The sequence below is a fragment of the Varanus komodoensis genome, unplaced genomic scaffold (assembly GCF_004798865.1).
Source record: "Varanus komodoensis strain SLA01 unplaced genomic scaffold, ASM479886v1 scaffold8, whole genome shotgun sequence".
NCBI lineage: Eukaryota > Metazoa > Chordata > Lepidosauria > Squamata > Varanidae > Varanus > Varanus komodoensis.
In genome coordinates this window covers 11,202,397-11,274,485 of record NW_025336481.1, presented here as the reverse complement: position 1 = coordinate 11,274,485, position 72,089 = coordinate 11,202,397, and positions in this window count along the sequence as shown.

Genomic DNA, 72,089 nt, shown 5'->3' with positions numbered 1-72,089 from the left:
GAAGGATCTTGGAGTTGTTTAGGGGTCACAAGCTGAATATGAGGCAATGATGTGGTGTGTCTGCAAAAGGGGCACAGGCTACTTTGGGCTGGATTAATACAAAGGCCACTTCCAAATTATGTGAAGTTCTAGTTCCCCTTTATGCAGCGCTGGTTGGGCCTTACGTGGAGCACTGCATCCAGTCTGGGCTGCCCAGTTTAGGGCAACTCCTTTCCATGATTGGCAATTTGGACTCATTGTTTTAAAGGGACCCTTCCTTACCGAAAGGACCGTATGGTTACAGAGCTAACACTTGTGTTCCAAGAGATACCTTATTCACTTCCCCCACCGAATCAATAGATGATTGGGCTGCAAATGCCCTGCCAGGGTAATAGGTGGCAGTCCTCGCTGCAGGGAATTTTTCCCGTCTGTGATGGCACTGACTGTGGGCAGCAGTCCCCAGGAACGCTCAAAAGGTTGCCATCTCTCTCGCTCCCCACACAGCCACCAGCCCCTCACTGCAGAAAGGGGGAGGCGGCTCTGTTCTCCCCCGACAGGCCTTCTGAGCCACCTCCTTCCCAGATCCTTTTCCAGTCCCTTCCTTGGAGGAATTGACCCACAGAGCTGGCTCTGAGCCAAAAGCAGTATGGGACCAAATTAATAAGGCCTCGAGCAAGTTCAGCAGAACCAGCTGAAAGGAGGAGAAAAAGAGAGCAGAATTGTTTTTCCTCTCCAGCCCAGGGCTCCCCTCTAGAATCAAAAGACTTTAGTCAGCTAATGCAGTGGCTGCCAAGCCTTTCACTAGCGGCTTCTTTCAGTGTTTGCTGTTTCAAGATCTACTTGACTGTCCAAGCATGTCCCATACGTGAAAGGCCCTTCTTCTTGTTGCATTCCCCAAATGACTGATTCTGAAAGACAGAAGTAGTATTTCTGTTTGCTTCATTTATGCCTTGCCTTTCCTTTCCTTCAAGACACTCAAAACAGCACAAACAATTCTTCTCCCTCTCTTGTTTTATTCCCCAAACATCCCAGTGAGGTGTGCTAAGCTGAGAGATCAAGGTCACCCAGTGAGCTGCATAGGTAAGGATTTGAAAAACAGGTCTTCCCGCTCCTAGTCTGATGTTCTCATTATTTCTCCCTGTACGGTCTCAGAACCCAAAGAAAGCACAGAGCAGTGCATAGTTAAACTACAGAATTCATTTCCACAAGACGTGGCGATGGCCACCACTTTCAATGGCTTTAAATGGTATTCATGGAGGAGAAGGGTACAGAAGGCTACTAGCCCTGATGGATATGGCAGGACTTCTCTGTATAGCAATTGCTGGGGAAGATGGGTGGGGAAGTGCTGTTGTTGTCACAGCTTGCTTGTGGGTTTCCTGTGGGCAGCTGCGTGGCCCGTATGTGACCAGAATGCTGGGCTAGATACTCCCTTGGTCTGATCCTGCATGGCTTCTCTATGCACTTAAATGGGGAACAGCATGGGGAAACTGCAGTTCATAAAATGACAGAGAAAGAAAGGGTCTTCTTAGCTTTTATGTAATCAGTCTTCTCCATCAGGATTTGTTGAATGTTTTCTATCTCCTTAGGCTTTCCAGAAAGACATTATGATTTTATCCTTCTCATAAATACATCCTTGACAGGCAGAGAATATTGATTTTCAAGGCAGAGGTTCAAGATGACATTCAGCAGAGAAGAGTGAATTATCTTACCAAGACATCAGCTGGGTGAGTTACTGTTAGATCTACAGGCGACAACAGAGAATTGATTTTCCCACTTGGGAGCCATGACTGGTGTTGCATTTCTTAAGCAGGGCCAGGGTGGTCCAGATGTCCATGTCTGATTTTGTTACAACCGCTGCATTTTTGCTTTTTATAATGTTCCTTTATCCTTTTCTTCCTTGCAACAGCACATCCAAACATGGTTGTTGGAATTGTCTGGAAGGAAAAAGGTTTAAAAACTGGATTTTGCAAGGCAAAGGTGCTTTTGCAAATGCCAGTCAAGCAACTTGTACAGACAGCTTGATCACCACAACTGCCCTTGCTACACAATGTGCAGCTATAAAAGAGTGTTGGCTATGTTTTTAGTCACAGTCTTAGATCACAAGAGGGAAGAGTCCGGCTGAAGTGGCCTGGTTTGGCCAGTAGCTCCCTACTTCTCAAACAGACTGAGTATGCAAAGCCTTTTAGATTTTTTCATTTCTGGTTTCCAAGGTAAGAAGATCCAGAAGGGGTTTACCACTGCCTTCTTTTGCACAGAACTAACCAGAGTTAATCTGAGCATCACTGCCATTGTTTGAGAAAAGCCCTCTGCCAGTGCTGCCTTCAACGACAGTAGCTGCCCTTCTGAAGTTCCTCCACCCCGGTTGCCATTAGAGTCTTCCATTCTCTTCTGCTGCGGCGACTGCTGCTCCCGCAGAGCGGGATGCATCTCAGCCTGGTGTCTCTGCTTTGACCTTTCCACCTTGGGTGACCCTGCTTGAAGACTATTCTGGTCTCCTGGTGACATTGCTCTCCAGAAATGTCCTATCTTGTTATGGATAGGAAATGTTGGAGAGTTTTTATTTGTAGGTTGCCATAAATCAGAGACAACTTGATGGAACATAGTAACAACAACATGCAAAGGCTTTCATGACCCGACAGTGCAAGTGGATCAAGCAGCAGCGCGACAGGTAGGCAGGCTGGGCAGCTGCCAGGGGCTCTTGGAGCCTCTTCCCCCTTGCCACCTGCTTCTTCACCTGCCTCTTGCTCTGGCCCAGGCGACAGTGATGGAAAGAAGAGGAACAGGAGATGCCATGGTCTACTTGCTCCTTGGCATCCTCCCTGTCGAGCGAGTGCCAGGCATGAAGGCGGGGATGGAGAGCAATCACAGCTCGAGGCAATGGTGGAGGACAGGCAGACTGATCCAGGAAAGGAACTCATTGAGGGCATCTCACTCCAGGGCCTTCAGAAAGCTGAAGCTGGCACCAGCAGCCAGAATCGCCTTGCAAGGGAACACAGAGAAAATACTAGCTCTGTAACAAGAAGCTATTCTGCTGAATAAATCACCGCCTTTAGCTCATGAGGGCATAAAAGCCCTGCTGAAGCGGCCCAAAGGTCTCTGTTGACCAGCACTGTCTTCACAGTGGCCAGCCATATGCTCATGGGAGGTCTAGAAGCAGGATAGGAGTATGACAGCACCCTCTCGCTCTGGTTGCTTGGCGGTGGGCATACAATGGTATAATGCCGCTGAGATAACACCAAGCCTACGGGCAGGCCCTGCCATTAGACGGTGTGAATCAGCTGCCCCAGGCTGCGGATTTTCAGTTTCGTGAAAGGGCAGCAAATGATTAATTTATTATTATTGGATTTGTATTTCCCAGGAGAGGGAGAGGCACTTGTGGGAACTTCTGCCTCAAATGCCACCAATGCAGGAAGTCCACTATCAGTATTTATTCTTGATTAGCTCCTCTGATCTCTGTCAGTTGAAGGCTTTAATCAGCTAAAAATGAAACAACAGCTTGGCACCACAGTTTACCTGATTACAGGAAAATAAATGTAATTCCTGAAAATTAGACTTGTTAAAACAATTGGTAGATTTCAACTCAGCTGCCTGATGCTAAAAATATTTTCAAAAGTCCCGCTGGGCTATGGAAGTGGGCAGAGAGCAGTGTTTAAACAAAACAATCTTTTATGCTGTATGAAAATCTGAGGGAAATTAATATTGCCTCTAGTTTTGAGGTTTCTTGCTCAGTTTTTATTTCAGTGGGAGGCTTTCCTGTGTAAAGACAAAGTAAAGCCAAGTGGATAATACTTGGAGGATTTTGGCCAGTGTGCATATTAGATTTTGTTGATCCATCTTGAAAATTTTTGCTTCCACATCCATTTCTGAAGGTTCTACTAAAAATGGTTGTTGAAAAATTTCGGACTGGGTCATTAGCAGAACCCTTGCCTTCCCCACATCCCACATCCAACATCATCTTCTCTTTTCTTTCCCGATTCCGTTCATAAGGGGAGTGTAGTATTAATCACATTTCAGATTTGCACTTTAGTTGGTAAAGCAGAAGTAATACTAAAGACCACAGACAGGATTATAATAGACATAATGGTTTATTGGTTTGTTTAGTCGCAAAGTTGTGCCTGACCCATCACGACCCCATGGACAACATTCCTCCAGGCTCTCCTGTCCTCCACCATCCCTTGGAGTTCACTCAAGCCCACACCCACTGCTTCAGTGACTCCATCCAGCCACCTCAATCTCTGCCATCCCCTTCTCCTTTTGCCATCGATTGTTCCCAGCATCAGGGTCTTCTCCAGGGAGTCCTTCCTTCTCATTAGGTGGCCAAAGTATCTGAGTTTCATCTTCATCATCTGGCCTTCTAAAGAGAGGTCAGGGTTGATCTCCTCTAGGACTGACCAGTTTGATCGCCTTGCGGTCCAAGGGACTCGCAGGAGTCTCCTCCAGCACCACAGTTCAAAGGCCTCAATTCTTTGGCGCTCAGCCTTCCTTATGGTCCAGCTTTCACAGCCATACATTGCAGCTGGGAAAACCATAGCTTTGACTATAAATACTTTAGCTGGCAGGGTGATATCTCTGTTTTTAATGACAAACCATGTGAAGGCAAAACAGGAAGGAAACTCCATCAAGGCCAGGATGGTATTTTATAATATAACGTGTAATGCAAAAGGGAAAGAAACAATGCAATGCAAAGCAAATAGCAGTATCAGCCATTTGGATGGGAACACTGGCCAAAGAAATGAGTAAAGCAATCTGAGTATAAATATTTCCTTATACTGATAACTTGGACACTGCGTCTTCTTTAATAAAGCTTCCTGTAGCTCAGCTTGCTAAAAAAAAATTCTAGGTTTCCCACCTGTTTGAACTGCAAAGCTTGTTAGCCCTGGATTCAAACCTCCTGATCCCCCACCAAAGGCCAGCTGGTGAGAGAGCTGGGATGGGATGGAGGTAACCCCAGGGTGCTGTGGCTGCAGGAGGCTCAGTGGGTCCATCAAGATTCTCACGGCAGTAGCAGCGCACATGTGCCATTTTGGAAGCATGTCAGGGCCAAATAAAAGGGGGATTTGAACCTGATAGATCCAACGCCCCCTGTTTCCCCCCAGTAGGCTCCTTAAGTTGCCATGTCCTTCCCAATGGTTTCAGTGGAATGGGAATGTTAAAGAAAAATGCCAATAAAAGGAGTAAGGAAATGCCACCCATTTGGCTGCGGTGCAGTGCGGATGCTGGGCCTGTGACGGCCACTGTGCAAGACGGCCTCTGTGGTTCTCTGTCCTTCAGTGAGTCCGCCTTCTCACCATTGCCACCAGCTCCTGTCAATCCTCATCCTCCTTCTCAGCAACTTGCTTGCTTGCCAGGCAGAAAAAATGGCAAGCATGCCGAGAGCTGGATTTCTTTCTCTTCCTTCTCCCCAGAACTTTGCCTGGGCCAGAGAGAGGTAAAGGTGAAGACACAGGTTGCAGTCCTGGTGAAGAAGAGGAGCACGCTGGGGCTGCGCCTTCAGCAGGTGCCCTGCTTTGCCTCCCCACTGTGAGACAGAAGGCCTCTGGACACACTGGGGGTTCTGATATGAATCGTGGATCCAGGAAAGCAAGAGCAACAAAAACAAAAGTGGGGAAAAGAAAGGGGAATCCAAACTATCACTGGGTTCAGACAACATGTTAATCCAAGGGCTCCATGTGGGTTGAGCATGGGCTGTTATTGAAACGTGACTTTCCATATTGTCTGAACCCATCTTCCCTAACAAGCCATGGTTTGTTAGTCATGAACAAACCATGAAGAAAATTCAGGATTTGTGGTTGGATTATAAACTGTGGATTATTCACCAAGGTTTATTATCTTGGCTGGATTCAGACAACAATCTAACAACACTATAAAGAACGACCCACGTTTAATCCATATTCAAACCCTGGTGTCAGCTGAGCCTGGTTAATAAATGCCTGGGTAGCCAGATGGGCTCTCACTAGGGAGTTGAGGCTGGAGAAAGGTGAAGGTTATGTTAGCCAACTCATCTTTATAACAGTCAGAGATGGGACCAGGCCTCTGTGTTGTTTTGGATGTGAGTCAAGAAGTCAACAAGAGAACTTTCTAGCATTCACGCATACTTTCTTGCAACAAGCATCTCTGCCACTTGCCATTGTCTTTCACTGCCCCTCAAGTCACATGGACATATTTTGCATGGGTACACTTTCAAAGCAATTCAAGTACATGATAGTTTGGCATCTGCTGCACTGCCTATGTTCTTTTCAGATTGCCATTAAATATAATGCTTTCCTCACCCAGATTGTCAAACTCAGGTGCTGGCATGCCGCCTCAGCTGTCACTTTGCCTCAGCAAAAGTTACATGCAGCTTCCAAAGAGACAGACGTTTGGGTTGCGTTCAGTCCTTTTTCTTCCATCATGGCTGCTTTGGCATTTGCTGAATTCAGGCGCTGCTTGTACCTAGCAAGGCTGAAGTTGTGGCCAGTCATCCTCGCCCTCTGCATCTTGCTAATGAAAACGAAAATCTCAAAAGATATTATGTTCCTTTTAGTAGTAAGCGGAGGTACATTTAGTTGATTAATCTTAGAGTTCCTTCACCATCACTAAATTGTTCTTCTATTGAGGTTTTAATCACATGCATACATATTTAATTTTTATTGGTTAAGTCACAGATAAGACACCAATTGCTTTCGTCCCTGAGAGTAAATCATGGTGAACACAGCAACATTCAATCCTGACTTTAATCACTTGATACCAATAGTTTATGAACTGCTTTTAGTTCTAACTAGAAAACTCCCTCCAATTACCAATGTGGGCCAAGTTCCATACCAAAGCAGAACTGCTTAGAAGACCTAGAATAAAATTTCGTCTTGTGTTTTATAGTTTTAATAGCAGGAATGATGAGGGCAGAAATGGCCTCCAATTCCAAACGTCATCTTAGAAGTGTCCCTCACTGAAGTTCTTTACCTGACAGTAACTATTTACAGCTATGAAAGGTGCATCCAAAATTGGAAAATATTTTCTGTGTTCAGGAAGGATGCTATTACAAAAGAGCATAGTCATCACTGCTGTAATACAGGGCACAAATTTAAGCACTTTTAGGCCTTGTCTACACATTCAGTAACAATTGACTGGATGCAGATAGCACACTAGCCCACACACAAGTCTGAATAAGGGTTGGGTGTAGGCTATTGTTGAAAGTTGTCTTGTCTAGATGCAGCTGCACTAACAAGCTATGCCTTGTAAACCATGAACAACCCATGAACTGTGTGGATGGTTATCTTGGCTAGGTTCAGACAACATGGAAACCCTTATTTCAACAACAATAGTTCGACAACAGCCTACACTCATTCACACTCAAACCTTGTGTTGTCTGAACCCAGTCAAAGACATTGACAGGTGATAAGAATGGGCAGTGTCGCTTCAGGCTGTGGGCAGGCGTCATGTTTCAAGAAAATCAATTTTTTCATCTAGACCAGCCTTTCAAGACATTCTCACTTAAGCACAACCAGATCCACAACCAGATTGGCATGGCAACGGAGATTCTAGAAGGAAGGAAGAAAAGAACTCCGCTTGTGGCTGCATGCAAGCAATAATTTATGAAATACTACTTGGCCTTACTTAAGCTTAGTACTTATTACTTAAGTACTTAAGGCTAGCTAAATTTAATCTAAATGTCATAGCAAGAGCCAGCTGGAGCCAGGGGTCAGACTAGATGGCCCGGGAGACCCCTTCTGAGTTACCCTGTTTCTATGTTTCTAAGTCCAGATTCTTATTTCTAATAGTCCAGGCCACTTAACCCCACAGTCAGGAATGGCATTTTTTTTAAAAAAAAGTGGCATAAATTTGAGGTCGAATCCAATAGCTTGCATGCTGGTTCAGCATAAGTGCCATTCATCTCAATGAGTCTATTCTAAGTAGGACTAAGGTGGAACCTACCATTATTCCATTTCCTTCTGCACAAAATCCAATGCAGCAAGCTAGGGTGAGACTTGGGTGTGATTGCCCGTGGTACATCATCACCACAAAGGAACGTGAGCCCAGCCGCCATTTATGTAAATCATCCAGGGAGCCAAACACAATGGGAGCCTGTGAGGCCATCTGGGCAGGTAGGGCTACCTCCAGGCACTTGGTTCGGACTATCTAGTGTTTGCTTCAACTTCAGTGTACATGGGGTGGCAGTAAAGAGTAACTAAAGTTTCTCTACCTGCCAGCATGTTGGCCCACCTTGTTTCTGGGGAGGCACATGTTAGGCATGGGAGAACTGTGGATTCTGCTGATCCTAAGACCATCCCTGAATCTGCTCTGTAGCACTTCCTTGTTGCCTTCTGCCCCACTGCAGATCCAGGGTCCTGCGTCAAAAGAAGCTTGTTTTCAGCCTCATGGAAGAAGATTATGAAGTCTGCTCCATTTCCCCCAGGGCAGAGCCTTCTCTCATCACTTGGAAAGGGAGACCTGGAAAATCCCATGGTTCCTCTCAAGGACTCTAGATCTGCGCCCTAAATATAAAACTCCCTGCCCTGAGGAGTTTACAATCTAAATGCATGTGCAGTATAGATTAAAATGTCACATGCACTCCAGTTGCAGGAAACGACAAGCACTTTTTAGCCTTGCATCTACAAGACACAGAGACAATAATTTGGCTGGAGCTCTTGCACTTCAAGACGATCATTTAAAAAAGTGATGGGTTTGGCAGGAGCAGCAAACATATAAAATGAAACTGTCTCTGCTCACATTAACAGGTGGAAAAATAGCAGCATCTCTACATTTTGACACCAAAAATGGCAGGTTTGGAGCCAAGCAGATTTATTTGGGTTGTTTAATCTGAAAAACTGCCAGCCTTCTGTCTGCAAAGGGAGTTTAGTGGAAAATTGGGAAGAATTAACATTAAAATTAATGCAGCTTCAAATGCAGGCAGCTTGGCTTATGGTAAATCATATGCATAGTAATAATATGGTGCAATCCTAAATATATCCACTCAGAAGTCAGTCCCACTGGGTTGTCTCCAATGATGCTGGTCTGCCAGTGGAACAGACATTTCTGAAGGCATGGGTCCTCCCCTTCCTGTTTTCCCCATATTTTCTATGAAGGGTTTGATGAACTTCTAGAGCAAATTGGATGATACTCAGTGGTTACAGGGGGGAATGCAAATTCCTGTTGCACTAGCCAAAGTCTATTAAGTTGAGCTTAGTTCTAGGCAAGTGGGTACAGGATTGCAGCATTAGCATTTATGCTTTCTGAGTGTTTAAAGACTTTGTGTGCGTGATCTCAGCAATCCTTTACAACAACTCTCAGAAGTAAGTTAGTGTCATTGTCTGTAAAGTATGGCACAGCTTACAAGAGGCTTTAAATTATGTATGTTTGGCAGGGACTTCCCTATCTCATTCTATAAATGTTCATTCTAAAAGCCAGAAGTTACAGCTCCATTTCTCTTAAATAATTATTTACTGCCCATTTCTTGAATTCTCTGTGAGAAAAGATTGATTTTTGGTGGGGAGGATGATTCCCTACAAAATCCTTATGGTCCATTACGGTCCTCAGCAGAGCCAGTCCTGCCATTACGCAGAGGGAGGCAGTGCCCCAGATGCTGCTCTGTGCTGTCAAGACATCTCCAGCTTAGGGCAGCCCTGTGTCTGAACGCTCTCCAAAATGCCCTGTCCATGACGTCCTTTGTGGAGATGGCATTCCTCCGGAACCACGCAGTTATTTCCCCTTATTGGTGGGCAAATGGAACCCCTACACCAGGGCTCCTCAAACCTGTTCAACAGGGGGCCAGTTGAAAGGTGCTGGCAATGGGGGCGGGGGGCATGGGCCACGCCGGGCCACGCCGGGCCAGGCCAGGGGGCGCATGGGTGTGTGTGCGGCTACATGGCGAGGTGCCAGCTTGCTCGCAAGGAGATCCTTTTCTACAAGTGAGTCCAGAACAATCTCCACACAAGTGAGTTGCCACCTCGCCATGCGGGTGCGTGTGTGTGTGCACCAGCGCGGTGAGGTCAACACCTCTATGGCGGGCCGGATAAATGGGCACCGTGGGTTGGAACTGGCCCACGGGCCGCAGTTTGAGGACCCATGGCCTACACCTTCTGTTCTATCACCAGTGCTTTAGCAAGAGTCAACCCTCAGTCTAGTCACCTTCTGCAGGTGGAAAGTGGTGTTGGTTGTGTGTGCATGCATGCGCACCCATGCCTTCTTGTCTTTCTCCTCAGGCAGCCCGATGTTTTGAACTAGACTTTTTCCTATTCTCTCTCTCTCTCGCTCCCCCCCTCACACACACACACACACTACTGACTTCTGTCGGGACAGTTTACAACAATTCACAAAACCACACATGAGAAATACCAGATAATAAAACCAGTGTAAAGTTTCAGTACACAAAATGCAAAACAGTTTAAATAGCCAAAAGCAATTTCAGTAGCAACCTCCTAGGACCCTTCTATTGTGCTGCGCTCAGCTAGTTCTTCAGCTGCTGAAGGGGGAAGTGCTCCTCCGAATCACCTGCACCTCCAAACAAGACATCAGTGAGATGTGCCACTCAAGGAGAATGACCTCACCTTTCGATCCATTCCAAGGCAGCCTATGATTCAACAAGACAAACACGATATTAAAACTTCCGACATACATTTGGCAGAGAGCAATATCAGCCCCAAGAAGCAACGCTTAAGGCTGGTTGTACCTGACGCTACTGAAGGACCCCGGGGGCGCATTTCCAATCCAGGAGCTCTCCATGGTGCTGAGTCCAGTCTCACCCTACCCCCAAAACAGGTTCAGCACCATCAATAGTGCTCTAAAACATCAGATTGCAACCCACAGTGGGCACACTGCCCCATGGGTATTGCAGTCATTCGCGTCCACTGCATGGCAGGGTGGGGACAGCCTCTCAGTTGATCTTCTTAGCACCACGCCAGGCAGTATTTTAGAGATCTCCATAATGCCCCCTCCCAGGGCTGTCACAATGCATGGGCCTGATGGGTCTCCTTACTAATCTGTGTATGTCAACCCTTGGAAAATTGGAGAACTTCCAAAATTAACAGTAGTTGTAGTTGTCATAGGGGCCCCAGTACACTGCTTTGCCAGGGCCCATAATGCTGTTACGACGGCCCTGCCCCCTCCCCGCTTTATCCATGTATTGATTTGAGTTATGCCTTCTCTCTCCAGCAAGAAAATGGTGCTGAAGACAGCTAACAATCATAAAAACATTTTAAAAAGGAAAAAATAGTCAAAAGGCAATAATAAAACAAATGCATGGGAAACATATAGAAAAACACACCAAAAATTATTGACTGCATGCAAATCCTAACTTGTGAGAGGTATTAATTTATTACGTTTATTTTCCCAAGTATCCTCTAAGGATCTCAGGGATGGCCTATATGATGCTCCACACACGTATGTGCACACACGCACAGACACACTGTGATCCTCACAATAGCCCTGTGAGGTAGGCCAAGAGAGAGGCCTGAGAGGTTGCAGGACAATTGCATGCTGCCTTCTAGAACCCTTCGCATGGTCAGAGCTCTGTGTCAGGCATAACACCATACTTTGGAGAATGCTAATCCTTCCTTAAATTCTATTATTCCATCCCACATACATGCATTGGCAGTGATGCTAATGCTTTTCAGCACGCACGTAATGAAAAGCACACGCTTTTGAAAGAACGACGGCTTCCTCGGAGCACACGAACCAAGTGTCAGCAAGCAGCAGGACAAGACCATCCATAGGCCAACGCTTTCCCACATTTCCTTGCTGTCTGTGCCACGGAAAGCTAATTCCAGCCGGGCCTCGTTATGACTGGAGCAGCAGGAAACCCAGACACCTCCATTTAGAGAAGGTCACGTAGGTGTTGTGTAAGGATTCCTTTTCACATGGCTTCTCACTATGAGACCAGCAGGATTTTCAAACAGGAACTTCCTGTCCTCGGCCTGTACCTATTTAATAGACATAAAGCCTTTTAAAGTCAGCCTACTTGATAGTCAGTTGCCCCTGCTCTGACTGTCCTTGTCTGCCAGGAACATCCTTTATTTTCTTGTATTTGTCCTTTCTAAATTGTTCTCTGGTTGCCTTTTTGGAAATATGTTTGGGGCACCCCTTTAGAGACCTCAAATTCCAATCCTTTTTAGTTAATTTGTTCTTTGTTACTTTACCCATAGAATCACAGAATAGAAGAGTTGGAAGGGGCCAGGAAGGCCATCCAGTCCAACCCCCTGCTGTTGCAGGACACCACGTTACACCATCCCACTCAGATGGCTGTCCAGTTTCCTTCTGAGTGTCTCCAGTGTGGAAGAGCCCACCACCTCTCCAGGCAGCTGGTTCCACTGTTGTATTGCTCTGACTGTGAGGAAGTTTTTCCTGGTGTCCAGCCTGAATCTGGGTTGCTGCAACTTGAATTGATTGTTCAGTGTCCTACATTCTGGCATTAGCAAGAAGAGATCATGACCTTCCTCTTTGTGGGATGCCATGAATGGCACTTTGTGGTGGTGTCCAAGAAAATTGTCAAATTGAGAAGTGTGCCCACAACCAAGATGACTGTCTACCCCTGAATATACACTATGCATCTAATGTAACATACAGTTTTGCCCCGAAGTTGGTGAAAAGGAAAAAGGGAGATTGCAGAGTAGATCAAGAGAGCAGGCTGGAAGTTTTTGGAGAAGAGAACTGGTTGTTTACAATTAACATGCAGATTACAATAAATCTGTGGATTGCTGTAGCCTGTTGGACTGCTGTAATCTTGTGGAGTCCTTCATTTGTGGAGTTATTGTTTATGGGTTGCTTTTGTCCTCAAGGCTATTTTAAACAATTCCTTCTTTCTGTGAATATATTTTGCTGTTCCTATATGTTAATGATGTGTATCTTTTTGTTTGCTTGCCTTTTGTGTGTAAATATTTAACTTTCTTCATTTCTATTTGTTAATTAGAAAGTTATTACAAAGTTCATGCGGGTATCAGTGGTTTCAGTGGGAATGTAAATGAAATCTGACCTCATCTTGACGTGAAATTGGGAATGCCGGAATGGTTTGCGGTTGCACGTAGGAGCACAGACATTGTGATAAAATATAAGGCATAACACAATGTGAGAAACAGGACAGGAAAACACATAGCAAAGAAGTTAAGCAGGTTCATATCAACCCTTTGGTGCAGTGAACGGTACCACCCACTGGTTCCAAATACTGGAGATTCTTAGGGAGGAAAAAACCCTACAGATCATCCCCAGAAAGGTGCAGTGGTCAGGGTGCCGGACTTGAACCGGAAAGAGCCAGATTCAAGTCTCTGCTCAGCTATGAACCTCACTGGAGTAAGTGCGGGTCTTTGAACTCACCTGCCTTTCAGAATTGCTGTGGGTATTAATGGAGGACAGATCCCATATCCACCATCTTAAGCTGCTTAGAGGAAGGATTAGTGGCAAGCATAATAATAAATGATATGTTTAGTCAGTGGAATTCCTTTGGATCAGCCCTTTTCAGTCCTACTTCTTGAGGTGTCTGTCTACTGGGGCCTTGGGTCACACATATGCACGTGTGCACATACCTGCACACACCTATCAATTTGCCTTCTCACACACATGCAGAGTGAGACAGTGATCTGGGCCACTAGTAGTGCTGCTGCGGGGTTTTGGGAGGCTGCTGTTTTTAAGGGTGGTGTCTGGGAGACTGTGTGTGTGCACAACAGAGCTGGGAGTGGTGGGCCCTTGAGGTTCCATGGCTTGTGCAGCTGCACTTTAAATGGAATAGACTGTTTGGTGCAATAACAAGCAACAGGCCATGGATTTTCAGCCTTGGTTTCATTTCCATCAGAACCATTTACTCTCCATCAGCAAAAAATCCAAGCACGGGAAGGCTGACTGGGTTCACACAACATGATAAATCATGGTGGTTATCATGTTGTCTGAACCCAACCAGAGTGGCTTCCTTGGTGAATTAAACCATGTTGCTGCATACACAAAGCACAACAAGCCACCCTGGCTTATAAACTACCATGGCTTGTTTGGTGATATGAACCCAATTTATAAGTTTGAACCAGAAATCATAGGCAAAGAAAGGAAAAGGCAAACACACCCAGCCTTCACAAACGGTCCCTGAGCAAGGTCTCCTACTGCATGAGGCAGGAGAGCACATGCGCTGCCTCCTTAGTGGTTGATCATTTGGCACCACCTGCCCTCTAGCACCACCTCACACTGAGCATCCTCTTAGAACCAAAGGACAGGCAGCCTCTTTGCAGAGCTTCATTGATTAAAGGAAACGATTGCTGTCTCTTCAGAGAGAAGAGCCGGGCTTGGGAGGGCTGTCCCCTCAAGAGATCGCGTCTTCAGGCAATTTCCTGGGATATTACTCTCACAGTGATGAAGCAGCCTAGAGCCAAGCAGTTTGGCCTGGCTGGCTCTCTGAAGAGCTCTGCTGGTGACTTCCTTAGCTGACATGGCTTTCCGGGAAGCCTCCCCACTCACCTTCCCACTTGGGCTGTGAGCAAAGCAGGTGGTGGGCAGCTGCTTTGGAGAACCCTGGTGGCTACTTTCTCACGGTGGCATTGCAGACTCTCTAGGTACCCTGCAAGCTTTGCTAAGAACGTAGCTGAAAAGGTCATGGAGGAAGTGGCCAGCAGTGCTTTCTGGAGTACACAATTTGCCAATCCTCCTGTTCCACTGCATGAGGGTGGGGAATCCATCCAACCTCATGGGAGGGCCGGCTCTGTTCATGGAAGGTTCCATTTAGAAAGCTCCCGGTTTGGTGGCAGGACCTGGCATGTAAGCTTATGCATGTGGACCATGACTGACCACCCAACATCTGTATGGACACACCGTATATACCTGCCATCCCAATGGTCATGTTCCTTTGACAGTGCCCCACAAATGACATTAGGATGGGGACTGCTCCCCAGACATTGCCTCTCTCAGCAATTTGTGCTACCAAAACATCAGGAAAGCACCTACCAGATATAGATCCAGGTATCAAAGCTTTCTGGAGAAGTGGGTTACTCCAGAGAGCCTGATCTGGGGAACCCACCATGAACGGCCATGCCCCTAAATGCTTCTTTTGCAGCAGTGCCAGCATCTTTCTCATGGAAGTTTGCAGCACACAAAGCCAGGATTCTATCACCAGCTCTGCAGATGTCTCTGGTGTTACAACTCTGTACTGTTGCAACACTGAAATCCCAGCAGCCGCCCATGTGCACAATAATTAGCAAGTTTTACAGTCCAAGTGAAGAAAAAGAAGAAGAATAATTTAAAAAACTCCGAAGCTTCTGAAATGCAGGAGCTGCACAGCGTATCTAGGAAATCACTGGCATGAATAGAACAAATAAAAATAAATCCCATCTGCTGTGAAGTACAACAAACCGCACGATGCATTAGAACCAGGTGGAGTGGTGATCTTATTCTTGTTTTTTTGTTTTGTTTTATGCTATTTTGCAGGACAGATGGACTTAATGTTGAGCAGGGATTACTTCCCAAATCCTTGATTGAAACCAGCTGATTCAAATTCTCCGTACACAAGGAAACCAGCATATAAAGAGAATGCAGCTTAGATTGTTGCTTTCAATGCACAGCATGCATGGCACAACCCCGAATATTCACTTTGCTGTTGAATGTGCACTGGAAAGCTGAAGCGGGGACTGAGCTCCCACATCCAAACCTAACCCTCTAACCAACACACCACACTGGCTTTTGGGTTTCCCACAGTAAAATTATATGATTGGGCCAACGTCCCACAAAGTTCAAAATTATGTCATACCACCAGGTAGCATTTTATATCAAACAGTGGGGCTTGAAAGGACTTTGAGATTGGCATTTTTCTCTAAGTTACCAAAAACACTGGGTACTGGATGAATTTCTGGGGCTCTAAACAGACCCTATATTGTAATCTAGAATAAATAACGTTGTGTGGATTGTTGCTGCATACTTCTTTAACAATGGCAACAGAAGACTGGCATTACATGCTTAAGTTTTATCCTAGCAATTAGATTAAAGTGCATCTTTCTTCTTCTTCTTCTTCTAATGCCTTGAAACTTCTACCCTTTTTGGTGCTTTCCAGAATCAATGTCTTGTCTTCATTACATAAATCAAACCGTGCTTTGCATAATTTGGAATCTATTTCCTTTTCAACCTGGAGAACCTTGCAGTTTAGTCTTAATTTATTGAATTGAGGTTTTGATGAGTGGGCAAAAGAAATTGGACAGCCCCGTGGAAGATGACAGGGAGAGAAAACACATGTTCTGCCAATTCTCAACTAATCCTGACCTTCATTGATGCATTCATTAGAATGATACAGTAAAGTTCTTCCTGCATGATACTTAAGAATGCAAGAATGGAATCTTAAGACTGTTTCTTCAAATATGAGAGCCATGTCAAAATGTCACTGCACATGGGAAACCAGCTGATAGAGATGGGTTTAACATGCTGATTTTATTGGAGTGTTTTTGGTTTTTTTTTTATGTGAGTGAGCAGTTACGAAGCAGTGTAAAATGAAAGAGTGCAAAGTTTTATCATGTTAATCTTCTAATTAATTAATTACAAACATTTTTATCCCACCCTTCTGACAAGCGCTCAGGACGGCTTACACAATGTAAAATTACACTATTAAAACCACAAGTATTAAGCAATATAAAACAGCACAATATAAAACATAAACATCATAAACTAAGAGAAAAGAAAAGGGAAAAAAGAATAGGAAATCCAACTGTGGGGAAGGGGGGGGGATCTTAAAACATCTAAAAGCCTTAATTATTAAAATGATGGTTAAATAAAAAGTTCTTTACCTGGCACCAGAAGGGGTTTATGTTCTAACAATTTCTAGTCTGTTCATTTTCTGTATCTACTTTCTCTTTTGGGGGAAAATTGAGATCCAAGTGCTACATGAAGAGCATTTCTTTATAAAGTGTTTTTCCATGATATAACCTCTAGATGGCACTGTGGTATAGCTGAATAGTGCAACTACACAAGTGAAAATAGCATTCTTCAGCTTATAGAATTAAATAGCAATAGATTGAAACCATAAAGGAAGCCACAACCATGAACTTGGAAGGGCTGAATGGACAGGACGTTCTGGAGGGCTTTCATTCATAGGGTTGCCATAGGTCAAAGACAATTTGACAGAACATAACAACAAAGGAAGAACAATAACAACAATAAAGGAAAGCCCCAAGTTTTTCATACCTGTGCCTCAGAGGGATGAGTATGGAGTCTTCTAGGAAATGTCCTCTTCTCCATTAGGCCCCTTAGCACCACTGAAGCACTGATGTTCCTTCCACAATCAGCTGAAAGCACTATTATAATTGTGAGTATATTCCACACTCAAGTATTAGAGCAGCACTTTCCAACTTGCTACACTCCAGTTGGGGTGGGCTACAACCCCACACATTGTTCAGTTGGTTAAGGGATCCTGGGAATTGTAGTCCAACATAACAGGAGAGCAGGACAGCCCCTTAACCGCCGGCCACACCAGATCCCAGTGCAATGACAAAATCTAAATTAGTACTGACTTAGAGAAAGGTTGTTCCTTAGAAATAAGGTTCCTTACAAACATAGAAACTTACTCCCTGGAAAGTATGCGTAGGATTCAGTGCTGCAGCATGCAGGCTTAATTTTAAAATTATCATCATACGAGTATTTGCACTGTTATGCACCAAGGGGAATGGGGAAAAATTTAAAAATATACAGAAAGGCCTGAGCTAAGTTTAAAACAATTTGGTGGAGAGCATGTGTGGGCGGGGGGTGGGGGTGGGAGATGTAATATCTTTAGATCAGCCTTCAGCAACTTGAAGGAGTCCAAATGGTTTGGACTACAACTCCCAAGATTCCTGATCAGTGACTACATAAGCTCTGGGAGTTGACATTCAAAGCATCAGGATAGCTTTGGGCTGGTTTAGACCCCAAGAAGGTTTAATGGGACAGCTTGTGTTACTGAATGCAGAGGAGAATGAGGATAGTATTCCTGTTGGATGACCTCAGATCAACTCCCCTCCTACACAGCCAGACAGGGAGAGTGTCTCTGTTTGTGAAAGACCCAGGGACAATTGTTCCTGTTTGTTTCCCCCTCCCTAGAATGAAGTCCTGCTGGGCTGTCCTGTGAAGATTCCCCCAGCCAAAATTGCCTCCTTTCCTTGGATGATCCAAATGGATGGAAGTGTATTTTGCCAGACAAACTGTCTGCCTCATCAGTTCCATAATAAACTTGGAGCCATTTAGCAGTTCAGGTTTCTCAGTTAAAGAGCATATATGTTCAGGCAGAACTGGGCTTCTCTTAAAAATCCAAATAGAGATGTCAAATTAAAATGTGTACTTGTTGTACTTTGCCTTCCAGAACTTGAAAACATGTCTTACTTTCCTTGATGATTTAGATGGTAAGTAAACTTTCAACCACACCTCAGCATTTGGTAGATCCATTCTCAAGCCAGATAAAATAGCTTCAGGGTCTGGATCCATTCCATGGGCTGCTTGCTAGCTGGCCTCCTTGCTGAAAACCACTGAACATTTTCTTTTCCTAATAAATCATAAACATCCAAGAGTTATATGCAATTTGGGAGGGATTTTTCCTCCTTGGGGCAGAATGGTCTGTCCTCAGGATAACTGGCAACCGTACAAGCAGAGAAACAAGCAATAGATGTTACTTAAGCAAGAAATAAGCACAATCTGGTACAGATATTATAAGAGAGAGTCCAGGAGATCTCACTTCTGGGCCATGCAAAAGCTGCCTCAGGATGTGTGTTCTTGCCTATTGCAATCCCTTCACAGAATTCAGCCAGTGATCTTAAGACAACGAAGCAATTTCCAAATTTCCTGGTATCAAAACCCAATAGCTGCATTTGGGACTTCCATCCAGTTTATTCTTAATCAGGAGTAAGCATCAATGAAATCAATGAAATGTTTCAATGAACTTCCCAGAAAGCTGTTGGGCGATATAGATGATGATGATCTATATTGATGTACATGTGCAAAGAATCTGGGGGGAAAGTATATATGACTTTTCATGGTCTGTATTATTGTAGCAAAGGACAGTCAAAAAGGACAATTTGTCTCCATTTCACCAAGGCAGTGTAGAGTCCAGGAAAATATGATTGAGGCTAAGATGTCTAGAGGAAAATAAATCAACTTCTTAAACCAACAAAATATGACCAGGTCTCAACAGCATGAGGCAGCCAATGCCATATAATATGAACCTTAAATTAGAAGCTGGAAATGCTAGCAAAATGAAGTATTAAATAAATTATGTCTTCCCACACCTAGAGACCGAGCTGGTTTAAAGAGGAAAGCAGCTGAATGTTGAATAGCAAACATGGATGTACTTGGTGGTTAAAGTGGCCAGGAACAGACAGGTGGGCATGTCGTGCCAAGAAGCATTTCTCTCAGCAGGAGCTATAGCTCTAAGATGGGTCCTGGCATCCCAGAGTTTTCGTGTTACCTTGTTTAATACATGCAGGCTACTGAAAGTCTGCGTTACTTTAACCAGAACAAAGAGGATTTATTGCACCAGCTGCACCAAGTCCAGCTTAAGCATAAAGCATTTCCCTCTACCAGGTAGCCTCCCCGCGCACCATCCTGTAAACAGCCACAAAAATCAATACATTCCTCACCTCATTGTTTTGTTTCAGGCACCATTCCCTCTTGCCCTGTTTGGAGCCCTCTTTGCCCATGAAACTTCACCATTGAAGCCCATGTCTATTTCTGAGCAGGCATGCACAAGAGTAATCACTTTAGGAAAGGAAATGAGAAGGAAAAGGAGGAGTCTTCAAAGGCTTGAAAATCTATCCAGGCTTAATTTTTGTCGAAGGAGGCAAGAGGTGGAGGGAAGCATTTCACCAAGCGATGCAGAGAGAGAGATGGAGGAAGCGAAGGTTTGCAGGAGGAGGAAGGCAGGAAGGCTGTCAAGAAAGGCTGATCTTGTTGTCTTCAAAGCTGTGCTTGTGGGACCTCAAAGGCCAGCCATTAAAAATGGTGATGGTATTTTTTAAACATGCACCTACAATGCTTTAGATTGCACAGGAACAATCTCGCGGGAAAAACATGTTATGTGCAGCTGTAGGTCCATGTTAGCAAATGCTGTTTGTTCGGAATAACTGCAGTGGGCAACGGTTTAGCCGCTGTGGGGACTCGACAGACCTTTGGTCTGACACATCATGGCTCTTCTTCTGCTCTTACCCAAGAGTCCAGCTGCTCCCCAAACCATTTCCTTCTTCTAATATAGTTAAAGGATTCTTTATTGTTGGTTTCGATGTTCTTGATCCTGTGCTCCTCAAAAAACTTTTTTTTTTGCATCTCTTCTTGTCTGTTTGCATCTCTTTGCAAAAGTTTCTGCTCCCACTTGTTTTTCGCACTCGGGCAAGATTTTCTGATGAAGAAGGAAGCCTTCTTCTTTTTCTAATAGCATCCTTGACCTTGCTGGTTAACCACACTGGACTTGATGCTACCTTTTCTAACCTATGGTATATGTTCTAATTAGGTTTTATTATTATGGTTTTGAGTAACCTCCAGTCATTTTGAAGGGTTTAATCCTCTTGACTCCCCCTTGACATTTGAAAAGTCATTAGAGGATTCTGAGTAAATAAGGACTATAAGGGCATAAATAATGGTTTAGAGCCCTGCATGTGCTAAATGAATGACTGGATCAATACAATGACTGAGGCTGGCAGTGTGTGGAATTGCCCTGCTCTGCTAGGAGTCTTGTTCTTATGCATACCACAGAAGGGTAAAGAATTAAAATTTCCCCTCCCCATGCCACAGTGCTCCCCCACACTGGCTTAAAAAAAAAGATTTTGCAAGCTACATGGCAAACATGACATCAAATCAGGCCCTAAAGAACCAGGAAATGTTCGATTCAATTTAGCATCCAAAAGCAAGAGTTAAAAGTATGGTTCCCATCACAGGGTTTCATGTATGCAACATCAGCCTTTGACAAAGTATCATCCTGAATGTTTCCATCAGCACTGACAGAGAATGGAAAGTCGCTTCTCTCCATCTGGCCTTTGTTAGCTGTGTTTCCAAGCGAGATGCACAAAGCCCAAAAGACACCCTTGTTGTCTATTCCAAATGCTCTATCAAATATGTCCTCCCTCCACCCCACCCCCAGCCTTCTTCCCCCACTTAATAATAAGTTTCATGTGAAGGGCTTTGTCGACAGAGTTGTTGAAGCGCTACCCTTGCATTATGGCTTATGATAAGCATTTTCCTGTTTGAATGCAATAAAATGATATGCTTCATAAATTACTGATAGATGCTTATTCAATGCTCCCCCTTTGACATTTAGAAGAAAAAGACCTGCTGAAAAGTCTGTATCATCCTTGTCATTGATCATTTTAACAGGCCATTGCCAGAATATGCTTATCTTTCAGGGTGAGCAAATTTTGCTGACATCTCCTAAGTCTTGTCAAAATAGAGGGAACACCAAGGTTGGCCCAAACCTTTTGCTACTGAGGCAAAAAACAAGATGGTGCTGCTGAAACAAAGGAAGGAGGGAAGGAGGGAAGGCAGGCAGGCAGGCAGCCAGACCGACCGCTTCACTGGGCCTGGTGTCAGGGCCGGCCCTGCCAAGTTCCTCTCCTTCTTCAGGAGTCCAAGTCAGTTTCTTCTAGCCACTGCCATGGGGGCTCTCCATGCAGACCTGGACCTCAGAGGGGAGAGACTGGTTGCTAATGCTATGTGAATGAACGTGTAATGCAGGGGTCCTCAAACGTTTTGAATAGGGAGCCAGTTGAAAGGTGCCAGGGATGGGCACAGGCCACCAAGGCAGTGCAGGCCGGGGGCGCAGGCCAGGCGGGGGTGGGGGGGGGACATGCGTGCATGCATGTGCACACAGAAAGGCAGGGGCATGCGTGTGCAGAGATCATTTTCTCCCAACGAGTCCAATATGATCATCTTGCGAGCAAGCCAGCGCCTCAGGATATCCTGGCAAGGCTCCGGCTTGCTCACAAGGAGATCCTTTTTTCCGAGCGAGTCCAAAATGAGTCTTGCAAGCAAGCCAGCATCTCACCATGTGCACGTGTGCACACATGTGGTAAGCTATGGCGGGATGTGTCATTTTTGTCCCCATTTCTCATGATGTGTTTCCTTTTTATTGGAAATGTGCAAGTGGCCACCCTGTTGTTGCTAGTCGCAAAGTCATGTCCGACCCATCGCAACCCCATGGACAACACTCCTCCAGACCTTCCTGTCCTCCACCATCTCCCGGAGTCCACCTAAGCTCACGCCGACTGCTTCAGTGACTCCATCCAGCCACCTCATCCTCTGCCGTCCCCTTCTTCTTTTGCCCTCAATTGTTCCCAGCATTAGGCTCTTCTCCAGGGAGTCCTTCCTTCTCGTTAGGTGGCCAAAGTATTTGAGTTCCATCTTCAGTATCTGGCCTTCTGAAGAGTGGCCACCCTAGTAATGTATTGACCAGAGTAAGTGTGCAGCATTGGTCTGATGTTTTCTTGGTCATCTTTTCACTTTCTCTTCTGAATTTGTTCTCTTTAACTTTCCCCCTCTTCACCCCTCATTTTCTGGGAGAGGCTTTGCTGCCAGGCACTTTTAGGAATGGTGTTGCCTCTTCTATCACTAATGGCAGAAGTGAATGACCTTGGATAATATTGATTTTCGCCTGACATCTCCCACTCCTGCAAGCCTAGGCTAAATTAATTCCCACCAGAGGTCAGAGTTGAGGCCTGGGGTCCAAGGAGCTGCTGTGATAAACACAACCATTTATCACTGGGCTGTCTTTCCCAGAGACGAAATTCACTTTCAGACAAATCCTCCCCCTAATTTAACTTAATGGTCAGGGAGCAACTTCAGAAATTTCCTCTGTGTACTCAGCTTATCTCTGGAGCTGTTCTTCCACCCCTCTCCTCATCCGCACATCAGGGAGATAACTGTGAGGAGAGTTTTGTGTGCAGCCAGGGTGTGAGGGATGTCAAATGGGTTTCTGCTCACTTCAAGAAAAGATTTTTGATAACCTAGGCAGATATCAAGGCAGACACCTTGTTTGGGCCGCTCGGTTATCAGGTGGTGGGCGGACGAGAAATGAATGGAAACAGAAGGGGAGGAGTGGGCTGCGGGGGCCAAGTTTCATTGACTTTCTGAAGAGAGGGGCAAATCTCAGTTCTTGTGGGTGGGCTTGTTAAGCCATAGCACAGACCGAATTCTTATTTTTAAGGGAAATGTGGTTGCTCAGATAAGTGGAGCAATGTGTGCGCACATGAGTCTGGAAACCATGAGCGACACTTTCTGCGTTGATAATGCAACGTAGTGGGCATGAGGCACATTTCAAGCCAGGACTGTCATTTCGGCAGCAAGTCTGCATGGCATGAGATGAGCCATCAGAAGCAGCGGCATCCTGAGGGCTACTTCGGTAGCCATGTTTGCCGTGCATGCTAAACTGTGGTTTAATGTCACTTGCAAAAGCAGCCGTGAGCCTTGAACTCACACGCTTTCTGTCTCTGGGCAGCTGAGAGGAGCAGTTTAGAAGCTTCTGCCTTTCCTGACCCAGATCTGTGGTTAACACTAAGATGGTTTGTCTCCACGAGCCATGTTTCATGTGTCAAAGTTGGCTTGTTTTAAATTATCTGCAGTTATTGTGAGCCAGTTCATTGCTATACAATGCAATCCTATGGCCAGATGACATGGTAAAGCAGAGTAAAACGCAAGGCAACAAAACAGAACTCACTCCCTGGTAGGGGGAGTGATTTAAGGCTTGCTGTCGCTCATACCACATCAGAGGCAGGCAACCTGGCAGCCTCCAGATGTTTTGGACCTATCTGCCAAACTCCTATCTGCCTTAGCCACCATGGCCAATGGTAAGGGAGGGAGGAAGCTGCAGTCCTGGAGGGCACTGGGTTTTCTCCCCCTATGACTATGGTTTCAGTGTGATGTGTGATCTTAGTACTAAAGTCTACAGCATACTTATTGCAACCATTTAAGAGCACAATCCCATGGCCACTAGGCAGTCCAGACAGCCATAAGAATGTATAGGGTCCCAGCTCTGGCCTCTGGTCTCTGAAGCTATCGCCAAGTTCAGAGCTGGGACTCCAAGCTTGTGGCTTATCTCCCGCCATTTGCAGCTGGTGTGGAAAGAATTGCTACAGCTGCTTCCCAAAGTCGATCTCAGAAACAGCGTTTTGTGGGCTCTCTGGGTGGTGGAGACAGGTGCCACCATGACATGAGACAACCTGGTGGCACTTCTGTCTCCTGCCCTTGTGCTCTGAGGTATGTCACAGATGGCCAACATCAGCTGCCTAAATGCTTTCTAGGCTGGGAGGCCCTCGGAAGTGACCTTCATCTCCACGTTCCTCCTGCCCTACCTTGTGATCCACAATGCTCTGGATTTGGAGCACTGTGATCATCCAGACTGGCATTTGCTCTAAATGGGCCTGCGTGCTGTTCATGCAAGTTGATGAAGGCACAAAACCTTCTGATTTAAAATAAAGTATGACCATTTCACCTGTGTTAATAATGCAGCTGTGGTAATGAGCGATGAAAGAATAACCACAAACATGCATGTATATTACTTTATTTTTCTGCAATTTATTCTGAGGTGGTCAAAATCTTTAAATCTTCTCTCCTGAGGTCTAAAAGCTGCATTCTGGTTAACATGGAAACCTTCCATGAATAAAAGAGACTTTCCTTTTCCAACAGTCGCCCTCCAAGATCAGAGGGCAAGGAACTCAAATATGGTAAGCGACAGAACTGGATTGGTTGTGCTTGTCACATGTTGCTCTCTGCAGAGGACTATGTATATAATTCTACCATCCATTTTTGTATGCTGTGCACAATGAAATGCCCTCTTATATACTGTTGGTTTCTTTTGTAATCAGAATGGTCCACTTGCCTATACTTTCCATTCCTGCCACTGATGAAGTGCTTTTACCTATGAAAGCACATGTAGAAAAACAAAATTAAGCCACAAGTTAGATTAGAAGTTGCAACTGCATTCTTCTACTGATCTTTGCAAAAGACCAACATGACATATTCCTTATAAACACATATAATGGAGCAAGGAAATGTATAAGGATCTCCCTCCCTCCCTCCCTCCCTGATAATATGAGAACAGGGGGTTATCCAGACACACAATAGGAAAGGGTTTTTTTACACAGTGAATAGTTGAACTAAGGAATTCCTTTTCACAAGATGTAGTGATGGCCAAAAGCTAGGGTGGCCTTAAAAGGGCATTGGACTAATTCATGGAGAAGGGTGTCAATGGCTACCAGCCCTGATGGCTGTGTGCAACCTTCAGCAGCAGAGGCAGTGTGCCCATGCACCTGTTGCTGGAGTATTTGGGCACTCTTACCCTGGGATTTTCTGTGGGCACCTGGCTGGCCACCATGAGAACAGAATGCTGGACTAGACGGATGCTTGGCCTGATCCAGCAGGACTCAGCTTAGGTTCTCCTTCTGCAGAATAGTTCAGGCAACATGTGTTTAGCAGTGCTTGAGCCAAATGGCTGAAAATAACGCCTGTTATCTAAATATATGAAACGGAGCATAAGAAATTGATTTTGCCACCCTCTCAGGTAGCCTAGGAGGCCGCATCCCCTCCCAGAGCTGCCACAGATGTAGGTGATCTTTCCCTTTCCCCTCCCTCTTTTCCAGAAGAAAACAGATGTTCCACTGATGCTCAGAGTAGAAGTAAACCACAACAGAGCTGATCTGTCCAAAAGGACCCCAGCAGGATGGAGAAGGCAGAGGCCAAAAATAACATGTCAGTGCACTGTGGCGAGTTTGTTTTCCACAAGGTTCTCCCAGCTTTAACGGGCTGGGCGCATGACTCAAAATTAATGGAATGCAATAATTAATTTCACTTGTCAAGTTTGTGTTACCACATCTTCCGTGCTGGAAGTAGTGTCACATCATGCTGTGACTTAGTTTGTAGAATAATCTTGAAATATGTTCAGCTTGGAAAGAAGGCCTAAGTAATTCCAGGTTGCTGCCTCAGAAATGCAACATAAGTAGCATGTAATGTGAACAGCATTGTTTTAAAAAAGCAGAAACTAGCATATTGATGAGAGAAACTGTGGGAAGGTCATGAAAATAAAAACAATCGTTCAGCCAGAAAAATCTGAAACATTTATCAATAGTAGTGTACAATTTATAACAACAGATTCCAGTCACTGTCATTTACATGGAAAAGGGTCTCAGCAGATTCCATTCACTTCAGAATCCGAGATTTGGTGTAAAGGCACGAATGGGGCCTGGGCCCAGGGTAACTGGAGAAACGGTCACGAGCACCACCACAAAATGGCTACCATGGAGCAATCTCAAAGGGCAGGTAACCTGCTCACATGACCATCAACAACTGGAGGAAACTCCACTGAACCCACCTTTTCATTTTGCCTTCTTTTAATTGGAGGCTGAGTCCGCTGCAGAGGGATGCATTGGTTGGCAGCTTCCTGCTATCCTTCTTCGAGTCCCATTTTGTAAGCTCCCAGCATTCATGGGATAAGGCGACAGCAGCAGTTGGAGGGCCACATTTACCTTGAAGTGATCCAAGTTGCCAGGAAGAAAATGTTTTATATAAAAAAAATCAGAAGGGGAGGGTACCTTGATCTACCATCGATGGTGTGCCTGGTCTGAAATTCAGCTCTGGAAAAAGCCAGGGTTCGAATTTTGCCTCAACTATGCATTTCTTAGGTAACCATTGTTGGGCTGCTATTGTCTTGGCCTCATCCTGCCCTCCAGCATGCTTCTGCAATATGGAGACAATGATGCTGAACTACTCTACTGGGTTGTTGTAAAGGTTATTGAGATAATGCATGATGAACTTCATTTATACAATACACGTGTTCTACCTCCACTCCCCTTCTCCCGAGTGCCTTGACATTTAGCACCTGATGGGTTTTATTTAATTGATATCAGCATTTTGGGAGACAATGCTTGTCTGAAAAGCGGGATAATAATGCAACACATAAATACACTAAATCTTTGTATGTGATGCTTTAGATTGTTCATACTCTTTTTTCTAAGAAAAAAGAGAAATAGTAAAATAGAAGCAAGCAGCTGAAGTCTGGGGCATGGGACCTCTTTATTTATAATTTTAAAATATTTCTATCTGGCCTTACCTCTAAAGAGTTCTGCACAAGTTAGGGGTCTTACAGTGTAGATTGCAGTAATTTAAAACGTAAACCTCCAAACTGTCTAGCACAACTAAGGGGATGATCTTTTGGCCCCCAGACATTTATGAGGGGCCAAAGGAAAATTCAGATCCCAGCTGAGAGGCTGAAGCAGCACTCCAGTCATGAAAATGGCAATCAGATTTCTGATCCCTTCCTGCCCCACCTCCCTGCCCCTCTGCTTCCAGGCAGTGTGGAAAGAACCATATTGGCTACTCTGTGAGGGTGTGAAAGCATTCTTGGGAAGGAGGCAGAAGGGGCATTTTGGGGGCTGTGAAGGGGAGTAGCCTGGGATATGAGGTATCTTGAAGTCATTCGAGTCTCCTTATGTCCCACTCTGAGACACTCTTGCTACACTTGCAAAAATCAGTGTCTAGAATTAATGTGTTTAATAGTGTTACCAGTCATCTCTGGACCATGAAGAAGTGGGCCCTAGATCAACACAGGTCAGAACTTGCCCTCAAAGCAAACACATCACAACACAACAAAACAAAATAAAATAGGCTGATGTGCTTAAGATGCATCATAAGAAGGCAGGAACCATGGGAGAAGACAACCATGCTAAGGAAAGTTGAAGGCAGGAGGAGGAGGAGAAGAACAACTATGGGATGGATGGACTCCATCAAGGAAGCCACAGCCCTGAGTTGACAAGGACTGAGCAGGGCTGTGCAGGACAGGACTTTCTGGAGGGACCTCATTCACAGGGTCACCATAAGTTGGAGATAACAGCATGTCACAACAAACTGCTCATCTCAGTAGGACGATGTCCTGATTTATTTATTTATCAGACACATTTTTATCCCACTCTTGAGATGGAAAAGGCTCCTAGGGAACCTTACAAAATCTGTAGTAAAGGGCTCCATGCCCACAGGCTTACAAGAGAAAAGGCATGATAGAACAATTTTAAAAAGGTATTGGGAGGAAGGAAGAAAAAGGTGGAAACTCTGGAAGTGTTATTATAATAATCAGCTGGAATGGAAACAGTTCGAGGAGGGGCTGAATGTTGTTGGCTTCTCCACTGAGCTGGAGAAGCAGTCCTTCTTCCAGCACCTCCCACTGCCTGATGGAAAGGCTGTAAGCGGATGATAGTTGACCGAGAGATGAGCAAGGCCTGGCTTAGCAGAGATACGAGGCTGCCGCTGCCGCCTGCCTCTTCCTCACTGCAGCCTGATGGAAGCCATTTTTGCTTTCTCACAACTTTTTCTGGATGATTTGACAACCCACCCTCCAGTGTCACTAACAGAGGCTTAATTATTTAGGCATGGAACGTATGATATATGGAGCATTCGTGTGATGATATTCACCAAGCAGAAGACTGGTAGAAATTAATATTTAACCCCCTTCCCAAAAAAATCATAATTTCAATGAAGATGTCTGTGGTTTACCCAGTAGCATTTACAACAGTTCTGTTCTGTTCTGTTTTAGCATTGCATTGCATTGCATTGATACCCTACATTTCACCTTGCAAGGAACCCCAAGTTGCTTACACGGTTCTTCTCCTCTCTATCTTATCCCCACGATGCCACCCCTGTGAGGTAGATTAGGCTGGCTCAAAGTCATCCAGCAAGCTTCAGGCTAAATGGAGTCCAGAACACAGATCTCCTGAGCCCAGTCCAGTGCTCTAACCACTATACAAAACTGCCTCCCTATAGGAGGTCATTATTATTGTCCCCATGCAGTAGAACAGAGGCACAAAGATATTGGCTTGCTTAAGGCAACCACCAAGTGAGTTCTTTGACCAATGAGACTTGAACTGGGGACTGATTGGTTTCCAGTTAGCTCTCTAAGCCATCAGTTGAATGTGACCTAGATGGAGATTCAGACCAGTTGAATACTGGAAGGTTTTTTCTATGCAAGCATCTTCCTCACCAGAGAGAGCGAGAGTGCGTGTAGAAGTTTGTTGTAAACTTGTCATTCTCATCACACTGTGCTCAGTCAGCATATAACAAGCCATTTCCTTTCCCCCCACCAAGCACAATCCTGCCTCTTCGTGAACAAGACACAGACCTACCTGCAAGTTGCTCTGCTTGGACACTGCTCTTTGTCCTGGGCGTTACTAGTTCCACGAGGAAGCAAACAGTCTAGAATGGTTCTGGGACTATTTTTCCTGCAAGGATTAGAAGCGGGTGCTCTGCAAAGGTGAGTGACGAAAAGCAGCTTCTCTGACGTGGTGTCCATCTAGCATTATGCAAGTCAGGCCCTTCAGGCCGAAAGAGCACGAGCAATAATAAGGAGGCCTGTGGGTTTAATCCACCCCCCCCAGCCGTTTAGCTGGCTGGGGATGATGGGAGTTCTAGTCCAACACATCTGGAGGACACAGCTTTTGGAAAAGGTAGGCTTGGCTTTCCAGAGCTGGCATTTTATTTGCACATGGGTTTCCTTTTCTAAAGAAACACCCCCAGCCACTGCTCTGCAGTCTCCCCAGCAGGAACCAATATTTCAGTGCAAAATGTGAAGGAATGACTGTTCCTGGCTGCCTTAATCCAGTCCTTTGATCACCAGGGAATTGTTCTAGGCATGGTGGACCATGCCTTGTTCCATTACTTGGTAGAGCTCATTTTATGAAAAGTCCCCAGTGAACTGTGCTAAGGGAGCACTGGCACATGTGAAGTATGGCACACGCTCTCTCTCATGCTTTTCGGAGCTCTGAAAATATCTCACCTGCTGCCTAATGGCTAGTTATTAGTGGATTTTAATAGCTTCCACTTTTATGTATCTCTGGTTTCCTAATTCCATTACCCAGCAACATATTCCAAATCCATATCTGGTTTCCTGCTGTCTCAATGAAGCACTCTGGAGCAGTGAAAAGTCAAATTCAACCATTTCCTCAAGCCGATGAAAGATTACATTCAGGTGCTCTAGGGGTTCGTCCTGTGGACGCCTATAAATCACAACACTGTCCATTCGCATACTCCAGATTTTTGCACAGCGGTGGAGTAGTCATATTCACTTGAACATTAAGAAGCACCCTGTAATTCACACCAGCCATCGCCTAACAATGAAGAAACGCAGTTAGTCTGCCCTGAAAATTGTGCTCCAGTTTAGGAGAACCAATTTTATGCATCTGCCAATATAATCTAATAAATTTAATGTTTTTAAACACACACACACATCACTGAGCCCTGACATCAGCTGATACCTCATTAATTTACACAGCTTGTTGAAATAATTTGTTAACACAGGCAATTCTAACTTGTAAAGCTTGAAATGGGTTACTCCCTAATCACTCCTTGGCCATCTTGCTAAACTCTCCTCTATAAGAATCATTACATCAATTACAGGATCTGACTCAGGTCTCCCTGGATATGCTGTTTGCAAATGTTTTCCTTACACAAATCTGTACTTGCGTGTGTGTGTGTGTGTGTATTCCTGTTTATCTCTGGATAATTCGTTGCTATAAAGTTAGAAATTATCTTGTTTACAGAGGGACTAAGGATGCAATTCTACAGGGGAAAAAACCCTCCCCATTGTAGAGCAGGTTTTCCTCCCTAAGCATGCATAGGTTTGTGCCATGATCCTGTGAAATGTTCTCTGTTTTAGTCAAGCAGAAATTTGCAATGGATGTTTCTATTTAAAGATGCATTTTCCAGCATATTATCCATATAAGCACTAACTACACAAAAAGAGGGAGGAAGGTGCTCTCACCAGTGTCCTTGTTTAGTTGCAGAGTCATGCCTGACCCATCATGACCCGATGGACGACTGTCCTCCAGGCTCTCCTGTCCTCCACCATCCCTTGGAGTCCACCTAAGCTCACACCCACCGCCCCAGTGACTCCAGCAAATTAACACCTGCTCCACTCCAATATCCAGCTCCAGCAGCCAAACTAGTTATTTTTTTAATGGGCCTTGAATATTCTTAAATCTGGTTGTTGTTGTCATTTTTAAAGAGCAACTGGGGGAACTATCATCACAGGGAACCTGGTAGCAGGAAGGGAGGTAACCCCAAGCTGCTGGTGTTTTATGTGCATGTACATTAAAGGTAAGATGTGTCCACCAGAAGGACACATCAGGGGAAGGAGCTGATTCTGTTTCACTTCTGTGTTGAACCAACAAGATTGTTTAGAGCAAGGCAAATGGAGCTTTTATTGCAAAAGAGAATGAAAATATGATTGTGTGCTTGCATTAGACCTCTCTATTGCAAAGTTACATTGCTGAAAAGTAGGAAAGGAAATGCTCCTTGGATAAATGCTTGGATCTCAGTTCTGTGTCAAAAGCAGAAGTAGATACATAGGATTAACAGCCTAGTGTGGAAAAGCTCTTAGTAAAAAGCACAGCACAGCACAGCAGAGGGACTGTTCTGGGTGACTAGGGACAGCTGGAACATTTAAAGGGATGGAGATACTGGTTTTGCTTTCAATAACATTTGCATTTTTTCAAGCATAGATTGGTTCCATCCCATTTGCACATCAGTTTGCAAACATACTTTTTAAATTCCACCCAAACCCTTCTGTATAGTTTTGCATGTACGTGAAAATTTGCACACATTTTTGTACAAGAGTTTGCTAATACAGGCATTGTTTTACAAGTATGTTAGTACACAGTTCTGTACACCACTTCCCCTAATGTCACTTAGGACACAATCCAGGAAAGTGCCCAGAGCCCTCCAGACTCAGGATTATGGGCATCTTATGCAGGATGGAAGAATCGTGGAGGCAGAAGTCACCTTTGTGCCCTCCTGACCTGTAAATTTCTTAGATGGCTAAATGTGGCACTTTGGAGAAGGAGGAAAAAGGGCTAAAGCACCACCGGGACACATCACATTTTGATGGTACTGGTCTTCTCCACTCCCTGCCTCCTCTGCAATGCCCTCTTGGACTGTCCCCTAAAACCCACCCCCGAGATTATTCTAAGGACCCCAGAGAAGCAGCCGGCATGGTTTGTTCAAATGCAGATCCCCGGATATGAGGCCTTAGCAGTTTTGCATCCTAGAAGCTGGGGATCGGAGCAACCTGCCATCTCCAGGCCCTGAGAAGTGGCCATAGGACGGCTCTGGCGATTGAGGCAGGAGAAGGTGTATTTAGGAATGCAGCACTGGCTTTTGCTTTCTATTTCAATGTGTGTCTAAAAACAAACACATAACGACTTAGGAATTAAGCACCATGTGCATTTGTTTCAACATCACAAATGTGTATTTCATTTGTTGGATACCTTAAACTTAACTTTAGATTTTATTTCATGTAAGTTACATGATTACATTTTGCAATATGATGCATACATGACTTGTGCATAAATATTAGTACTAATAGTTTTAACTATAGTTATTAGTAATTCTCATATTTTCTACGCCCCCCCCCGCACATGCTACAAGTTCAGATGTAGAAACAGCAGCAAAAATATTCAAAACAATTCTTTTTATTACCTATAACAGCAATTCATGCTCTAAAAAGTATGAATGATACAGTGGACCAACATTTCTGAATTATGATTTTGTCCTTCCTTTCTATTTTTAGCATAACAAATTCAGAATTTAAGTATAAGCAATGCCAAAAATATCTCTTCACCCAACTTTAATTTGCTGCCACCCAGATGTAGGATTACCCTTTTTAGAGGAAAACACCTATAGTTTTATTTGTCTCCAGGAAAGAAAGAAAGAAAGAAAGAAAGAAAGAAAGAAAGAAAGAAAGAAAGATTGGCTCAGTGCCTCATGGGGAGGTAAAGTACATTTATTTGTGGTTTATTGCCCTTAGGAAAACATACTTCACTTATGAACTATTCCCTGTTTGAAAACTTACTTGACATTTTGTTGAGAAAACAGTAACATTTTCAAAGTAGCTGGCCAAGTTGCCGGTCCTAAAGCGGAAAAGCAAATGTTTAAAAATGGTTGTCCTTGGGTAGAAACAGCAACTTTGCTTGGCTTTGTTTTATCACTTGAAGTATCTGTTTAGAAGGCCCTCCCTTCAAAAGGGACAGTTTTATGATGAGCAGAAAATAGCTTCACTCAGAAAAAACTGCATTAGTCTCGTAACTGGATGCAGTAAGACTTGCTCTCAACATTTTTACTTATCCAAGTAACTGAAGGCTTTCTTGCAACAAGGACATGTCAGAAAGCGCTATTTCCAGAGAGTTGTGTCAGTTCTTCCACGCTCATCAGTCCAAATATGTAAGGTACTTCAGCAAGGATAGTGTGACAAACCTGGTGGAAGAATTATGGTTTGCAGTCCAGATTTCCCAGCCTCGAGCAGTGGATTTCTGCGGAAAATCCAACTATCCGCCTGACATTTGGCAGGTAGACACATGTGCATTGCTTTTCCTTCACTGTTAACCTGATCAAAAGCTGACTTCAAGCAGAAGACTTGTGTGCCCCAGCTCACGCATGTATTGTTTGATGTTCCTCCACGGAGTTGATTTTGTTTTTCCTAACTTTACCGAGCTATTTACCCAATCCTTTCAAAAAATCTGTGTACTGAAAGCATGTTAGTTTTGGCTGAAATGTATGTTGACCACCTTGAGACTATTATTACTATATGGCACAGATATCCCACCATTTTCCATCTTGTACAGAACTCAAGGCAGCTTACATAGCACCGTTTCCCCTTCACAACAACAACCCTGCAAGGTAGGTCAGGTGGAGCATGAATAACTGGCTCAAAGTCACCCAGCGCACTCCATGGCTGAGTGAGGACTACAACGCAGATCTGCCTGGTCCCCACTCCAGCACTCTGACCACCATACACCAGCTGTAAGTTACTAAACCGATGAGCATTTCCTTTTCTGCCTCTTTATTACATAGTAAAACACATGGAAATGTTTCTCATTTGAGCATCTTTCCTCTTTGGCAAATCAGTGCTTGATGATGGCACATGTTGCTCTTTAATAGTTGTGGATTATATTTAGGCATTATATATTTTCAATGGAATGTGATGCAAATCCACTGGGAAGCAGGCATCCCCTGACAGAAAGCTCACTGCAGAACTAGGGCTGATTACAGAGGGTGGCTGAGCAGGGAAGGGCTACAACACGGCCGGGATCACAAAGATCTCAAATGCTCTTTTACTAAGGCACTGGAGCACTTGCTGGATGGATGGGAACTTCCACCGGTGGGTTTGGTGGAAAAGAGCTCCAGATGACAAGAAACCCACACTCGAAGTTGCAGGGTGAAGACTTGTAGCAGGAAACCCAACCAGGTGTCCTCCAGTGTTTCACACACCAGTCCCCAAAACTGCCAGAGGGGCCTGGCTTTCTTTAGAGCACATCTTTCTTTCACTGGTTGTGGCTTGTGAGCATCAGGAATGTATTGTACAATGGCGATCTGGAGATGGGGAACCTGGGAGCCCCTTGCAACTGTGCGGGAGCAGAAATGATGCACCCTCAAACACGCTGTCCAGGTTTGTCCAGTGATTTGGCTGCTACAGCTGGTATTATGGGCACCATGTGAGATCTCCCAGTGAGGTCGGCTCCTTAAACAAAATTAAATTCTGGGAGTCACTTCCCTTATTAAGGGCTTTGGAAGCCACAAACTCTATGAGAGCCGGTGTGGTGTAGCGGTTCGAATGCTGGACTGGGAGTCAGGAGATCCAGGTTCTAGTCCTCACTTAGCCATGGATCTCCCATGGGGCCACTGCTGACTCTCACAAGGTTATTGTGGGGATAAAATGGAGAGGAAGAGGATCTTATACACTGCCCTGAGCTCCTTGCAAGAGGAAAATGGAAGAATACTAACGCCACTTTCAGAAAAATGCCTACCCTCCTTTTCTGGAAATAGGGGGTTGCGATGGGTGCTTACAACAGACATGCACAGCTGGCTGTTTTCTCTGGGACTGGAGCAAAACCTGAACTCTGTGGAAGTTTTGCATCACACTGGGAACTGGACTTTCGAGGCTCTGGCCTGTTGCAAGTTTCCCTGTAAACGATCTCAGAATCCAATATTGGATTTTAGGGCAACTTTGTAAGATGGCTGTAATGAGATATGATGTAATATGCAATAATAATAATAATATGGAGCAGCTGTCAAATAAACCTATTTCTGTGTTTATCCCCAAAGAATCCATTGAGTCAGCTGCAAGCCCCTATTTCAAAAAAGGAGAGAATATTAAGTCCACTGACATTGTTTTATAACATATGCTTTACAGTGGTCCAGGAAACTTAAGTGGTGTGGATTTCAGGAGATCACACTGCTGGGCTATAAAAATCACTCATGGTTTTTTCTTGCTTTCCCTGATTGACTCAAGATAATCCCGGAGACGAAATATGAATGGGATTGCACTACTGAAGACTGACTGGAGAGGGAGGTCCTTCGTATGCAGGGCTGGCCTCACTCCGGGACAGCTGTTTAGTTCGGCATCTGCTCATGGGAGCCGAAAGCAGTGCTAGCTGGTGACCAACGCAGAGGGCACCGGTTGGTGGCAGTAGAAGTGGGACAGGAAACATAGAAACAGAGCCTCCCAGGCCATCTAGTCTGACCCCCCAGCTCCAGCCAAAGATCGCCAAAAGGAGGACATGCATCACCTAAAATGGGGCATGATGTGCAATAAATGTGCATGTATTAATGCATGTCTACGGATGCAAATTAGAAATACTTGTTAGAATTGAAATGAAAATATTTTCCATCTCACCTCAGTGTAGAAGATGGTGACCAGGTGAGCTCTGCAGTTGTGATGCAGATAGGTGGCAGTCCTTAAGGGTCTTTTCTCTTTAAGATGGGATTAGTGCCTCGAATGCAGGATGGCTCTCTGGTAGCCCTGCAAACAGAGAACTCTCCTCAGTAAAAGAGGACACCTAGCCACCCATTTTCAGCCCTGAAGGAATAGCGTTAACCCATCCTCTGTTTACAGAAGCCAGAGTTAAAGAATATCTCACCACTGTGCTGTATTATTATTATTTATTGTTGTCATGGTATTACAGCTGTACCCTGTCTTTCTTCCTCTTAAAAGGAACTTTCACAACAACCCTGTGAGGGGGGTCAGGCTGAGAATCAGACATTCAGTCATGTTTCATGGGGGCTAGAACCAGTTCTCTTGAGTGCCGGTACAACACTATACCTAAAATTCCACACTATGAATCAATTTGTTTGCACAATCTGACTTGGCTTCAGTTAGCAGCATGTTTAACATATTTTGACCAAATACTGATTTCACTTTTTGTCGATAAGGACCCAGAAAATGCTATTTGTTTTACTTCACCCACAAACTGACTTGGTATATTACAACCTGTTTAATTTTTAACTTTTGATGGTGTAATTTATTCTGTTTTCAGTGCATGTGTGCCTTCCGGGAGATTCCTAAGAGTTGTGTGACAGATCCATCCCCCTTTCCTTAATTTTTTATTGCCTACAAAGGTATTAAGTCATTCTGAGTGCCATATTACATTAGCCTTTTTGTGGAGAATAAAATAGGTATCATTAAGTGAGTGGGTGAATCCAGGAGGATTTTTACAAAAACCCACTTCAAACAAAGAGGCCTAGATGTTTTAATGATGAGATTGCTATCTGGCAAGCCCGCTTATAAAATGTACATTTTACAACCCACCGGTCAAATCGTTAAAAAAAAGGCGCACAAGCCTCCAAAGAGAAATTAAGGTTAATGGGTCAGAAATAAGCCCAAGAATTTTTATGGTTCAGGAATTAGTAAAAATTTTATTTGCCTTTAGATTCTAGGCAGGCAAGCCTCTCCTAGGTCACTGCATTATGACTTCAGTGCACGATTCCCTTTCAACACTTAATGTGGAAAAACAGAAAAGAAAAGGAACATTTGAGAAGTTCCCCCAAGTGGGCACCTGCTGCCTTGAAAGCAGGACTTCAGCCAGTGACCCAGCCCACCAGTCATGCACTGTGGACCCCCAGGTACTCAATGGGCCTCTTTCGACAGGTCTTCTCCGATTGCAAAATGGGGAGCTGGCAGTGGTGTGGAAGTTCTGCAAAGCAGCACCTAACCGTTCCCACCTTAGTGATTTTGGGTTTTTAAACAGCTTTGATTTGGGGTGCATAGCCTCAAGCTCTGGGGCAGTTACAGCCACCCAGTGGCCCCAATCCAGCCTGCCCCGTTTTCCCCAGAAGAGGCCCCTTTCCTTTGCACCTTGCCGCCAATCCTGTTGTTCGGTGGATTTTTCTGGCTTTTCTGCAGCCTCCCAGCACCCACCACATACACACCCATACCCAAGCCCACACGTCTCAATGCTTAAAATGTCATCCCAAAGGCTTAGTTGCTGGAGGTAAGACCTTTAAGCTAAACTGCACTGGTATGTTTGGTCCTGCCCCTTTGTTCTTTTAGCCCATTCCACTGCCAGAATGTGGCCGCTGAGAGCATTTCCAAAATAGAATAAAACGCTCAACTTATATGGTCAAACCTGTCATGCAGGTCTGGTTTGTCAGGTAAAATGGCAGCCAACTTTTCCCCAAATCTTGATAAGTTGAACTCTTCTGGCAGGAGAGACCCAATTGGGAATCGGGGTTTAGCTTTCCCCTTCCTGCAGGAGATGACGATGACATTATATTTATATCCTACTTGTTTCTACTTGCAAAGAACCCAAGTGGCTCAGCAAGTTCTCTTTCTCTCTGTTTCTCCCCACAGCAACAGCTGGGCAGGTGGGTTAAGCTGAAAGTCCACGACTGGCCCAAAGTCACCCAGTGAGCTTCACGGCCAAGCGCAGATGAGAAGCCAGATCTCCTGAGCCCTGGCCCAGCACTCAGTGCACTATGCCGAGCTGGCTTTCACGGGGTTCGCATGGAACAGCATGGCTCCGGCTGCTCATAGACTGGCCACATTTTCTCCATCACCATTGCTGTCATGGTGTGTTGCATCATCCGCAGCCGAGTTGCACAGCTTGTTCAAGGGGCAGCCACCCTCAGACAACTCATGGGCTGTCGTTGGGTTAGAGGCTGCCCTCCCCATTCCAAACAAGCCACGCTGCCCGAGTTCAGATGATATGGCAAGCTGCGCCAGCAGGGGTAATTACTGGCATGCGGTTGGCACAGGACTCAAAGGAAATAAGCCACTTGGGTTATTTCCCTCCCTGTGATTGTACAAACCAGTCCCATGTCAGCAAGTTCAAGACAAACAGGCAAATAACAGCCTGCGTTTGCGTTCTGAGCAGGCGGAGGGCAAGCTGGGTCAGGCACGGATAAGATCTGGCCAGAGAGATTAGCCGGATACAAACATCTTCCGAAGACCTCCTGCAAGAAACCTGATGGGGCAGCTACATTCATGCCGGCTATCTCCATCTATGCTCAGCCTGTTCATAGATGCATATAAATTGAATGCTGGGCTGAATACAACAGAATGAAATTCAGTAAGGACAAGTGCCAAGTCCTTCACCTAGGAAAAAGAAACCAAATGCATCAATACAAAATGGGGATCACATGACTCAACAGAACTGGAAAAGAAAAAGATCTCGGTGTACTTGTGGACAACAGGCTAAATATGAGCCAGCAATGCAATGCAGCTGCCAAAACAGCAAATGCTATTTTGGGATACATTAATGGAAGTATTACTTCCAAATCATGAGAAGTAGTAGTTCCCCTATACTCCTCAGTAGTCAGATGCCATCTGGAATACTGTGGCCAGTTCTGGGCACCATGATTTAAGAAAGATGCAGAAAAATAGAAAGAGTACAGAGGAGGGCAAAAGAAATGACCCAGGGTTTGGCAACAGTGCCCTATGAGGAGAGACTGAGAGAACTGGAGCATTGAAAGAATGGTTGTACTGTTTTTGGTCAATCTGAAACACCATCTGTAGCCATTCCCACAAACTGTCCATACATGGAAAATGCTAGGAAGAGAAGACAGTGAAATGGAGTACATTAGTTCTGCTGCGGGGAGCCCCAGCTTCCGGCTGACTGGGCTTCACCAAGTGGTTTTCCATTTACATCCAAAGTGGGACACACAAAAACATAATCAAAGGCATTTCTGGTATTTTGTTACAAGCCTAGAACCAGCTGCCTAGAGAGGGGGTGGACTCTCCCATGCTAAGGACATTCAGAAAGAAACTGGACAGCCATCTGAGTGGGATGGTGTAATGTGTTCTCCTGCAACAGCAGGGGGCTGGACCTGATGGCCCCTTCCAACTCTACTATCCTGTGATTCTATGATTCCAAGCAGCAACCGTATTTAATGCATATGTGCATTTGGTGATCAGCTTTTGTATTCCTTCTTATTCTAGCTTAGGCTGGTCCAACACATGGCCCTCAGGCAGCATGAGGCCTTGCTCTGTGGCCCTTTTGCCACTCGGAGCACCCCGTTTCCCCCGCCCCCCATCTGGATCCCAACGACGGCATGGGCATGATTGCAGCAAGCACTCCCGAGGCTGCTGGCCCGGCCCACACTCTCTCAGGGAGTTGGGCCAGTGGCCTCGGTAGAGCTCACCTGGAGTGGCCCACAGCCCAGCAGGGGCTGCTGGGCAAGAGCCCTCCTGCTGCTCTTCATCACCACATCCTGCTGGTTCACCTGCCTCTCACTCTGGCCAGACTGACAAGGGGGTCCCATAGATGCCACCTGCCTGCTGTCAAGCAAGGCTTTAACCGGGAACTGGAACAGTTGCTGGAGAGCGTGAGCAAGAAGCTGCTGCTGCACCCCTGCCCAGCTCGCACACAAGCAGCCGGCTGGCCGCCGTGCAGATCTTACGAAACAGAGGGGTGCTTCGTCCCGTCTAGCAGGGCTGCTCTTAGCTACTGAAGGGACAGGCAGATTAGAAGCAGGATGAGGAGCTGGCAACAGGGGAGGGAAGGGAGTCATGGAGGGCCCTCGGACTCCAGAACCCAGCTCTGGGCACAAAGATAATCTGCTTGGACACTTTTCGAAGGAGAAGGTCGGCGTCAACAAAGGTAGCCAGTGAGGATGGTGGCCAGTAATGGTGTAAATTCACCAAATTGCATAAGGGTTTTATGAAAGACATTTTCTGGTGTCCGAAGCACTTGGAATTTTGTTTTGCTGTGGAGAAAGTTGTTCCTCTGCATTTGTTGTATTTATGTTACAAGTTGCATTTCGGAATGTTACGTGGCACACTTTTGGCAGGGTTTGGCCATGATTTACAGTAGTTATAAACATTCCAAAGTATACATGTAAGTTAAATGATACAATAATATTGTAACATTGCAATTCTGGCATAAATGTGTCATCGGTTTGAAAATTCTCGGTTTATTCCCCCTCCCCTGTTAGCATGTGATGAGGTGGCAGGGAATCCACTCATTGTAAAAATAGAAGGAAGGAAGAGGTCCAAGGCGTGTAATTCAGTACTGCTAGGGAGTGCATCTCCCTCAAGGAAAGAGCGTGGCACAAAAAGCCTAGAAGGAAACAGAAACGGTCTCCTTTGTATCTTCAAAGGCAAGTGTTTCTTTGAGCTTTGCTTTTCTTGTCATGTTCATGGAAAAATACAGTGAGGGAAAAATCATCAAGTCCTCATGCAATAAGACCGAGCCGGGTTTTCAGTTACACCTGGACACTCGCACTGGGGCCGATTCTGCCCTTTTGAATATATCTTTGCAAGGCTCATTGAACGCACCGAAGCTTGATTGGGCATGCAGTCAAGAACAGGAGAATTAGGCCCAGTTCTTTGCAGGAATATTCTTTTCACACACTTCTATTTACATGGCCATCATGTTGAACTCTCCATGTACAGGATGTCCATCATCCTCCATGTTCAGAGGTTACTAACAATCTCACTAGGGTGCAAAGTATGGAATCAACACCTAGGACAATATCCAACTTTGTCATTGTACTAGTGGAGACACTGAACTAGTGAAGTGGAGTTACTAGATTCTGCTCTGTGCATGAGAAGAGAATCTAGCTAGTGTTACATATGCACAAGCATTCATGCAACCAGCTATGACAGTGTTTGCCCGAGCATAATGTATCACTATCTGCACAAGGGAGATTCAGCAGGTGCCATGTTAACTGGCAAAACACTCTCCTGGCCAAGATATTGCATGCCTGTCATTGAATGGGCTTGCCTTGGGTCCGCCCTGCATACAAGAGGCGTGTGCCCGCAAGGAGTCCTGTTATGTGCAGCCCCTTCAGATTTTTTCATGAAAATGCCATGAGAAATGCAGCATCCTGAGAGAACCCATGGAAAGTGTCACTGCTAAGCTATGTTGCCCATGTTTTCAGAACCCTTGAAGGAGTGCTTGTTCTCCAAATACAGCATATTAAATTTACTGTTTAATAAATGGGAGAGTCTGCTGACCCCTGCCTTTGCTTTATTTATGTTGCCAAAGTTGTGTGTCTTCATTCTTACCCATATGTTTTGAATTGGGAAAAATGCCACCAGCAGAGCTCTGACTTTATCCCTTCAATTCCCTAAGGTATCTTGAACAAACTGATTTGAGGAGTTGAATAAGATTTTCAGAAGAAAGGGTGTGGGGAAGGAATGGAAACCTATCCGAAATATTTAGTGCTGTGTCCTTGGAGATATATTCCAGTCTGACTAGTATTGGCCCAAAGGTGACTGTGTAGCTTGGATGCTGCAGGTGAACTTCACATGTGGTCTGGACATGTAGTAGAGTGGAGCCAGCAGTGGGGTTGAAGAGTCCTTGGGTGGAACAACAGATGGTGCTGCTTCTGACAGCGGGAGAGTGCATCACTACATATAAGGCAGGCACGCAACTCACTCCTTGCCAAGGCCAGTATCAAAGGTCACTGGCTGGGAACCTATCCAGGGCTTTCCACCCAGCAGGAGCCCACAGACAGCAGCTCCTAGGAGCTGCTCCTCTCCTTGCCATGGCAGCCTGATTCTTCACCTCCTCTCCTTGCAACTCAGGCAACAGTGCTGGGCAGGAGATGTTGCCCCCCCACCCCCACTCCTCATTTCTGTACCCAGCAATCAAGCAAGTCACAACAATGCTGAGAAAGAGGATGAGGAGAACAGAAGCTGGTGGCGGTGGTGGTGAGAAGGTAGACAGGTCCCACTGAGCACTTAGTTTATTACTTAAACTTCATCCTTTCTCTAAGGTTCACAAATCTTTTCCTATCTGTCCCACCTGTTTTATCAACACAACCACTCAGAATGGTTAGAAGAAGGGATAATGTCTGGTCCAAGCGATGGATACCCACAGCTGAGTGGAGATTAAAACGTCAGATGACCTTGTTCAACACACCATTGCATTTATGGTAATGTTGGTCTTAGTTTTAAATGGTAAAATGCTTGAGTTCCATGTGGAAAAAGCAGTTTAGATGTATCACAAATAAACAAAAATATGTCTTCAAAATCTTGAATTCATTAACCGTGTAGTGAGAGCTGCTGGAATCTGCACTGCTGTTTCCAGAAAGCCATCCCATTCAGGGATATATGAGAATTAATTTTTTGCTCTCAAGTTTGTTGTGCCCTCTTTGAAGTTCCAGATGTGAGTATGAGCCTGTGTCCACTGAAAATATCTGTACATTGTCAAGATACACTCGTGTTTGCTTTGTTCCCAGTTCAACATGTGCAGACTGAATCAGCCTTGCTTTGGACCATGAAGGACTTCGGCAGAAATTCAGAAAGATTTGCACAAATTTGAGAGATTTGAGCAACTCTGCTGCTCAATTGGTTCGTGATTTGTGCAAAGTTTCCCATTGGGCAGAGAGAGTTGCAATTGCAGGCATGAATAAGAATGAGGCACAAGGCAAGTAAGAAGTCACTGTTTTGAGAATCCCAGCATTCTGAACAGTGCTTATTCACCAGTTCTTAATTCAGTTTCCCTCCTGAGATGAAATGGTATGCTTAGAGTTGGACTATTGCTTTAAGGATTAAACTTACACAGAGTGATTTGAAATGAATTGTATGTTTGTTTGCTTGTTTTTGTATTTATATAGTCCCTAGTACTACCAGTCAAAAACATTGGGCAATTATGCCACTGTTTCCTCAGTCTTCCTCAAAAGATCAGAGAAAGAGTGAGAAGATCAGAGAAACATGCAAGAGAGTTATAAATTGAAGACATCACCATCTGGATCCCTTATGAAATTTTGTGAATGATGCATGGCAATGATGAAAAAAAATCTTCTGCATTCATGATACTATAGAAGACTGAAAGAAGAACTTACTCCAGATAGATGTGTTGAAGAGACATTTCCGTATTAATCACTGGAATATAAACATTGCAAGCAAACTTGCAATCTTTTTTCACATTTATAATTTTGGATTTGCACAGGTATATTTTTAGGTATACAATAGTCTATTATTGGCAAAACATTGTAAGCTTACAAAAATGTGAACTAGAGCAGGGAAACTGGTCCATCAAGGGATCGCTTGGATCGTTTGTTTTTCAGAAGCTGATGAGCTTGACATATGGATTCAGCACCAATAAATGAAAAGTCACACATCTGTGGAGAAACAATAAAAATGGCCAACTGTGCTTTGGGTGGAATTCTTCCCAAAGAACAGACCTGCCGTTAACACTGACTGCAGAAATTAAAATGGTGAAATGGGAAGTGCAGAAGCAGGGGGACCGGTCTCAAACCAATGGAGAGAACGTATGTCAGGATACGTTAGGTGATGCTGTTTCAGCCACGGCATTGCTCCTCGCTGGAAGCAGCAAGATTATAGGGACAGGCCATCTCTTCCATGAGAGGTACCATTCCATGGGTAACTTCCTCTCAGTACACCATCTACTTAGTAAGGCCCTGCTATCCAGAATTAATTGGGGCTTGGACCCAGTCCACCTGCAGCAATACCCCTGGACTTCCTGAGTGAGTGGGAAGGAATTGAGATCCAAGCACAGTTCCCCCTGTTCTAGTCCAACTTTCCACCCACATTGCCTCTGACCAGTAGAATCTACACAGAGCAGAATTATTTCTAATCTGAGATACCCAAGGAAAACCTTTTAACTGGAGAAATCAAGCCTGCTACAATCCTTCATGAAGAAAACAGGACAGGTATATGCTCCAGCTGTGCCCAGGACAGGAAGCCAGGTCTGAACCTGTAGCTCCATGAGGACAGGCAGAATTGCCAACAATTGCCAGCCCTACCACTAGGCTGGGAGGTGGTCAGTTCCAGCAGCTGGTGTCAGGAAAGGACAAGTGGCTAGTTATATACTAGTCCTGGATTTTTTTTTTCTGCAGGGGAGGAGGCTGCTGAGAGCTCAGGGCTTGGCCCCAGCTAGACTCTTCATTGACTGCCCTGAGGGAAGGGTGCCAAGAGATAAGGAATTAGATGCAGGAAACTCCAGGTAGCTGTTCCTGTTTTGACTTGGTTCTCCCCCACCCCAGGCCATCTTCCACCAACTGCCACAAAGGAAGGATCTTGCTGATTTTCCAAGCTTTGGATTATGACTTTTGAGAATTATATTTCACTGCATAATTTGTAGCCTCCTTGTTGACATTTTATCCTGAAAGCTAGTGTATAAATAATTGCATTAAAAATATGTTAGGTGCCAAAATAGCTTGGAGGACCTTGCTCTGCACCATCACCTCTGGTGTAGAGAGAGAGCTCGATCTGCTGCTCCGTCTCAGGATGCCAAAAGTCTTGAGCCAGCACATGCCAGAAAGGTCCAGTGACATCTCACAGAGCCTGGGAGCAGGCAAGTGCTTCCTCCAGCTCCAACCCTGGTGGACCACTCCCAAGCACTGCCTCCACCTAGGAGAACTCTGAGCAGCTGGCCAATATGCACAGCTGGAAAGCTTTGCCTCTGCCTCTGAATTCTTCAGTTCTTTGCAAAGCTAGATCCAGAAGGAAAAGATCTTCAGTTGAGCTGCAAGAAATGTTCTTGGGGTAAGGACTGGGGAGAGGCTTCACTGAGGACCGCATCCCGCAGTCTAGCGTTCTTTGGGTGAGGAAGCATATTTTACTATTCCCTGTGCTAACCTTAGAGGAACTCTTTTGTCATTCATCTCATCTCTGGCATCCACCCCATCATGGTTACTGCAAAAGAGCTATGCTTTTCTTTTGTTCTCACATAAGCAACTCATGGGGTCACGGATAGGAAATGCCAAAAGTGATCACTCTTCAGCTTATTTTCTTAATGTGAAAAATTGATTGTACTTTCCTTGCAAAAGTGGGGAGGACAGAGAAAAATGGTTGAGTCTGAAAGCAAAATTACATACCAGACCAAACATTACAACATGGTCCTGGAGGCCGTTTGTAGATGAGCTTTCTACTGTCATCTGTTTTTCTAAGATGGTGCAGACAATTATGAATGCAATATTTGAGAAGAAGCCTTGTATTTCTGCAGGCTGTTTATATTAGCATAGCCTTTAATCTGTTTTTAACTTCCAACCTGACCCATGCTGGCTCTTAGTTAGCTCTTTGCAAAGTGGGTGCAGGAGAAAGTGTAAAGGTTTTAAAAAGTAGGTAATTTCTCTGCACCTCCTCATCTATGGTTTTTCTGCTCTTCTATGTTTCTGCCTTTTGGCTCTGGCCTCTTGGCAGAGCAGCAGAGCAGCAGAGGCAGAGGCTGGGAGAGAGGGCTGAGTGGCCCGGGGACTGGCAAAGGCAAGGCAGGAGCTGGGCAGGGGAGCAGAGGGCCAGGAGCAGCGGAGAGGACGGGTGTCGTCCCTTGTCTGCATCCCTTGGCTGCAGCCCAGGCTGTCCGGAGACTCCCTTCCCTGAGACACAGAGGTTTGTTTGTTTGTTTTGTTTGTGCTGTGCTGTGCTTTGCTTTGTTTTTCTTCCAATTTAAATTTAAGTTTATTTTATCCTTGTGTGTGCGTGTGGGTTTTTGTCTGGGAGAACTGGGTGAGTGAGAGGAACCGCAGGACAGACAAGGCAGGGGACCAAGGCAAGGTCTCGGAAGGGATACCGATGGTGGACCAGGAGATGGCCTTGGCGGGAGTCACAGGTGTTGCTGTCCGCTGCGACAGCTGCGACATTTTCGCCCTTCTCCCCCAGGAGAGGCAGGGATACACTTGCCCTCGGTGCAAGATGGTGACCCTGCTAGAGGAGGAGGTGAGGTGCCTGAGGGCCGAGAGAGCTCTCCAGGCCCCCCCAGAGCAGCCCCCCTCTGGACAGAGGGTTGAGGGAGAGGCCACGGGAGGAGCAGCTGCGGAGACATGGAGGTATGTCACCCACAGGAGGAGGAGGCCAGCACGGCCTCCTCCTTCTCCTGGCACCAATCTGGAGCTGGGAAACAGGTTCTCTCCACTTGGGGAGGCTGGGGCTGATGAGGCCCTGGGGGACCAGAAGGACCCCCAGCCTGGGATGTCAGGTGGCAAGGGGGCCGCTGCAGGAGGGGTGAGGGCCAGGGCACGGCCGCCCACCAGCACCGGGAAGGTACAGCGGTGGGTGATTGTTGTTGGGGACTTCCTGCTGAGGGCCTCCCCCAACCTGGAGACAAAGGAGGTTTGCTGCCTGCTGGGCGCACGCATCCGGCACATGAAGGACAGACTGGAGCGTCTTGTTCGCTCCAGGGGTCACCAGCTGCACCTAGTGATCCATGTGGGCACAAATGATGTGGCCAGGCAGGGTGTGGTTGGGACCACCAGGGACTTTGAGGCCTCGGGGAAGAAACTCAGGGAGCTGAAGGCCCAAGTGGCCTTCTCGTCAATCTTACCTGTCGGAGGATTTGGGCCAGGAAGGGACAGGAGGGCCTCCGAGGTGAACGACTGGCTTAGGGTGTGGTGCCAGAAGGAACGCTTCGGGTTCCTCGACCACAGCACTCGTTTTCTTGCCAATGGACTTCTGGCAAGGGACGGGTTACACCTCACGAGGATGGGGAAAAGGTCCTTTGGAGATGCTCTAGCGAGCTTCATCCGGGAGACTTTAAACTGAGCCAGAGGGGGGTGGGTTCAGGCCCCCAGTAACGTGTCTGCACTGGACAAGTGTGGGGGGAGGATCAGGGCTCTGGGAGCAGGGTTTTAGAGATATTGCAGGGACTGACAGGACTCCTACAGAGAGGGGCCAGGTATCAGGGAGGATGGGAGGGAGGAGGAGGCTGGGAACTCCAAGGAAAGGAAGCAGTGGGAAGGAGCTGAGGTGCATGTACACCAATGCTAGGAGCATGGGTAATAAGCAGGAAGAGCTTGAAGCTCTCCTGGGAATAGAGGGTATTATCTGGTGAGAATCACAGAAACTTGGTGGGATGAAAGGTAAGTCTGGAATGTGAGCATAGAAGGGTATCACCTTTTTAGAAAGGACAGGAAGGGAAAGAAAGGTGGGGGCATGGCTATATACGTTAGGGAAGGGATAGGATGCAGTGAGACAGAATGCAGCACAGATGGGGATTCGGTAGAGGCAGTCTGGGTGAAACTTAGGGGTTTTGACAGGGAAAGAGACCTGACAGTGGGGGTATGTTATCGCCCTCCAGGTCAACTTGAGACCCTGGATGATGTCCTGACAGGCCAGATTCTAAGGATATCTCGGGAGAGAGACACAATAATTATGGGAGATTTCAGTCTCCCGGATATTACTTGGGAGACTCACTTGGCGGTGATAGCCAGGTCACGTTGCTTCCTAGAAGCTATTGAGGGAGCATTTTTCACACAGAGGGTCCGAGAGGCAACGAGGGGGGGAAACATCCTTGATTGGTCTTGACCAATAGGGAGGAGCTGATAGATGAAGTACAGATTAGGGGAGCTCTGGATGCGAGTGATCACTCCATCCTTTGCTTTGAGATCAGGGGACTTGGGACATGCAGCAGGTCAAGCACTAGAAGCTGGGACTTCAAGAGGGCCAACTTTGGCCAACTGAAGGCCAGACTGGGGAAAGTCTCCTGGGATAGGTTACTGGAAGGTAAGCGAGTTGAGGAGGGGTGGATAACACTCAAAAGGGAGGTTTTGGAGGTGCAAGCCTTGACGATACCTCTGGTCAGTAAGGTGGGGAGGTGAAGGAGAGTGCCGCTATGGATGCAAAAGGAGGTGGTTAGAGGGATCAGACAAAAGAGGAACCTCCGTAGGAAATGGGTACTGGGGGAAATAGACAAAAGGGTATACCGGGAGAAGGAGGCCCGTTGCAGAAGGATTCTTCGCAAGGCTAAGGCTAATTACAAGCTGAGACTTGCCAAGAATATCAAGAGCAACAAAAAGGGCTTCTTTCAGCATGTAAGTAGGAAGAGGAAGGGGAGACAAGTGGTGGGACCACTAAATAAGGAGGAAGGAGATCTAGTGACTGGTATGAGAGAACAGGCACAGATGCTAAATGACTATTTTGCCTCTGTGTTCTCCCCAAAGCAGGACGGGGGATATCCGCATAGGAGATTAGATGAGGCTGGGGACTTAGGGGCACAGATTAGAGTCACCCCCTTGAAGTCGAGGGGCTCCTCAGGGCATTGGACATTACAAAGGCACCAGGCCCTGACGGGTTACACCCAAGAGTACTTAGAGAGTTGGCAGGGGTTCTCTCACGCCCGCTGGCCTCCATTTTTGAGACCTTGTGGAGAACGGGTGAAGTTCCAGAGGACTGGAGGGTGGCATCAGTGGTCCCAATTTTCAAAAAGGGTAGTAGAAAGGACATGGGGAATTATAGACTGGTTAGCCTTACGTCCATTGTAGGAACAACAATGGAAAGGCTCATAACAGAGAGAGATCTAGTGATGCTAGATAGGGAAGGGAGGCTGACAGCCACACAACACAGCTTCCACAAAAACAGGTCCTGCCAGACAAACCTTGTGGAATTCTATGACAAGGTTTCAAGATGGCTAGATGGAGGGGATGCAGTGGATGTGGTATACCTGGATTTCAGCAAGGCCTTTGACAAAGTGCCCTATGATATCCTGGTGGAGAAACTGAGGAATTTTGGGATACACCAAAGCACTGTCCGGTGGATTAGGGCATGGTTGACTGACCGAAAGCAGAAGGTAACCATTAGCGGGGAATCATCAGGATGGCGGCCAGTGACAAGCGGGGTCCCCCAGGGCTCTGTCCTGGGGTTGATCCTGTTTAATCTTTTCATTAACGACATGGAAGAAGGGGTGAACAGTCTGCTGATCAAATTCGCAGATGACACTAAAACTGGAGCAGTGGCCACAACTGAGGAGCAGGTACTTCAGATCCAAAAGGATCTGGACAGACTATGGAAGTGGGCAGGAGACAACAGGATGGCGTTCAATGTGGATAAGTGCAAGGACTTGCACTTGGGGCATAGGAATAGCTGTCATAAGTACAGGTGAGGTGACAAGTGGCTGGAGAGCAGCACCTATGAAAGGGACCTTGGGGTGCTGGTTGACTGCAGGCTAAACATGAGTCAGCAGTGTGATGCGGTGGTCAAGAGGGCAAACGCCACCCTTGGTTGCATAGCCAGAAGTGTGGCTTCTAGATCGAGAGAGGTATTGCTACCACTCTACACGACTCTGGTGCGCTCGCAACTGGAGTATTGTGTTCAGTTTTGGGCCCCTCATTACAGAAAGGATATAGCCAGATTGGAGTCAGTGCAGCGTAGGGCCACAAGATTGGTGGCTGGTTTGCAGGGGATGCCGTATGAGGTGAGACTGAGGGAACAGGGTCTCTTCAGCCTGGAGAAGAGGAGACTCAGAGGGGATATGTTGGCGACATACAGGTATGTGAGGGGATGTCACATGGAGATGGGTAGAGACCTGTTCCCCCCTGCAGAGGAAGGCAGGACACGCTCCAATGGAGCAAAGCTGAGGGAGCCAAGGTTCCATTTGGATGCCAGGAAGCACTTCCTGACAGTCAGGACCCCGAGGGTGTGGAATGGGCTTCCACAAGAGGTCGTTGAGGCCCCATCGGTGCGGGTGTTCAAGGATAGGCTGGACGTCCACATGGTGGGCATGTTGTGAGCAGAGCTGGCTGGTGCCGGGGGTCAGATTAGATGGCCCGGGAGACCCCTTCTGACTCGCTCTGTTTCTGTGTTTCTATGTTACTTTCTTTTCATGATGATAGACAAATACCTTGATCAGATCTTGTGCCTGGACAGGGTGTAGAAATATGTACACATACCCAAGCATTCTGACCCTACTCACCTTATTCCTGCACTTGTTGAGTCCTAAAAACTTGCTGTGTGAATAGTTTCCCTGCTTTACCTGGGTTGTGCATGTTTGAAAAATGTGTGTGCATGACTGCATTTCACCAATATAAGGTGCTTGGGTGAATGAGGAGGATGTGTGCCTATTTAAAATAGCCAGGAAAAATGTCATACAGATATTATTTTTTAAATGTGCAGAAATGTGATGCAAGGAGCTTGACCACAAAAACATGACAAACCAAACACTATTAGTTAGAAACTGACTGAAGTAAATATGCCTATGTATTTGTGTGCTGCGAACATCTAATGTTAGATGAATTTGTGTACTCACAGCTGAATGCTGATGCAGGCAACTTTCCCTGGACCGTCCTGCCCCGTGTGTTCAGTGCTGCTGAATGCTGACAATTTCATGTAGGTGCCTGTCAACATTTACTGGAGAATTTCTAAGTTTTGGGGCATTCATAAAATTCATCTGTGGCCATCAGCACTCCTGGGAGAGCATGCCCTACATGTCCACATTCACAAAAGTTTGGATATTTGATCTTACCATAGACCTGAAGCGTTCAGAATGGTTACTAGTTAGGTTTGATGGCACTGAGTTAGCTGAATGATTGCCTGACAGATATGCTTATATCCATGCTACAGATCGTATCACAGTGTGTCAGAATTAGAACAATATGTGAAAATACCGCATCTTCTGCATCTGTTTGTCCTTTAAGCAAAAAATGTATTCATCCATTCAGCTGCTTAATAACAAGAGCAGACAGACGCCTGTTGGAATCATTCTTCCCAAATGTGAGGGACGTGATCAGGAAAGCACTCGAAGTTCTACAGCAAGAAGGGGTAGAATAACAAAACGTGAAGAAAATAAATATGTATTCCTGCTGTTAATACAGCTATTGACATCTTCTGTGTTACAATTTCATGAAACTATTGCAAGAATGACCATTTCTAAGAAATACACAGTGAAACAGAAAGAATTCTGGAGGATTTTCCTGCCAGTTTGCAATCTTAGGTTACAATATGTACACATTTACCTGGGAGTAACTCCTATGAACTCAAGGTGGTTTACTGCCGAGTAGACACAGGTAGACCTGTGCTGCAGATAAAGTGCAGACACTATTCCTGAGTGCAAGGGCTCTCATTGGCAAAGGGCAAAAATACATTCCCGCAGACCAGCTGACTGGCAGACCAACCCAAAGCATGCTTAGTTGGAAGTATATTCCAGCATGTTCAATGGAACATGCTTCAAATAAGTGCATATGCAATCCAATAATATTTACACAGATAAAACCTCACTGAGCACAGTGGTGGCTAATTCTGAGTAAACACACATAGGCTGGTGGTGTACAAAATCTTAGTGGCTTGTGAACAAGTAGTATTTGACAAACATAGTAAAGCTTTCCATCTGGCCTTCCATGCTGGCATGCTTTCTTTGACAAATTGCTAGTAGTAGTAGTCATTCATTTCATTTTTATACCACCCAATAGCCAATATTTTCTAGGTGGCTCATGACAATTCTCACTCCCTGAATCCTAGACCACAAGATGCTGTCCTCACCGCCATCTCTTCCCAGACTTTACCGGAAAGGAGCAGCAGTCTATTTATTTTATTATTAGCAATATTTATATACTGTCTTATTTGCTAAACATTCTCAAGGTGGTGCAGAATGATTTTAAAAAGTAAGGGTCTGGACTCAGAATATAAATATGAGAATGTTAATATAAATAAGGAATTACGGAAGGCGAAATCCAACATAAATCCTACTTAAAGTACAGCCATTGAAATTAATAAGACTTCCATTAATTCAAAACACCTGTGGTCAATTTAAAGCCACACCTACTGTGATTACTGTTGGTAACAGAAGCAGAAACATTGGAGCAGTGGCCAGGTGGGACCCTTGTTGTAACACTAAACCAAATCTGACGTTCCATGCCTGCCCAAAGACCATGCCTTCTTCCCCTTTTCCATAAACTGCCAATTGTCTGGCAGTTTTCTACCTTTTGTGGAGTTTTCCTCATTGTTTTAGAACAAGTGAACCATCTCTCCAATCCATGAAAATGCTTTAAGCTAAAACACACTGACGTTCTGGGTTGCACCTGTTTTTCCTTTGGTCCCCCCATCACTGGATGGTGGTCCTTGAGAAATTCCCTGCAATGGACAGAACTGAAAAGAGTAAGAGGTTCTGCACCCCTGAACTAAACCACAGTTCAGTGTTGCATCCAAACATGGCTGAACTGTGTTGCAGGAAATCTGGGTGGCTGAGTATGCATGTTTAAAAGATGCTCAAATAATTTCCTGCAATGTATCTTGAAAGCCCCCTGTTTTCTCATATAACCTGCAGCCTACAGAATAACAGGTCTACATTTGTAACTTACTAGGAGTGAAATTCTTTATGCGGCTCAAGGGGGATGTGAAAGGCGACCTCCCCTCCACATTATCCAACTATAAGCCATACCAGCAGCTCCAGAACAGTTTTTCTAAGATTTTTTATGATCTGATGTTTCGATTATATTTGTTCTGCTGAGGAAGCATGAGGTCTGAGGTCTTTAAATAAAAGCAAGGTGGGTAAGTGAGCACCAAACATATAGGCAGGTAAGTCTGGGGCAGGAATAAAACAGATGCAATGTTCTGTCTTCCAGCCGATATGCTCACATCTGGATCTAAATCATCAGACACAGGATCCCTGTTGCATTTCGCACACAGGCCTCAGTCAAAAGGCCACAGGGTTTGAAGCAGGGTGTTCCAGCCCGCCTTCTCCAACCTATTATGATTTACAGACAGTGAAGCAACCTGTGCCTCCTCTAAGCCATGATTCAGAAGGCTGAAGACCGGTTTTCTCAGGCAGCAGCTGCAGATGCCTGCTCAGCTTTCCTCAGCATAAAAAGTCCATTTCCACCTGAACAGGGAAGTCACCTACAATGGACAAAAAGGACTGCTAAAGTGCTATATAATGTATGTGCAAATTCTCTTTTCCTTGATGTGCTGCAGCATGTGCAAACTGGCTTCCAGACAAAAGACCTGGGGCTGAGCATCCCATTCAAGGTCCCAGGAGGCACCCCTGGCAATCCACCACACTCCCCATGCAAGACTGAGCCTTGGGATTTGCTGTGAGCAACGCTCTTGGAAGTGAACCTCTAGTCTTCCTGTCACTTCAACAACTGCTCATTCAGGGTGCAATCCGACACATTAAACAATAATACATAAAACTGAGAAATCAGAAGACATTAAGAAAGCAACCAACCACATAGAGAATTTTATTCTCGCAAGAAACCTGTAAGGCAGGTTAGCTCGAGCAATACTCTGTCCCGGCCACAGCATTTTGGTGTCACAGCCGTCCAAAGGCCTGATTTTCTCAGACAGGAAAACCATCCCTTTTCTGCTACTCTCTCTGTCCCGTTGAATTTTGCCAAAAATTTGGTGGCTGTGTGTCAGGGTGCAGGGTGAAGCCTCCCAGTGGTTCCAGGGTGAAAATTAAAACCCCTGACCCCTGGAAGTTGGCTACGCCTGATTTCAATCCTGGCTTTATTCTCCAAGTCCCACACTATAATTACAGCAAGACTCTCACTGCTAGGAGTAAACCCCATATTTAACAACAGCTATTATATAAAGTGCCCCGCTTATTAAATAGCTGAAACATTGCAACAGGGCAAGGGGAAAAATGCTATTTACAGTTCACTCTATCCAGTCCAAAGACATTGCTTTGGTCCTTGCAATCACCGCATTCAATCTGTTGCTTATCAAAAAGGCATTTATTTCTGCTATAAAGAATTTGCCCCACCCACCCAGCAGAATGAGCCAAAGGTTTTTCTATGGAAGCAACAAAACCTATCATCACAACACACATAATATACAAGGCTTCAAGCTGGATTAAGTGTACTGCACAGTTGAAAAATAAGCTTTTAGAATCTGGAAAAAAAACCACACACAGACTTGCGTGCATGTACAGTATGCTAACAGTATTCACTCAATGAATTCCAAGTTTCCACCCCTTTCTGATCCTGCAGCTTCAGCTTGTGATCTCCTGTTTTATTGAATGTCATGTTAAACACACTCCATTTATATACTCAAACGGCATGCTGTCTTCACAGGCCATAGGATGGGATGGAACAGAAGCCCAGCTGCATAGTTGGGCTGACCAACAAAGCCATTCTATACATCTCTACTCAGAAGTAAGTCTGAGTGGAGCTTGCTGCTGGGTAAATAGACACAGGACTACAGCCTAAATCAATTTCTCTGTGTGGGAGGGAGGGAGGGAGCAGACACAAACCATACATAATGGGAACCACAGAGAAAAGAAGAAACTGAAAAGCTCTAAGACAAATGAGTTAGAGATGCTTCCACCTACAGTTTACGTTTCTGGAAGTTATTATAGTTTATGAAACAAACCTACGTATCTTTGATAGGCTGGACAAGCTTGGTGTCCTTTCTGTACAGCATCCATACACTAACAATTGCGCAGCGAGTTTACAAATAACGGTTGTCATTGTCATATCTGTGCTTCGCTTGGCCCTAAAAATAAACAGCAAAAATGTAGGTCCTGCCAAATTTCTGTACCAAAAGAGTCAAATTTTGCAAACAGTATAAATTATGTAAATTGAACAGATGAATTAAGATGTTTGGTTAAAAGATTTTTATACTTCCCTTTATTTTGTTTAGCATTCCATTGGTGTACACTCCATTCAATACAACAATAATATTTTTAAAAGTCTTGATTCTTAAAAATATACACAAGTTAAAATGTTTTAAACAGCAACCCTGAACTCTCTGGAAGGGCATCTAAGGGCCGAAGTACCTCCCTCTCCACCCACAGACTGTAATGGGAATACCTAGGTGAAACTTTGTGGGAGGGCATTCTATAACATTTTCCTGTGATTTTGGCCATCTCACATAATTTATTCTGGTTTTGCTGTTTATGGGAGGTAAGGACTTATTAAGATTCTAGAAAACAAGCCACTGTAAATTAACTTCTACCATCCCTCTAGTTTCTGACTTCAGCAGGCCTTGCTCATCCACATTCATGCCACTTCTTAAACTTGAGGACTAGAGACGTACTCTTTTTTTAAAAAAAACTAAAGCTGTGTTTTTAAGAAGCAGAATCACATTGACAAGGCTCAACAAATGCCTTTTTAATGATCTCAAGACATTTAACAATAATAATTACATAATGATTTTAAAATATTAAAACAATATTAAAACCTCTCAATCTTTTAGATTGTTAATGCTAATTGTTTATCTATTTGTAAGAAAACAAAGGAGTGAACAATAAAAACAAGAACAAATTTGGCAGGTGTGAATGCTGGCATTGCAGCTGGGCTAAAGCATGTGGAAAATGCCTAACAAGATTTACATAAAATTAAGCACAGAATGAAACAATGCCTTGAGCTCAGCTTGGAGACTACATGCAGACTATCTTCATCGAAACCTCAGTTGCCAGGGAAGGGGCCAGAAGGATCCCCCAAAACATACCTCAAGGGCAGCTCTCTCTTTTCTTTTAAAGGATAATTTCCCCTGAATACCAAGTGCTTGTAAGGCTGTCCCCTTATGAACTGTTTGCTTTAAAATATGTTTCAGGCTCCGCTTATGAAAAACAATGCTGAGCACCCAGAATTGCTGCCATGAGCTCCTTCTTTTTGCTCAGTCTAATCTCAGCGGGGCTTAGTCCTGGAGCCTGTTTTTGTGCCAAAGCTTATTTCTGGCAAATATGAAGGTGGCCATACGTCCTTTTTTCCAGAGGTCTGTTCTTCTTTGAAGGGTCGCCAGAGGATAGTCTTCTAGGCAGGTTCTCCAGTCCAGTCCAGTCCAGTCCACATAGACAGAACCAGCAGAAGGGAAAACAGAATATTGCAACTGCTCAGCCGTTGGTAGATGGAGCCAATACAGTGATTATTTGGCCATGACTTCCTCACCACCCAGTGGGAATTGTATGTCTATGTACATAAGAATAATCACTCCTAAATTTGCATGTAATAGCACAGGTGTGCTAACCGGAGTCTTTCTTGGTCCTCTTTGGTGATGCATATAACTTTTCTGGCCATTCCTAAGAGGAAAGCCTCGTTGCAGTTCCCGCAAAATGAAGGGTGAACCACAAAAACCCATCTGTATCAGCTCGTTAGGGCTGCTGTTAGATCCTGCTGCTTCTACACATTCTGTGTCAGAGCTGAGCCCAAATGGTCCCCTTGCTCCTTTCCACCATTTCTGGAGGCAAACAGCAGAAAAACAGTGCCTCCAAAACTGGAAAGCAGGAAGAATGTTCAAACCGAGGTGTGATACAGAGAGAAGTGGGCTTATCTTACCTATTGGTTTGGCACGGCTGAGGGTTCTATTTATTTTCTTTCCTTAACACTTTCTTTTTCTTAAGCCTCACGGGTGTCTCCTCAGAGACTCTCCCCTGAGATTTCATGCCTCAGATCAAGAGAACTAGAGATTTTCCAGCAACAATTTAGGAGGAGGAATTTAAGCTTTCCTCCTCCCATTTGCCTGGGAGATAAAAGAAGACCCGAAGTCTCCACTGGAATCCATGGGCACATTTTTACTTTTTTGATACCTCCCTCCCTGTGGGAGGTTGTGTGGTGTTTGGTCATGAGAATGGGAGTGGAGAAAGCTTAAATCCCCATCCTGAATTGGAATTGGGGCAGTATGGACGTTAGGCCATTGCATACAACATGGAACAACCTAACTGCAGGGATGTTTCTAGTTCCCCCTGCTTCCCCTGCATCTTCTGTTTGCAAGCAACACTCAAGAAGTCTTTTCTTTATGGGTTAAAAGGACATAAAAACAGCCTCAGCCACCTTGTGCTAAAAAGTACGACAAGCATAATTACTCCACTCCCCTCCTCCACAGCTGAAAATTTATTGGAATTTTCTCCTGCCCTTTTGCAAACAAATAAAACAGAACCTCAGTTCACAAGCAGGCCAGTTGGGCTATGAAAATGCAGGTAGACTTTACATCCAGCACTCTTCAATATATACATTTGATCATAAGAACAAGGTTAGTGCAAGCACAACCAACCCCATCCTAAGGTAAGAGGCAAAGCCCTTCAGATCAAGAAGGAAAGTTGTCTAGACTATCTTGAGGCCTAGCACCATCCCCTTTTAAATTTACCAAACCAAATCTTGCTTGACAGATACTCCAGGTTAATTTCATCTCTGATTTTTTGCTGATCTCAGTGTTAACTGTGAATCAGAATGAAAGCATCAAGCACTTTCATATCAAAAAGGCTTTAAAAACAAAACAAAGACCCTGAAGTGTTTAATTTCTTTTCAGTGAATTGGAGCTGTTGCCAAGTTTCAAGAGTAATTAAATCTAATGCAAGATAAGACTACAAGGATGGAGCATAATTATATGCTTTAGAAAGGCTTCATCTTGTTTTTACAAAAAATCTAGTGGCCTTAGGGAAGTTTTTTCCTGCAGAGTTTGGAACCAGCCTTGCAGCTTTGAGCCAGGTTGCCAATAGTTACTTTTCAACAAGCTTATGTGACACAGGCCTCCAGTGAAATCTCCTGCCAGCTCCGTGGAAAGGTGCCATCAGACACTGACAAATAATTAGGTTCTCATTTCACAGTTTTGAGATGGACTTTCCCTAATCTCTTAATAGGGGTGTGTGTTAGATGCTTAATAGATTGAATGCACTGCTAAGTTCTCGAGACAGACTCCATTACTGGGAGTCCAGAGCCCTGAATACTTCAGGAAGACACCTGCAGAATTTTTGTACATTTTTATATGCAATGCATTAGAGCTGAAATGAAATTTTGTGGATGCATTGACATTTGGATTTTTTCAGTTTAGGACCTGGCAATCAATTTTGATGTTAGCAATCAAAATTGGCTGCTTCAATCACTTGATTGAATGAGCGAAGCACAATCTGATAATGATTAGGAGAAGCTGTGGTCCTTTGCTCCCTCTAAACACTCAAAGCGTGGTGGGCTCAGGAAGGCTTGCATGCAATTTACTATGTTCTGCTGCAAGACCTGTGTCAGGTACTGTTTTATGCTGCAGTTCAGCCTCTAGCCAGCCTTCGCTGTTAGACGAGCAACCACTTTTCTGAGTGGGGTAATTTTTCGAGGGAGGGGAGGTACGTAGTGTCAGCTAATCCACTCAAACACATTCCCAGTGGTGGAGAAGATGTGCCAGTCAGGCCAGGGGAAAAGAAAGCATTCCCCGTCTCCTCCTCTTTGCAGAGTTTGTGTTAACTGATTACATGATGTGCTAGGTAAAGTCAAGTTAACCCCCACCCCAACTGCATGAATGTCAGGACTGAAATGGCATGCATTTTTTTTCCTAAGGAAAAAGGGATGTTAAGGTTACCAAGAGGAATAAAACAACAAAATCATTTAATGCTATAGTTAGAAAGTTAAAAACTGGTGTGAGGCCTGCTTTTTCCAATAAAATAAATTAAAACAAAGCTGGTTTTAATTTTGTATTATGTTACCAATAAAGAAGAGGAGGAGGGGCAGGGATGAAGACAAAGGAAGAATAAAAGAGAGAGAGAGAGAGAAGGAAGCCAGGAAGATTTAGAAGCGGAGTTAGAACACTATGATAGTGAGTAGGGGCTTTAAAAGGGTACCAAAATGGATAGATTTAACTGTCCCATGAATAACCAACATTAGGGTGCGGACCTATGGCCTCCTGTCATTGTCTGGGAACCATAGGATGTGTTGGAACCTCAGCTGTAACCTCAGAGAAGCACTCTGAGGTCAGATCTTGGACTCCAACCTCGGACAGCGTCCCTCCAGCCTCACAGCGAGTGAAGGAGCCAAGCCTCACCTGTGCTCCCCTCCTGCCTTCTGTGAGATGCTTGCAGCCCTCCAAGTTTAGAGAATTGCAGGCAGTCAAACTGAATGGAGCCCTCACACCCTCATTTTTAATTCTTGTGTTTTGCTCTAGGGCATGGGTCCTCCAACTACGGCCCATGGGCCGAATCCGGCGCACCATGCCCATTTTTCCGGCCTGCCGTAGAGGTTTTGGACTCGCTGCACACGTGCGCACCCACAGCAATGTGGCGACTTGCTCGTGCAAAGATCGTTTTGGACTCATTCGGAGAAAAGGGTCTCTGCACAAGCAAGCCACCGCCTTGCAGTGCGTGTGCCCAGGGCGGCTCGCTCGCTCGAAGAAAAGAATCTCCTCGCGAGCAAGCCACGGTCTCACAGTGTGCGCACCTGGCGGCGGCTTGCTCATACATAGATCGTTCTGGACTCGCTCAGAGAAAAGGATCTCCGCTTGTGCCCGCCCTTGCCGTGTGTGCACGCCTGCCCCCCACACCACCCGGCCCGCACCCCCTGCCCACACCGCCTTTGTGGCCCAACCCCATCGCCAGCACCTTTCAACTGGCCCCCTGCTGAAAAAGTTTGAGGACCCCTGCTCTAGGGTATGGGTTGAATGCATGGATTTGGTTGCATGCAGAATATACCACTGAGCCGTTTGTTTGATGGTACATCTGCCAGTCCCAAGGAACAATGGCATCTCTTTCTCTTAAGGAAAAGCAACACTGATTAGAACTATTGTAAATTTGCAGCCACATCACAAGCTGCATGTGTCATTTACCCAATAGCACGTACAAGCATTTTCAGGATCCAGCAGGTTTCTTGTAAATTTTGCATCCAATTTTACTAAAAATAAAATAATTACGCAAGAACATGGAAGAAGCTTACAAGACCAGCAGAAACGTATTTAATTAGAGATATATGCATGTGCCAATGTTGATAAGAAAATACATCGCCAGAAAATGACATAATACAATTGAGTGGGTGGGACAGAGATAATTAACTTGGAACCTATAATTAGGCTTGTTTAATTCTGTATCTCAGTGGTAGGGGATCAAAGTGATTTCAGACAAATCAATGTGTTTTGCACATTCCATTGCCACATCATTGTATGTCAGTTCTACAAACTGTTGCATTGAATGTATGCATTGCATAAATACAAACTTGGTTAGGGACCCCATTATTGAGTTACAGGCTTAGCCAAACGACATGAAATGTGCTCTTCTCCTTAAAAGGGGCCACTTGACTGTTGCCTGGAGCTGCTCCTTGTCATCAAGCAACTCCCTTGCTGAAGAAGCTGCACTGGCTGCCCATTCTCTACCAGAAAAAGCTGAAGGTTCGATGCCCTGAACAACTTTTGACCAAGATAATTGAGAGGGTGCCTTCTCCCTTTACAACCTGGCCCGTCACTGATGCCACTGGACAACATTACGCCTGTTGGAGCCCACCAAGAGAAGAGCCTTCAGTGTGGTGGCCCCTTTTCTGTACAATTCCCTGCTGAAAACAAGGCGTCAGCAACACTGTGCTTTTTCCCAGTGCCTGTTGAAGACATCCTTGTTCCAGGAAGTGCTTCTTGCTGACCCGTCACAGTGTTAATGTTATTTAGCTTTTAATGTATTATTTGCATTATTTTATCTGCTTTAGCTTAGTACTGTTCACTTATCTGGAAATTGCCTAGATTTAGAGAGGTATACAAATATGGTAAGTAAATAAATAAAAGGGGTTTGTTTGTTTGTTTATGCTGGAAGAGAGCTTTTAAGTCAGCCTGAAAATGGTTTCACACGTCTCCCCAGCAGACACGGGCTGCTATCACACACACTCAACAGAGAGAAGCTCTGCACAGTTTACATGCCACATTGAAACAAATGGGAGTAGCTTTGAAGATGTGGAGCCCGTGAGCAATATTTCTCCCCTCCCCCCGATTTCTTATCATCCTTCCCTCCTCCATCCCTTTTCTGACTCTTTTCCCACACAGATTTTAACTGGATTTGAGAGCAACAAATCCATATGTATGCTGTTGTTTCTCCTGCTATTTTCACTGCACACCTACACAACTGCATTGCAGTTGTATTGTCTATACATAGCTCCCCATTTAGGAAACCAATCTAAATAGCATCCGCACTGCCATCCCACACACACTTTCTTACCCAACATTTGCCTTTCTCGTTTTCTTCCTTTGCATGCCTTTTGTACCAAAACGTATAGCTGCAGATACAGAAATTAAAATTTTTATTAAAAGGCTGTGCATCTCACTATAATGAGGAAGAGTGTGAGCAGATAAGCCAAGTGTTTTGTTCAGCTTGTGCTCCAGGTGTGATTGCTGAGTACCTTCATGGCCCAGTTCTTCTTTCTGGGGGTTCTTTATCTTTAAACTAGACTTGGCCACCCCTTCAAATAGAGGATGTCTATTACATCCCTAATAAATAGAGGACTGTAAAAGAGGGCCTGGCCACTCTAAGAAAAGTGCTAGCAACAAATGAAGCGATAAATCCACAATTCAGAGATTTCTAAGTGTTTTCAGAGACTTCTCAGAAGCTTTCTTTGCATGTTTTCATAATCTCCAGACTGCTGCTGCACTTACGTGCTTCAAATTTATTTTGGGAAGGGAACTGGGATACATTTAAATAAAGAAACACATAAAAATGGAACTTGCCTCTTCGTTTCATTGACAGAAGTTCCCTTCCTTTGAAGGAGAGGAAAAAGTGGGACAGATTTTGCACTCCAAGTTTATTTTCAATATTCTCCTCCGTAAGATTTCGTGGTAAATATTCTGTGGCTCTATAGATCTGTGGTGGGCGTTTTCAGCAGCAGCTTTTGAACACTCAAAATTATTTCAGAAGTTGCTAATAGCTGACCGAATCTGACAGCTGGCACAGTCGGTGTTTAACGTCTCTGATATGCAATGGCCCAGGACTGGAGTAAGACGTTTTGCTGCCTGAGGTAGAAGAGGAAATGCTTCTCTACTCCCTGCCTCCCAAAGTCATGTTGTGTAATACCAGAGCTCGCCAAATTATTTTGGCACCTGAGACAGATAATCCCACAAGCATCTCTTTCGGGGAGAAAAATACAACCGTAATAAATTAGTGCAATCTTATACATGTCTGCTCAGAATGAAAACCCGCTCCCCACTGGATATGGGATTGCAGTTTGAGGAACTAAACCCTTTGCTGCCCTTTCATGACACCCAAATGCCGCAGCCCGTCCTCACTGCTCCAGTCTGCCCAATGGCAGGGACGGCTCTCGGGACTTGGCAGTATCCGACTGCCGACATACAGTAGCGGCCCTGCAGACAGGGTGGAGCATTTCCCCTTGAGTTGTGCCTGCCACACTGATTTGGGAAGGGGGGATTTTTAAAATTTGTGACATGCAAGCAATGACAGCCTCCATTGGAAGGATGTCAGCTCGTTTTAAGAAAAGGAGCAAATTTAAGAAAAGGGCTGTCTGAGAGCGCACAACAAAAGCCTCGACTGGAAGAGCCCCACAAAGGCTGCTCACTCAACACTTTCCTTGGCTGAATGTGAGCTTCTCATGAGCACCATCATTCTATAATTGCTTAGGGGATTCTGGGCAGCAGGGACCGACTGTATAGTAACATGACCCCTGGAAAGTTAAATATTAGAACTCTGGGTTATGGACTGGGGTTAGACTTCCTCCAAAGACTTTCCTTTCCTCTGCTTTAGGACTTCTCTGCATGAGTGGTTGAACACGCGGCTTTTTTTTCCTTTTTTACGGAGCAGGAAAAATGCATCCTTTGCACAGGGATTTTTCAGGTGGATTGTATTTCACTGCCTGTGTGTATATTCCTAACCAAGCACAAGGTGGAGCTGCGATATAACTGCAGTATCGTGGATTTTCCTCTTTTCTCGAGGCTTTTGTTCATTGGTCTTGATTTAAATTTGAATACAAGATTTCCCTTGTTCTAAAAAAGGCCACCAAAAAGGCTGGAAATATGGGAGAGGCCCCAGAGGACAATGATGTTGTGAAAAGCCTCTGCAAACTAAGTGGGTGAGAAATCAGGAGTTCACAAGAAATGGTTGTGCAGAGAAGACGGACGTTTTCCATTTCATTCCCAACCACCCATAAAGAGGTGTGTTTGCCTGCCTGCAGTGAGAAGTAAAAATTTGTTATGACGAGCAGAGCAGGGTTTGGCATTTATTGATCAAGTATGAAATATAGAGATATAACATGCTGTGATCTGAAAAAATATTTATTGTAGGAGTGTGAGACTGTGATAGTTTGGACAATAAAAAGGGCCTAGAACTCCCGAGAACTTTCACCCTAAACTTAGCCTGGATTTTAATTCGAACTCTAATTTCAGGATGAAATACCCATGCTGTAAATGGGATTTTCAAGATGCCAGCTTTGTGTATATTTGTGTATATATTTGTTCTATACTCCAACCCACAAAGATTCACAGGGACTTTGTTTTTTCAAACCCTAACACTAACCTGAAGCTTCACTCATCTCTAAACAAGGGCTGCTATACTGATGCCTTAACGAAAGATTTCTAAGATGAGAGATTTCTTGCAGTTTCTCTGCACAGATCATTCTTTCTGCCAATGCCAAAGAGGTTCTAACCCTAACCCTAACCCTACTCTTGTTTCTCTAAATATAACCATAACCTGGACTGCAACCCTAACCCTAACCAAGGACTGAAATACACATGCCTCAAGACAGATGTCCAAAATGCCAGCATTGAGCATGTTTTTATGCACCGCTTATCCTTTCTTCCCATTCTGAACAAGTTCCATGCCTTGGAAACTGCACAGTGACCCTCATTTTTCTAACTGTATCCTTAAACTGGACCTGAACCGTACCTCTAATTTCAGGATGAAACACCAATTTCTCAAGAGGGATTCTCAAAATGCCACCTTTGTGCATGTTCTCAGCATAGCTCATTCTTTCAACCTATTCAAAAAACATTCCAAGCCTCAAAAGCTTCACATGGCCCTGGGGTTTTCTAACACTAACCCAAACCTGGAACTTCACAATAACACTAATTTCAGGCTGAAATAACTGTTCCTCAAGTAGGATTTCCAAGATGAAAGTTTTGTGCAAATTCTTTGCACGGCACATTCTTTCTACACATTCAAAATACATTCCAGGACTTAGCTGCCATCATGAGAACCTAGAGTGTTCTAGCCCTAATGGTACCCAGAATGTTAACCCTAATGCTAATCTGAGGGAGGATATGAAGCCTCAAATCAAATATATGAGATGCCAGCTTTCTCTATATCTTTTGGCACAGCTCATTCTATCTGTCCACCGTAAACAACTTGCAAGCCTCTGAAGTGTCACAGCGAGCTTCGAATTTCTCACCCGAGCACCAACTCCAAATCAGGCCTCAAGAGGGATTTCAAAAATGCCAGTTCTGTGCGTATATTCTGCTCAGCTCATTCTTTCTATCCATTATCAAGCCTTGATAATTTCATGCAGATATGTTTTTTTTTCCCTGAACCCTAACTTTAACCTCAATCTTAACCCTGCCCCTCATTTCAGGCTGAAATACCCATTCCCCTAGAGGGATTTCCAAAATCTTAGCTTTGTACATAATTTCTGGACACCTTATTCTTTCTAGTAATTCCAAATACATCCTAAGTCAAGGTCACTTTATATGGACTGTGCATTCTCTAACCTGAGCTGAACCTGGACTTCAACCCAAGCCTTACCTGAGGGCTGAAAAAACCATGCCTCAAGAAAAAGTTCCAAAATGTGGATGACTTCTGGACAGCACATTCTTTTGAACCATTCCAAACATGTTCCAGGCCTAGGCAACTTCCCACGGACATATGTTCTAAACCTATCCTGGACGTTAAACCAAACCCTAATCAAGGGCTGAAATAGCCATGCCCAAAACAGATTTCAAAAATTCCATCGTTGTGGGTGTTGGTAAGCACTGCTCATCCTTTATTTGTTTATTGTATGTGTTTGTTTATTTATTTATACATGTATTTATAGGCCACCTATAGCTGCCAAAAAGCCTCCATAGGCAGCTTGCAACAACATATTAAAACAACATAGTAAACATATATATATATATATATATATATATATATAAGCATACAGCCTAACCCAGTGATTGTGAATCTTCAAGAGACCGAGTGCCCAAACTGCAAACCAAAACCCACTTATTGATCGCAAAGTGCCAACAGTGCAATAAAAGCTGAAAACTGAGGTTTTAGTTTACAAAAAAAAAAAGATAGAAACTCACAAACAGTCCCTGCAAATACATATATATATCCTAGGCAGAGCAATGACTGGCAGTGCGAAAGCTCAGACGAGTCATGGCTAATGGGTTGCAGCTCATGATGTAATTGCCTGGCGACGCTACTCCTTTCCAAGCAAGCGCATGGCCCCAATGTACACAGTTCTCCGATGCTCAACTGCTAGGGCAGTGCTGGGGGGACATGGCTCGTGTGCTGGCAGACAGGACACTGCATGTCCGCTGTGGCATGCATGCCATGGATTCACCATGACTGACCTAACCATCACCTGGTGCACTCCCATAACACGACTATATGGATAAAATACCATTGAAAGGAGTGATTTTGAAAAACCATTCCTTGAGTAGCTTTTTCTGCACAGATCATCATTTCTGCCCATTCTAAACACATTCCAAACATCAAACTCATGTCAGGACACCACGTTTCTGCAACCCTAACCCTACCCTGCTGCACACCCCTAACACTAATATGGGGCTAAAATTCCATTGAAAAGAGGGTTTGAAAAAGCCTTCTTTGAGTAGATTTTCTGCACTGCTCATCATTTCTGCCCACTCTAAACACATTTCAACCATCAAAATCATGCCAAGACACGTCATTTTTCTAACCCAAACCCTACCCTGCTGCAGACCCCTAAACCTAATATTGGGAAAAATTACCATAGAGGACAATTTGGAGAAGGCCTTCCTTGAGTGGCTTTTTCTGCCCTTCTCATCATTTCTTACCATTCTAAAAACATTCCAACTATCAAAATCGTTCCAGTACACGACATTTTTGCAACCCTAACCCTACCCTGGTGCAGATCCCTAACCCTATTATATTGCTAAATTACCATAGAGAAGTGGGTGATTTTGAAAAAGACTTCCTTGCTTGGCTTTTTCTGCCCAGCTCATCATTTCTGCCCATTCTAAACACATTCCAACCATCAAAATTATGCCAGGAGACCTCCTTCTTCGAACCCTAACTCTACCCTGGTGCACACCCCTAACCCTAATATAGGGCTAAAGTTTCTTTGAAAAGAGGCCAATTTTGAAAAAGCCTTCCTCTAGTAGCTGTTTTCCTGCAGCTGCACACATGCCATAGGTTCCCCTGCACTTTCCTAAGCCTTTCCACCCATTTCGAGCAGGTTCTAACTAGCTGAAGCTTCACAGGACCCTTCTATTTTCTAACCCTAACCATAACCTGCCCTTTCACAGTATTCCTCAACAAGAGCCAATGTAGCTGTGCCTCAAAGACTTCCAAGATTAGAACTCCCTGAATCCTGTTCTGCTCAGCTCATTGTTAATGAATGCTAAGCAGGTTCCAAGCCATGGAGACTACACTCGGACCTTGGTTCTTCTATCCCTTATCCTAATCTGAACCTCAACCCTAACCCTACTATAGGGCTGCAATAACCATTCCTGCAGACATTCCTGCAGAAAGATTTCCCAAATGCCAGCATTGTAGATGCTTTTCTGCACAGCTCATCCTTTCTGCCCATTCTAAACAGTCTCCTTGGAAGTTTCATGGTGACCTTTTGTCTCCAACTCTAACCTGGACTTGACCCTCAGCCTAACTGAGAGCTGAAATGCCTATGCCTCAAGAGGGATTTCCAAAATGCCAGTTTTGTGCATATTTCTGCATAGCTCATCTTTCTAAATACATTCCAAGCATTGGTAGCTTTGAGGGGACCCTTTTTTTCAAATCTTAACCTGGACCTTATCCCAAACCCTAATTTCAGTCTGAAATACCAGTGCTTCAAGAGGGATTTCCAAAATTCCAGCTTGTGCATAATTTCTACACAGCTCATTCTTTCTCCCATTCCACAATCATTCCAAACTGCAAAGGTTCATGGGGTCCTTGTTTTTTGTAACCCTAACCCTACATTAGATCAAGGCAGAGCTTTCACTTGAAACAAAAATGAGAAAAGCGAAGCTGTGATATTTTTGGCATATCATGAGAAAGTTGAGGGCAGCAGAAGAAAAGGAAGACCAAATATGTGCTGGATTGATGGCAGAGGAATCCGCATGTTTGATTGTACAAAAGCTGAGTAGGGCTGTGCAGGACAGGCCAATGTGGAGGTCATTCTTTCATAAATCCGGGACAACGGGATGGCACATGGCAACAAATTAGTATACATCATGAGGTTCATAATGTGGAAATAACTCCTGTAGCGGGGAACAAGTCAATAATATGAAAGGAGTGGCAATTTGTGGACATGGCCAACCATGCCACGGCTAAGGTGTTGTGGTTTCAGGGCTTGGAAATCCACTGGGCATCACACCATCAATGGGTGCTTTCCGCAGGGAGCCTGGCTGAGCCCCAGTATCGTTACACAAGTGGCGGCTGCTTCCTCATGGCTGCTGCCACCTGCGTGCTTGACAGGCCTCTTGTCTGGGCCAGACCAAGAGGCAGCTGAGGAGGCAGGCTGCCCTGGGGGAGACACAGAGCAAAAACCAGGCACTCTTGTCAGTGGGCCCCTACTGGGTGTGAGCTCTCATCATGCACTAGCTTTCATCCCTTCACATTTGCAAAGCCACAGACCTTTCTCTGCAAAAACTGCTTTGTTTCCCAGAGTGTTTTCCAGAAGCACAATCACCCAGAATGAATCTCTGAGCATGCACAGAACGGTTTGTTGAACTCAATCTACTGTTAACTTCTAGTAACTCTCCCTGGGAGCATGTCTGGGCCACACGCCTTCGAGAGGGAGCTCCTGGAAGCAGGCACACCTCCTCTCTGCATGCTGATCCTCTAATTGGCCACCAATGGTCCTCTGCCAGTGGTGGATCATGTCAGGAGCTGCACCAGGCTCGTCTGTTTCTGAGATACTCCCCTGTTCCAGGCACCCTCCTGATAACTGTACACCTTGACTGTTCTCAGAGGCTGCCAGACCACCTAGAGAATCTGGTCTTGAGGTAAGCACCACTGCTTCTCTCATCTCAACAGCTGGAATTGGCCCACGTTCCGAGCCCCTCCTCCTCCTCCTCCTCCTCCTCCTCCTCCTCCTGCTGGCCTGGGAATGTGCTCCAAGAGCAACTGCCCCAGTAGCTCCAAGAGCAAATGCAACAATAGGAGGCCAACCATGCCTACCCTTAACGTCACCACTGGCTCATGTTTTATGCCAGTCCTCATTCCTGCAGTCTGTTCTTGTGGACCCAAACACATGACACCCAGTTGGGTCTTAGCCCCACACTGTTCTCAGGCTTGGAGCACTTTTCTCCATCATTTGAAGATGTCTTTCAAATAGGTGCCACTACTCCCCCTGAAAGTAGCAGGCTGAGGGAGTGACGGGTTGTAAGTTGCCAGTCAGTCTTCAAGATTTCACTGGAGCAGTGGGTGGAGGCTGCCTCTCACGTCTGTGAAGGCCAGGTTGTGGGAAGGCCAGGTAGGCCTTCTTGGCCCCTTGATTTGGGCCTGGACCATTTCAGCACTTGTTCCATAAGAAGAGACCCTCATCAGCAGATGGGCCACCATGTTTTTCTGCCTGTTTGCTTGCTTCGTTGTGCTGTTCGAAGTTGTTTCCAAGGGCAACCACATGTACAAGTCCAATGAAGTCCAGCAGCAGAATCACAGAATAGTATTTTCCCCCCTTTATTTATTTATTTATTTATTTATTTATTTATTTATTAAAAGCTTTTCTACACCGTCCTCCACTAGCGTCTCGGGACAGCTTACAATAAAACACACAATATGCAATAAAAATGGATTAGTAGAGTTGCAAGGGGCCAGAGGGCCATCCGGCCCAAGCCCCGCTCAGTGCAGGACTCCCAAGTTAAAGCATTCCTCTCAGGGATACATCTCGAATGGCTCCAGTGTGGGAGAGCCCACCACCTCCCTAGGTCATGGGTCCCATTGCCATACTGCTCCCACAGTCCGGAAGTCCTTTCTAATGTTAAGCTGGAATCTGGCTTTCTGCAGCTTGCACCCAAGTTAGCCTCAGGCATGATTAGGAGTCAGCTGCAGGTTTGGAAGGAGGGAACCTGGGGCTTCCTCGTCTCCTCCTCAGTGCTATATCCCTCATCCCTCTGGATATAACCAGTTTCAGTTTGTAAGAGAGAGCAAAACTAACAAGGCAACTATCCCTTGTATTATTCACACCTTACAGAGATAGGACTTGCAGAATGGTGGAGCAGGAAAGGCACCTATCCAAACCTGACCATGATTATCCTCCATATTTTGCATGCATTACTCATTATGTATTGATATTGCTTGAATTAGTCCCACATTGTACCGATCTAGACATGACTTCAGCACCCTTGCATAAAATGACTGAAAATAGCCTCTTTGTTCGCAGAGGGAAATGGATCTGCAACAAATGGTGGAATATTGTGTAACGACCTCCCGGTGAATCCCTGTCTGTGTTTTTAGAGCTATGAAAACAAACCCGGAGACGGTGCTCATTCCAGCCTCTGTAGGAACCTGACAGGTGCCATTAGCAATAAGGTTAGCTACGAGAAAAGCAACAGCTTGGATACACGAGAAATAAAAAGGAAACCCTAAATATTGCCCAAACAGGACAATCTGTCGGGATATTCAGCACTATAGAATGTCAAACTTATGAAAGCATTCCATAAAAGGCCAGGCCCAAAAATGTTGTGTGCAGTCTTTTCAAGAATAGCCAAGGCAAATCCAGGATGATCCTTCTGCAGAAAATTAGACTTTCCTAGGCTGAGATGGGCAATACGCAGCCCCTAAAGTGCAAGCATAAGATGCTTTCAAATGGCCACAGAGCCTTAGAGCAGACACTTTACGAAGTTTTTCCTTTCCCCACCCATTCTTTGTGGTTTTGGAGCAGAAACAGAGAAAGCAAAGCCTATGGTAGGTCCAGCGCAGGGTAAATTGACCCCTGGACTACACAAGGTTGTCTACCCCTGTTCTAGACAGACTTAAAATTCCTGCTACTTCTTCCTTTTTTTCATTACCAAAAATGAGAATTACAGTTCTGCAGTACTGCATTGTAGTTCTGTCCTGTGTAGGTACAACAGATGACAGTTCGGATTGAAGAAGGCAGGCCAAATTCCTGTTGATCTGAAATGGAACATCCAGGAGGAACAGCTTACCTTCTTCAGCACCTCTTGTGCAAATGCCACCCTCAAAGGTTTCCTCTTGCCACCCTCAATGTTTCATCTTACCTGCTTTTGATCTTTGTTGAGTTTAATTAATCACCCAGCAGATATTTATTTGCTGCTTTGTAATACTGTTATTGAAAGAACTGTGTGGGTTGTTGATTTATTAATGGGCCAGGTTTAAAGTTTTGGTGTTAACCTAGTAAGCCCCAAAAAACTTGAGACCAGGATCCTGGAGAGGACTGTGCCACATCCTTCAGATTCCCACCTGACAACCAGGAACTATCCGTTGATGGGCAACTTCAAGGTCCCTACCCTCCTGCTTAGGGGTCTCAAATAGAGGTAGGTGGGTACCAGTTACACATTCATTCAATCAAGCAAGCAAGCAATGAGGAAATGCACCACAAAGAAGAGACAAAAGAGGGCAAAGATTTGCATACAATTTGCATGCACAGATTAATATGTATAGATGCAAATATTATTACTATAATTTCAATAGAAATATAAAACATCTCACCATCATGGGGAAGATTGTGAACAGGTAACTTGTGTGCCTATCTGTTCATTTTGCTGCCCAGGTATGATGGGCAAGTTCAGGGACCCTTGGTCTAGACAGTCTTCCCTTCCCTTCCCTTCCCTTCCCTTCCCTTCCCTTCTCTCAATCATTAATGTATTGTTTGCTCTATAGCTAAAGCTTTCAGGGTGGCATGCATAATAAAACCACTGAATAAAACTTTAAAAAGTAAAAAAAAAAACCCAATGAAAAGTACTATTTTAAAAGCAGCAACAAAAACCTAGCATTTAGAATAGATACATGAATGGGCAAGTAAAACATTGAGATTGTTTTTAAAAGTTGCAATAACCATATTACAATAAAGCCAGTGGCAGTTAAAATACTTTAAAAACACCTGTGAGAGTGAGACCAATTTTAAAAAATGCACCAACGATTGGGCATCAGGCAGACCTTCTGTGGAAGGCATTCCACACCTGGGGGCCACCCACACAAAAGGAGGGCATTCGCAAATAGGGGTCTGTCCTCTGCAGCATAGGGTACTTGGCCACCTTAGTGCATTGCCAGCCAGAAGGGTACCAGAGAGTTGCTTCCAATCAGAGCAGACAATTTCATTGAGCTCGATGAAAAGCAGCTGGTTCTGCCCCACGTTGTACATCTTTTCCTTCAAGTCAGTGGGATCTGCTTCTGAATGCACAGCACGCCTGCAGTCAGGTTGGGGCCGGGAGGTTCCTCCCTTTGGGAGCACCAGAGACTTCTGAATGCTCCCCACCACAGCACAATCAGAATGGGGTTTTTTACAGCTTCGGTGATGAGAGGAAAGGGGAGAAGTCTATGCAAGGTCGCTCCGTTTCTTTGAAGCCAACACCTCAGTAAATACTTGAAGGGGATAACCAGGAGCCAATGGAACAATGGAAACATTATAGTTAAGGAACTGTAGAAGTTACAAGGTCATGATTTATGTTCTGTGAAGTAAATAAATATTCAGTTCCCATTAATACGGATGGGAGTTAAGTGGCTAATTCTCTTTTCATTCTGTTGAGGATTTACTTTCCTGCCTCTTTCAGAACAAATGAATTTATAGCCTCCCTGTGTCAGAGACTAAGAAAGAGAAAGACCTCAGAGCCCAACTATTTACTGCATTTTTAAATGAGGCCTTTAAAAGTAGTAAAACATTGTTTTCCCCAGAAATAGAGGAAGGACATTTTAGATGAACACATTGAATTAATCTTGCTGAAATTTGGATTTACCTCTTGTCTGAATATCAGTTTGTGATGCTTTTATCCACAGGTCACACTGTGGGTAAGTGGGCAAGGGGGTTGTATTCTGCCGCAGTGGCAAGCTAGAAGACCCCTAGCACCAACAGGCTATGTTGTGAGTTTTCTGGAAGAAATTGTTTCATTTTTGCAGCAGACTTTTGAGTGATTTTGGGGCCTGCAGAATTTCCTCAGGGGCCATTTTGGGCAAAGTGGTAACCAAGGTCAATGCTTTGCAAAATGGCATTTCTTTTCTTCTTTGCAATTAAGGTTTTTTTCAGGCTGGGTTTTTGCTGGTGAGTCTTCTTTCCGAGCACTTGGCAGCCTTACTAACATATAGGCTGGGTTCCAACAGCACAATAAGCCACGCTCACGGGTTAAGCATGGGTTGAGTGTGGGCTATTGTGAAACTCTGGCTGTTGTTGAAATGTGAGTTATCATGTGCAAACTCTGTAGTGCTAAGAAACCATAGTTTGCTAACTAGGAACAGAACACAATTCCCAAACCAACAACAAACTATGACTTCTCTTCATGG